This window comes from Conger conger, chromosome 14, assembly GCF_963514075.1.
Source record: "Conger conger chromosome 14, fConCon1.1, whole genome shotgun sequence".
Taxonomy (NCBI): Eukaryota; Metazoa; Chordata; class Actinopteri; order Anguilliformes; family Congridae; genus Conger; species Conger conger.
Genome location: NC_083773.1, coordinates 10,360,174 through 10,426,135, shown reverse-complemented (window position 1 = coordinate 10,426,135; position 65,962 = coordinate 10,360,174). Strand labels below are relative to the sequence as shown.

General features: G+C 43.6%; 4 protein-coding genes across 5 annotated transcripts; 3 read left to right on the top strand and 1 right to left on the bottom strand.

Moving 5' to 3' along the window:
• The first annotated feature begins 6,000 nt into the window (after window positions 1-6,000).
• Window positions 6,001-40,509, top strand: phactr3b (phosphatase and actin regulator 3b). Its single transcript, XM_061220150.1, has 13 exons — window positions 6,001-6,285; window positions 11,232-11,393; window positions 12,240-12,317; window positions 12,722-12,877; window positions 14,695-14,922; window positions 15,147-15,375; window positions 16,504-16,715; window positions 18,898-19,051; window positions 35,734-35,789; window positions 37,962-38,023; window positions 38,677-38,817; window positions 39,271-39,347; window positions 39,927-40,509. Exons 2-13 carry the CDS (start codon window positions 11,237-11,239, stop codon window positions 39,940-39,942), a joined length of 1,566 nt encoding a protein of 521 aa, XP_061076134.1. The 5' UTR covers window positions 6,001-6,285; window positions 11,232-11,236; the 3' UTR covers window positions 39,943-40,509.
• A 13,190-nt stretch (window positions 40,510-53,699) lies between these two features.
• On the bottom strand, window positions 53,700-56,935 carry ppp1r3db (protein phosphatase 1, regulatory subunit 3Db). The gene is made up of 2 exons (XM_061220049.1): window positions 55,978-56,935; window positions 53,700-55,372 (listed from the first exon to the last, which is right to left on the bottom strand). The coding sequence occupies exon 2, from the start codon at window positions 55,341-55,343 to the stop codon at window positions 54,432-54,434; it is 912 nt and encodes a 303-aa protein (XP_061076033.1). The 5' UTR covers window positions 55,344-55,372; window positions 55,978-56,935; the 3' UTR covers window positions 53,700-54,431.
• Window positions 56,278-60,165, top strand: fam217bb (family with sequence similarity 217 member Bb). Its single transcript, XM_061220048.1, has 5 exons — window positions 56,278-56,733; window positions 56,895-57,007; window positions 57,113-57,236; window positions 57,686-57,756; window positions 57,880-60,165. Exons 2-5 carry the CDS (start codon window positions 56,901-56,903, stop codon window positions 59,147-59,149), a joined length of 1,572 nt encoding a protein of 523 aa, XP_061076032.1. The 5' UTR covers window positions 56,278-56,733; window positions 56,895-56,900; the 3' UTR covers window positions 59,150-60,165.
• A 322-nt stretch (window positions 60,166-60,487) lies between these two features.
• On the top strand, window positions 60,488-62,884 carry pdrg1 (p53 and DNA-damage regulated 1). Of its 2 annotated transcripts, XM_061220050.1 has the most exons (5): window positions 60,490-60,649; window positions 61,131-61,209; window positions 61,706-61,780; window positions 61,869-61,949; window positions 62,355-62,884. In XM_061220050.1, exons 1-5 carry the CDS (start codon window positions 60,566-60,568, stop codon window positions 62,435-62,437), a joined length of 402 nt encoding a protein of 133 aa, XP_061076034.1. In that variant the 5' UTR covers window positions 60,490-60,565; the 3' UTR covers window positions 62,438-62,884. The 2 variants fall into 2 exon arrangements, with proteins under 2 accessions (XP_061076036.1, XP_061076034.1); XM_061220052.1 differs by lacking the exons at window positions 61,706-61,780; window positions 61,869-61,949 and having other exon boundaries at window positions 60,488-60,649.
• Window positions 62,885-65,962: the final 3,078 nt, after the last annotated feature.

Sequence of the window (65,962 nt, the reverse complement as noted above, 5' to 3'; positions counted from 1 at the left end):
TGAGGAAGCTTATCACACCCTTTACTGCTCCCTTACTCCTGCAGTGGTGTGATTTTCCACTAGGGACCTGAACCTTTGACCAATATCTGCTTCGCTCTGTCTCTTGCAATGTAAAAGATTTGCTGTCGAGCAGTTTTACTGGATGTTGAATTTAAATTATTACATTTACAGGTGTCAGATGTGACAGAAAGTGATTTCTTTTCATTTTTTCAGGAAATTGGACAGTCCTGAATATTTAAAATTGTATAAATTTGAACTGACTACAGTTGCTTCACCTCTTGAATATAATGCTGTGTAGATGTATTCCTAGAACTAGCTTAGCCGCTAATCCCTAATTAGAATAATTGTTTTACAGCATTCATTAAACCTGAATGAGCATTGTGGAGAGGTGGCAGTTCCTCCTGTTCTTTTCTGCGGAGGTGAACTCTGTGACTTATCCACCTGTTGTGGTCTCAACGCGAATCTGGGACCATGCAGGCAGCTCAGTGCTCATCCAGAGAAAGTGTGTCTGCTGCCTGATGTTAAAATTAAATTTCCACGGCCATCTTTATGCCCTTGCACCTCCCACACACGTGGTTCTGAAGAGCACCTTCCCCGCCAGCCGCAGGGATGTTGGAACAGCACACACTTTCGCAAGACTCACTGAGCGCGCTCAGACTTGGCAAGTGAGACACATCCCCCTTTAGCGCTGTAAGTTAAAAGATAAAAATTAATTAAACAAAACCTTTACCGAGCCAGCAGATTATTGAATTAAATCCTTCAAGGTCATGGAGTTAAAGGGATAGGATCCAGCAGAAAGTTGAGTTTGTTAGAAGCAGGCGATGGAGTGTAAGGGGGACCTGGTGTCAATGACAGTGCATCACGGCAACGTCCCAACACATCCCATAACCATCCTCCAGGTCTCACTACACAACCTGACTGGATACAATCCCATAACCATCCTCCAGGTCTCACTACACAACCTGACTGGATGCAATCCCATAACCATCCTCCAGGTCTCACTACACAACCTGACTGGATACAATCCCATAACCATCCTCCAGGTCTCACTACACAACCTGACTGGATGCAATCCCATAACCATCCTCCAGGTCCCACTACACAACCTGACTGGATACAATCCCATAACCATCCTCCAGGTCTCACTACACAACCTGACTGGATACAATCCCATAACCATCCTCCAGGTCTCACTACACAACCTGACTGGATACAATCCCATAACCATCTTCCAGGTCTCACTACACAACCTGACTGGATACAATCCCATAACCATCCTCCAGGTCTCACTACACAACCTGACTGGATACAATCCCATAACCATCCTCCAGGTCCCACTACACAACCTGACTGGATACAATCCCATAACCATCCTCCAGGTCCCACTACACAACCTGACTGGATACAATCCCATAACCATCCTCCAGGTCCCACTACACAACCTGACTGGATACAATCCCATAACCATCCTCTAGGTCCCATTACGCAACCTGACTGGATACAATCCCATAACCATCCTCCAGGTCCCACTACACAACCTGACTGGATACAATCCCATAACCATCCTCCAGGTCCCACTACACAACCTGACTGGATACAATCCCATAACCATCCTCCAGGTCCCATTACACAACCTGACTGGATACAATCCCATAACCATCCTCCAGGTTCCATTACACAACCTGACTGGATACAATCCCATAACCATCCTCCAGGTCCCACTACACAACCTGACTGGATACAATCCCATACCCATCCTCCAGGTCCCACTACACAACCTGACTGGATACAATCCCATAACCATCCTCCAGGTCCCACTACACAACCTGACTGGATACAATCCCATAACCATCCTCCAGGTCCCATTACACAACCTGACTGGATACAATCCCATAACCATCCTCCAGGTCTCATCATGCAACCTGAGTAGATACAGCCATTTTTATATGTAGTCCCCCATTTTATGTGAGCAAAAGTAATTGCACAATTGGCTGCTCAGCTGTGTCTTGGCCAGCTGTGCATCTTTGCATCATTAGTTCATGCACAAGAAAGCTAACAAAGAGTCTAGAATTGATTCTAGGTTTGGAATTTTTATTTGGACTCTGTTACTGTTGTCTCTCTACATGATTACCAAAGAAGTGTCAATATCAGTAAAGCAGGCCATCACCAGGCTGAAAAGTTAGAATAAATTGATCAGAGACATAGCCAAAACATTGGCTGTGTCAAAATCAACTGCTTGATACATTTGTTAGTAAGCCAGAATGCACTGGTGAGTTCAGCAATACAGCAACAACTTGTTAGACCACAAAAAACTACTGCATTGGAACCACTGAAACCACTTTTTCTCAAGCATCAAACAAATAAAGAACACTCTTCAGGATGTAGGCATAGACGTGTCAAAGACTACAGGGAAGAGGGCTTCTCAAAGGGCTCACAACAAGATGAAAATCTCTGGTGTGTCTCAAGAACAGTTTAGAATGTGCAAAAAAGTATATTTTCAAAAACTTTAGCTTTATGTATCATGGATATATTACATAAGTATTAACCTGGACCAAAGTGATAGAAAGAGGTATGGTTAAAGAAAATAACTGTGATCTAAATCGCCATTTGTGAAACATGGTGGAGGTTGTGTTATGGCTTGGGCATGTATGGCTGCCACTGGATCTGGATCACTTGTTTTCATTGATGATGTGACTGCTGATGGCAGCAGCAGGATGAAATCTGAAGTGTACATTTGCTTGGATCCAATTAAATGCCTCAAAACTTATTGAATGCTACTTTACCTTTACCCAAGTCAATGGCCCCAATATTTGCAAAATGTCGCTTAGTTTAACCACATGTTGTTAAACTGCTCCCCAATACTGGCATTAATACATTGTAAAATTATGGAATATCCAATATACTGGTTGGCAGATCACGTTGTGCTGGTCATTGGAAAAGTAGATTACCCAGCAAGAAAGTGTGGGCATGATGGAATGACCTCTGCCCTCATACAGCTCACAGTGACCACCAGGGCAATGTATTACTCAATATGTCATCCAGTATTTTATCTCCACACAATTCACTGAATATTGAATGAGCTCCATTTCAAGCCTGCACAGATACCTGTTGTGTTATTGTGCTTCTCAATATGTTGTTCTGCTGTTCCAGGGCTTTCACTCATCTAGTCAATTTGTTTTACATTCCAATAGGTCTGGAGTCCTTTTCATGCTAGCATTGATAACCACTCTCCGAAAGGATGAGAAACCACAGAGGATTATATTTCTCGGGCAATTGATTGTTGTCACAAGAAACAATCCAATAAACTGCACATCCCCAAAGAATACAAGGAAATGTAAGACAGCCAAATTTCATTTATGTTATGTGCAGACATCAGTAAGAGAGATATTGGCAATATGTACAGTGGACTGCAAAAATCTGGTTTAAATGTCTTTTACAATGAATCTGTATATGATCGAAAGCAAGCCTGAACTCAAACATGATACCTTTCTGCTAATTTTAAAGCAAGATTGTTTTTTATTTTTATTTTTTACTGTTTATAAATTTTTTTTTTTTTTTAAAGGAAAAGGGCCCTGTGCAAAAGTTTGGGAACCCTTTTGGTTTATTCTTTGTTACTTTTTAAAAAGGTGATTAATAAGGCCCAGTCCCAGGTGATTTACAGGTTAGGGCTTCAATGAGTCAGTATAATAAAGAGTATAATTCCAGGACTGAACTTTTTATTCTGAAATAACTCCATGCCCTCTAATGTATCCAACAGCAGTGGCTGTTCTATCTGGTGTTAACAACCATGGTTTCCTCTAAACAGTTGTCCAAGGATTTCAGAAGATGGTTCATTTCCGCCCAGAAGGAAAAGGCTACAAAACTCACTCAATGTTTCAAACTACCTATTTCCACTGTCAAAAACATTATTAGAAAATGGAAGATAAATAAAACAGTTGAAATCAAGGCAAGGAGACCAAGAAAGATTTCAGATAGAATGGCCCGACACCTGGTGAGAAATGCTCGGAAGAACCCACACATCACTGCAAAAAAGCAGCACAGGTCTAGCTGTTCACACGACAACAATACAACATACTTTAAACGACAAAGACCTACATGGCAGAGTTGCCAGAAAGAACAACCTCAACACAAAATTAAGTATACAAAAGAAAACATTGAGAAGGCTGCAGCCTTTTGGAACAATACTTTGGACTGACAAAACCAAAATTGAACTTTTTGGCCTCCACTAAAGAAGGTGTGTTTGGAGAAAAAAAGAGTGAAGCCTTTGTAGAGAAGAACACCTTGCCAACTCTGAAGCATGGAGGTAGATCCATTATGCTTTGGAGTTGTGTGGCAGCTGGGAGCACGGGAAATATTGTGCGAGTGGAAGGATGAATGGATTGCACCAAATATGAATAAATTCTAGAGGCTAAGGTCAGTCTAGACACACACCTCCAGGAAAGATTTTCGTTTTGGAATGGCCACAACAGTCCCCATACTTGAATATTATTGAAAGTCTGTGAAGAGATCTCAAACATTTTGTACATGCAAGAAGGCCGAAGAATATTAGAGGTAGAGGTGTTATGCCAGGAAGAATGGGGGAAAAGTGAGAATTGAAAGACTCTTAGCTGGCTTGAGGTAGCATTTACAAGCTGTGATAGTTGCCCGAGGAGGAGTTACGAAGTACTAAGTGACAGGGCTCCGAAACTTCTGGACAGGGCCTTTTCCCTTTTTTCATTATTTTCAAACTGTAAATAAAAAGGATTCTTGCTTTAAAATGTCAAGAAATGTATTGTGTATAATGATAATGGTAACGTTGTACCATTTAGAGGTCAGGTTCGCTTCTGTTCACTTAGATATTAATTGTAAACGACTTTTTGACCAGCGGACCAGTGCCCAAATTTTTGCACATTACTATATATGCCAATAAAATATGCCATGCCAATAAAACATCTTGGTATGGAGAGAGAAAGAGAGCGAGAGAGATAGAGAGAGAGAGTGAGAGCGGGAGAGAGAGTTAGAGAGTGAGAGAGAGCGAGAGAGCGGGAGACAGAGAGAGAGAGGGAGAGAGAGAGGTAGATAGATGGAGAACACCATAATGAATCAATTGCACTGCATGCCCCAGTTAGTTTTGGTCATTTGTTAACAAGGCCATGAATGCTCAAGCTGAACGCAAGCATATGGCAATAAACAAACCCCCTGACATTCTACATGGGACAATTCTCTTTCTGACATCCATGTTGCTTCCTGTCTACTCCATTCCATTCAAGATCCTTTACCTCCCATAATGCACCGCTCAAGTATTTATTACATGAGATCTGCCCGTGCCCAATCACTCACAATGGCTGTGATGTGCAGAAGTATATTGCTGTTCACAGAGAATGTTTTTCAATCAGCCATTTCCTATCTACGTAGGTATAAGACCTGAATTTGGGTATCAGGCATTACAAATAGAGGTATTTGAAAAAGTATTAGGTCACCTGTGGTTTAAAAAAACTTTTGGTCAAGAATAATTCAGTTAACTTCAGTATGTTTATTGAACCGCAAACCAAAGTGCAAACATTTATATTCAAAACACAAAGGTGAGTTTTACTTCAAATTAATCTTAGACATGACTTTCCTCAAAATGGGCTACTTTGGCTTACTTTACAATGTAACCGATTACTGGAATTATATTCAATTATTTTTAAAAGTGGAAGGTGTGTGTATGTGTTGCAATGTTTTCTGCAGAACCACATTGCAAAAACATCAAATCAGGGAGTGTTGAACAACATGATTTGGCCTCCACAAAACCTGATTTAGCCCCGTAGATCTGGTGTGGGATGAACTAGATCGCTGTGTCCGAAGATGAGAAACTATGACAACCTACAGAAGGCCTGGAATTACTTACGTGCAACATGCAGTAGAGTGTTTAACAGTAATTACTCTTATTCTAAACCTGGGTACCGGGGAGGGGGAGGGCCGAGGTTGGGCCGTGGGTGCGGTAGATGCGCGTCTCTGCCTGAGTGAGCTGTTGTTGGTCTCAAATCTGCTGACAGCGCTGTACGGTGGTGCTCGCTCCGTGACAGGGGTACAGAATGCAATTGGTTTTTCGTTCCGACTAGCTCTGTTGTCAGGATCAATTCCTTGAACTCTTTGTCTCACGGCGGTATATTGTCAACGTTGTTTTTTAGCTCCCTCTTTCGTTGGCATTCTGCGGCTTGCATCAGTTCTGTTTCTTCGCATGCCGTGGGGCTTAAAGGTCTCTGGGAGCTAGGAGACGATGACGAGGTGTTGAAGACATCTGAACGGAGAAGTAAACAAAATGTGAGTGCCGAGTTTAATTACACGCGTTATATTAGGCTATATTATGCACAGCCTGACAATGCGTAATCTCTGTTTCGGTGTTCAGTTCAACACAGCGACCACGCGTTATTGCTCGAAATGATTATCTCGAGAAGACAGTGGTAGCTTGACAGAGGCTGCTGTAATGCTGTCTTTTGATTCTCGGTGACTGAGCGCGATGCCCTATGAGATTGCACACCGCGTGGCCGACGTAGCTAGCTAGTAATTGTCACCTTCGCTGGACGGTGCCCTTTTTTCGCAGTATTCTCAGACAACGTGGGATGTTCAGAACCGTCCGACCTCTGATTAATAAGCTATTAATAGACTGAAGCCTACAATTACTCTGCAAAGCGGGTGGTAAATGGCAATTTTAGCGACGCGGCTCTGTTTCGAAGACGCAGTGAAGATATGTCTGAAAATAGCCTAGCTCATCTTATTTTTTAGTATCCTATTATCATAATTATGCATGGTGGTTGAAAATGACCATGTTTACAACAAACGGCAGAAATCAATTTTCTTCTTGTCGTTATATATGCCTATCCGTAGCTCCTTCGGTAAATTAAGGATTTCGATTATATTGTGTTTTGGCTCACATTTATTTGAATCCTGGATTGAAATGTGGTCCTATGGCTCAGTTTTATAAATTGCCTCATTCACATTTTTTAGCAGCTCCCCCAAATGAAAAAACGAGGGATGCTCGGTTTGCATTATGTATGGCTTAGCTGTGATTGGTTCTCGCGGGTTTGCCGTGAATTTCTCAGTATGGCAACAACCCAGCAACCCCTTCCCCTCGTGCGCTTGCGATTCTGTGCCTCCAAGGGGCTTTTCTGCAGCATCCAGAGTGGTATCCATGGCAACGGCAGGCTGACCCTGTGTCCGCTTGCTGCAGTATCTGCAGGCTTGACCTGAATTCCTCACTGACGGTTAGTCGAGCAGACACACTCAGGCATCTGACCTGCTTCTGATTGTTTTGATTGTTGCCCTCCAAGGGGTGGACACACACGAGGCATCGCTGAGCAGGTGGTACACATTCATACTCGCATATTTTAATATTTTGCTGCTAACAGACGTGCCTGCTTCTCACTGTTCGGCACTGCCGTACCCAGTCAAAACTGCTGAAAGAATCGCTTCTGGCTGCTCTGTCACCTTTAAATATGTCAGTCCGAGTGTCTGAGCAGCACGGATGATTGTGCCCTCATCAGGCAGAAATTCTGAAGAATTTTTTTCTCAATGTGATGTACAGTGAGCAGCTATCAATTTCACATTGCTCGCAAACTGCTTGAATGATGCACCTGTAACGTCTCAGTACTGATGTGTTCGCTTCATTTTGGATTCCTTTGATGAGGCAGCCATTGATTGAACTCTGCTCGCCAGACCGCTGTGTATTGTACTGAGCAAAAGGAGGGGATTATGGGCTGTCCTGTGGAGGAATGATGTGCCCGTATCTGAGAAACGCCCTGGTGGTGCAGCAGCCGCGAGCGGTGTGTGTGTGTGTGTGTGTGTGTGCAGAAGGGTGGGGACACGCACTGCTGTCTTCAAGCTGAAGGAGAAACGCAGCTCGGTGCTGTGATTGTGTACTGTATGTCTGACTCATGCTACAGCTTTCCCTAGTGACTGTCTCATCCAGCCATTCACCCCATAGCTACAGTCTCCCATCCAAAATACTGTCTCACCCCATACCCACAGTCTCCACCAAAAATGCTTTCTCTCCCCATAGCCACAGTCTCAACCCAAAATACTGTCCCACCATATAGCCACAGTCTCCACCCAAACTACTGTCCCACCCTATAGCCACAGTCTCCACCCAAACTACTGTCCCACCCTATAACCAAAGTGTCCACCCAAATTACTGTCCCACCCTATAGCCACAGTCTCCACCCAAACTACTGCCTCACCCCATAGCCTGTCTGTCTTCATAGCACTGTCACCCCAAAGCCATATTACTACAATCACAATTCTCAATGTCTCACCCAGCTGGACAGCCACAGGCCCCCTTGGCTGGCTTGTCACCATCTTTAATAATGGGAGCCTTCAGCCGGTTTCACTGCTATTGTGATTTAGAACAAAAGTGCCAGGGTGGTTTAGAAATAAAAAAAACGATTGAGTGCACACTTATTTATGCAAGTGTGACTGAATAATTGGTTTTTAGACCAGCTATGAAATAATGGCACCCGTTTTTGGATGCAGTCCAAGTTTCCAGCGCAGAGGATCATGTTTAAAGTTTGCTGTATTCTATATACACTCAGTGAGCAATTTATTAGGTATACTTTTACACCAGCTTGTTAATGCAAATATTTAATCGGCCAATCATGTGGCAGCAACTAAATGCATAAAAGCATACAAATGTGGTCAAGAGGTTCAGCTGTTGTTCCGAGCAAATTTCAGAATGGGGAAGAAATGTGATCTAAGTGACTTTGACCATGGAATGATTGCCAGAGAGCCTGGTTTGAGTATCTCAGAAACTGCTGATCTCCTGTGATTTTCACGCTGAACAGTCTCTGGAGTGTGCAGAGAATGGTGCGAAAAACAAAAAAACATCCAGTGAGCAGCAGTTCTGTGGGCAGAAATGTGTTGTTAATGAGAGAGATCAGAGGACAAGGGCCAGACTGGTTGAAGCTGACAGGAAGGTGAAAATTAACGTAAAGAACCACACGTTACAACAGTGGTATGCAGAAGAACATTCTCTTAAAGCATCCCTGAATTGTCTTAAGAAACACAAATTGAGAAACAGCTCTTGTTTGTACAGTATTAATGGGACTACACTTTATAAAAACACATGCCACTGTTATTATTTTAACTGCCTGGAGCTGCACAGGATGAAGGTGCATTGGCACACACACCATGGGCTGGGTACTGATTGATGCATCGCTGGAATTAGAAAACAATTAGAGTAACAACTGTTGGGCAGAACAGTGCTGTGGCTTGTCTCTCGTGAGAGGCTGCAGATGGTGCACGCTGTTCCCCAAGAATCAATAATGAAAAATGAGAAACCACAATTAGACAATATTTTATATAATTAATTGAATGAAAATAGGACCCTGACGTGGAAAGAGTCTGGGGAACCTATACAAGGTAGCACATCTGGAGGGGGATGTGGTGAATAATGTGTCTTACAGTCTTACTCCAGACTGATATGGAAAGGGTTCTGTGTGTGTTTTGTGCAGCTCTCTCTGTTTGCCTTTTCCCTTTGAATTACAGAGCTTTCTATTGTGTCTTTTATTTCCTGAAGCGCATTTGTTGCTGTCAGAGAAGGAACATTATCTAGGATATGTCAGCTACGTTTATAAAAAGGAAGAGAAAGAGGGATAGAGGCTGAGGTCTGGAGCAAAACAGACATACAGTCCAGCTGTGAGCTGCCAGAACCAGACTGCGTGGGAGGTCCTTTATCAGACCCCCAACACACACACACTGACACACTTGCAAGCTCACACACACACACACACACACACACACACTTGCAGACACTCACACTCACACACGCACATATGCACACAAACACACACACACACACTCATTCACACAAACACACACACACATATACCTACGCACAGGCACACACACACACACACACACATATATACATACACACACAGGCACACACACACACACATATATACATACACACACTCACACACACACACATACACACGTGCTGCACACACACACACATACACACGCACACACACATGCACACACACAGGGATTCTACCTCTTCAGCCCAGTGTCAGATATGACATCACCACACGGCAGTGCCTCCCTCCTGCACCTCCCTGCAGTACTTTGCGATGTAACTCAGCCCTCCTGATACAGGAGTGCTCAAGTTGTTGCTTATTCGATGGAACACCAATTGATCCAGTTCAGTTCTTGCTCATTGGATTGGCACGCGGCAGTTGATGACCGATGTCGATTTAAGGGCTTACCTCTCCTCGACATCCTGTCCTGGCCCTGACCACCAGTGTTATACAACAGGGCCCAGCCACAGTCAGTAGCGGTTCTGGGTCTAAAGCAAGCGAGCCAACCCGATTTCCGGAGGTAATTCATGGTGTGTTTTAAATGAGCCGATTGTTTGTGTGGACGCAGTGAGGATCTTTGCCTTGGCCCTCTGATCCAGACACAAAGCTGTCCTCTGTCTCTGGCACCAGTGGTGGTTTCACAGGGAACAGGGTCCTGACTGTGGGGAGGGAGGCTACTGTTCTCCCCGGAGTGTCGTTTACACGCAGGGCGCAGGGGGAAACAGAGAGAAGCCTGTGTTCCCCACAGGGAGAATAATCCAATTCATGCGTAGATCTTATCTGCGCTTTGCTGACTGAATTGACCCCACATCTGGGTCTCGCTACCCTCGGTGAAATGTCAACGCAGATATGAAAATATGTCACGATTATTATTACTGATGTTTTGATTGTGTCTGCTCTGCGTCTGCTGTATCTGTTGTTGTGGTGGAGGTATGCCACCAGAGGGCGCTGAAGCCTCATTAAAGTCATAGGGCAGGGGAAGAATTGTGATGCTTTTCAGTATTACTGAATACAGTGAGAGTAACCTTTGTAAAAAGACATAGCGAAATGCTGCTTTGCCAGTGTTTATGTTATTTGACCTGGAGTCAATGATATGCTGTTGAGATGTGAGGTGGGGGCGACATGGCTCAGGCAGTAAGAGCAGTTGTCTGGCAGTCGGAGGGTTGCCGGTTCGATCCCCCGCCCCGGGCTGTGTCGAAGTGTCCCTGAGCAAGACACCTAACCCCCAAATGCTCCTGACGAGCTGGTCGGGGCCTTGCATGTCGGTGTGTGAATGTGTGTATGAGTGTGTGTATGAATGGGTGAATGGAGAAGCATCAATTGTACAGCGCTTTGGATAAAGGCGCTATATAAACGCCAACCATTTACCATGTGTACTGATTGGGATAACATTGGGATCTCCTTTCCCTGCTTTAGATGTGATGGACCAGCAGAGGGCGCTGCATTCTGGCTGTATTGTTACAGGGGTGCGCACACCCCCCATCCGTCGCAACAGCAAGCTAGCCACCCTGGGGCGCATCTTCAAGCCCTGGAAATGGAGGAAAAAGAAGGGCGAGAAGATGAAGCAGAGTTCTACAGGTGAGCGGAGCTAACGCTAATGCTAATGCTTTCAGGCTGATAAAGATAAGAGCGTATTGCAATGTGATGTTTCTGATAGAAAAAATGAATCTTTCCTGTTTTAAATTGAATTATAATAATAAAGTAATAATTATTATTATTATTATTAGTAGTAGTAGTAGTAGTAGTAATTGTTGTAGTATTAGTATTAGTAATAGAAGTAGTAGTAGTAGTATTGACCACAGAGTCTCAGGCACTAATAATAAGTATTAGCTTCATGTGAAGTTGTGTGTTGGGCAGATGAGTTAACAATTTTGGCAAGTATGATCGGTGAGTGAATCAGAATCAAGCAGCAGGTGTACATTTAGGTGATTAAGACGTGTTTGTACGAATTACAGGAATTATGGCTGGCTGTTGAAGTTAATTACAGTATGATTGGTAGCAGAAGGGAGCCAGTAGTTATAATATATTTATAAGTGGGGTTGCGTTAGTGACAGCTTTGTAATTACTGCATGGTTCTATATACTGTAAAGGGGTGTTAGTTATACAGTATCTGAGAGACAGAGAATGGTAGCCATCGGTAATGTGGGTCCGCAGCAGTATACTTGAGCGTGTACGTGACTGGATGTTTGTACATGACTGGGAGTTAGACAGTGTTTGTTAGCAAAGGTGAGTCACTAACAGTGCAGATGTTATATTTGAATGCATACTCTGCCTCCTGGGGTTGTTGTGATAGTTGAGTGAGTGACAGAGTCGTCGGTAGCACACGTTAGCAAGCGTGCGGCTGTTATTGCGTGTCGTGTTGTGAATGTAACGGCGTGGTTGCGATAGCGGAGCGAGTGACAGTGCGTTTGTCCTCTCCTGCAGCTCTGGAGAGGAAGGCCATGGCTCGTCAGAGCCAGGATGAGCTGGTCCGGAGGGGGCTGGCAGAGATGATGGAGTCAGGTGAGAGAGGGCGGGGCAGGGCCTTAGCCGAGGAGGGGCGTGGTTTCAGGCGGCAGGCTGTCAAAAACCCATTTCAGCCTAACCCCCACCGTATCAGCCCACCTGCTTCCCATCTTAGCGCTGGAGCTGGTCTGGGAGCTGCGTTAGGGGCTGAATGAGCTTAGCAGAGTCATGAGATGGCTGATATCTGTGACACAGAGCTGGGTGGTATATCACAAAGCAGGATTACTTGGTTGGATAAGTTTACAGAATAAAACCCGGAACAGCTGTTTTTATTTCAGTCTGTATTCCAGTTTCGGGTTTTATTCAGTGCACTTATCCAGCTCACTCGGTAATCCTGCTTTGTGATATCCCCTCCTTGGTCTGTATGGGGTTGTCACAATCTTCCTCTCTCCTCCCTGCAGATTCGGCGTTGGCCTGCGGGGGCTGCATGGAGGACCCGGGCACCCCCACAAGCGACTACTCAGACGGGGAGGAGAGGGAGCAGGAGCCACTGGCGCCCCTGGTCAACCTCAGCACCATGGAGGACCTCGGATCAGACGAGGACAACTCCTCCACAGGTGGGGGGTGGTCCGGGATCCGGCCTGCGGGAAACCCTCTCTCTGGACCCTCGGCCCACTGTTTATGTAGCCTCAGGCATTGCACTGACGCAAAGCTATGGCTCTAGCACAACCACACACCTCACTATGTTATGTGTGCCATTATAGACATGCTGTCTATTTGATTGTTTTCATAAATGTGTGCAGATTAGTGGGGCAGAAAAGAATGTGTTTTTTTTTTTTACATTGGCAATTCGATGAGTACAAACCACTGATATATTACAGGTAGAAAAGTTGCTGCTTCATGGCTTGACATTGACCAGCCTTGTAGCCGTGACGCCGGTCAACAAAATTGTTTGCGGAGGCACTCAGCTCACTCCAAAAGCCTGACCACCACAGTACACAAGATCATTGTGTAGTGAATGCAAACTCCTCCCTCACAACAACCTAATTTCTTTAAGAATCCCCTCACATCCCTCAGACTTGAGCCACCTACGTTACTACAGCAGGTTTTAGTACGCACAGACGCCACACGGTGGAGGCAGAGATGGTAGAACCGTCTCCTGTCCACAGACTGCACCCTGTAAAAGTGTGCAGGTAGACGGGTTCCTCTTGCCACTTTCTGGTAGTGGGCAGGTAGGTCCACCATTTTGGGCTCAGTTCTGTTCAACAGGGTTTTATTGAATTGAATTTCCACTGGTAAATAATAAGTACACAAGATCATTGTGTAGTGAATGCAAACTCCTCCCTCACAACAACCTCATTTCTTTAAGAATCCCCTCACATCCCTCGGACTTGAGCCACCTACGTTACTACAGCAGGCTACCACACGGTGGAGGCAGAGATGGTAGAACTTATCCCTGGTTATGGGTATGCACTTTGTTGTACGTCGCTCTGGATAAGATGTAGTTTTTCCGGCTTTATCCTTTTTCGGTTATACTATGCTATCAGACCTCATTTTATGCCACAAACACCCACACAGGAAGCATTAAGCTGAGTGGGCGCTTGCCTCCAATGCACTCACCCACGAGCAAGCAGCCATTCTCCCCACACGCTCCACTCCACTCATCTCAACCCCCCCATACGTCTGCATAGAAGGTGGTAGTGCAGGAATTGAGTACTGGGGCTCACCCAGGGTACTGCCAAAAAGCGCAATTCTGGCAATGGACACCTCACGCAGCCTCACAAACCTTGTAGAGGCCTGATGGGAAGCTAGGGGGCGCTCATGCTGCAGTATCCCCAGGAGCCCCGTCCATTCACAGTCCCCCCCGACCCGAGCAGGATAAGGTCATCTGTGTCCTCCCATCGCCTAAGAGTCGCACTTAGAGGGCCAAAGCTTAGGGTTTGTATTCAGAAAGTGTGAAGATCATCGCCTTTCTCTCTTTTTTTGCATTGTCTTTGCATTTGTTCAGTGGTTACTACTGTACAGCTTGATAAAGTCAAAGGCCAGTCATTTCTGCTTTTTTCAAGCATTATTTTCAATGACATATACAATGTTATTTGCAATGGCATGCACAGCAATGCAATTTTATCCTATTTTTAGATGCTGCTTACGGTACAAATTGAAGTACCGTCTGACAATGTCACAGGGAACACACCGAATTGCACCTCTTTGGCCGTGTTCAGAATGTTACTGGACGGCGGCCCTTGTCCGTGCCATGCTATTGGCTGCAGTGTATGTAAATGTGATTGAGGGATCAGGCACAGGTCGTGCTGACTCCAGGCTAATGTAAATGCTCCCATTAATCTGGACTCACCCGGGGTGGCCTTGCATAATGGCCACCTCGGATGCCGTTTGAAGCCCCAGTCGTGACTCTGTGCAATGTCTCCTCACTCAGTGCGGGACTCCACAGAAGACAACGAGACGGCCGCGGACCACAGCCAGAACGAAGAGGAGGAGGAAGAGGACGAAGATGCCCCATCGGTCGACCTGTCCTGCAGTGCCCTTCTGGGCAGGGCGGAGAACCACGAGGGGGAGGAAGAGGCACTGGGCCACGGAGATCCCAACACCCCGCCCCCTCCGGGTCTGCCGGCCAAACTGCTGACCAGGCTGGGCAGCCTGGAAGGTGAGTGCCCCGCCCTTGCGCATCATTTCAGTTTTAGACCTGGGGACGCACAGGCAGGGGTATGGTGAGTGTGGGTGAGGGCGCTTCATGTTAAGTTCACATTACAGCCGTCTGTAAAAGCGCAGGGGGCATGCACCGATGGGCTTGTGTAGAGGGGGCCAGTCGGGGTTTGGGTAACGCAGGCCCTGTGGAGTGTCACTTACCGTGCCTCTCCCGGGCGACAGGCTCTCAGACGGAACTGGGGAAGCCGCCCCAGACCTCCCTGCAGAGGAGCTCCACCCTCCCCCGCCAGGCCCCCCGGGGCCCCGAGGGCCAGGGGACCCTCACTCTGCGGGGCCCCATGTCCAACCCCGCGGGCTCGCCCCACCTGGGCCTGCTCCACCCGCAGCTGCCCCCTAGCTGCATCATCGAGGAACTGCACCGCGCTCTGGCCTCCAAGCACCGGCAGGACAGGTGAGGAACCGCACACCCCCTACCGCACGCTGGGCTCCAATCGCCTGTGTCCGTCTGCGGTCTGCTCGCCTCAACGATCTGCTCGGGGTCCTTGTGTGTCTCTGCTGCGTGGTGACGTATTTGACGCATTTTGATGGCTGTAGTGAGGCAAGTACAGCTATATAGAGCGTACGCTAAAAAGTGCTGCTTGTGTCGACAGTGCCGAGAGAGTGACAATGTAACCACATGAAGTATTAATTTCATATTCCGTTATGGGAAAATAGTATTTTCACAAACAGCTTTTCTTTTAGGCAACGGTAGGAAATCTTAGTTCTGAATGTGCGCCTTAGAAGTTCTCCAGCAATCGAACACGTCACGCTGCGTCACTTCACCGTGGAGAGATATGCAAGGACCCCGAGCAGATCACTGAGACGAGCAGATTTTTGACCGTCACCAGCTCTGACGAGGGGATAACGGTCATCTCTCTGACAGGGGGGTTTAACGGTCGTCTCTCTGACAGGGGGGTTTAACGGTTGTCTCTCTGATGGGGGGGTTTAACGGTCGTCTCTCTGACGGGGGGTAACGGTCGTCTCTCTGACAGGGGGGTTTAACGGTCGTCTCTCTGATGGGGGGGTTTAACGGTCGTCTCTCTGACAGGGGGGTTTAACGGTCGTCTCTCTGACTGGGGGGTTTAACGGTCGTCTCTCTGACGGGGGGGTTTAACGGTCGTCTCTCTGACGGGGTTTAACGGTCGTCTCTCTGACGGGGGGTAACGGTCGTCTCTCTGACAGGGGGGTTTAACGGTCGTCTCTCTGACTGGGGGGTTTAACGGTCGTCTCTCTGACGGGGGGGTTTAACGGTCGTCTCTCTGACGGGGGGTAACGGTCGTCTCTGTGACAGGGGGGTTTAACGGTCGTCTCTCTGACTGGGGGGTTTAACGGTCGTCTCTCTGACTGGGGGGTTTAACGGTCGTCTCTCTGACGGGGGGGTTTAACGGTCGTCTCTCTGACGGGGGGTAACGGTCGTCTCTCTGACAGGGGGGTTTAACGGTCGTCTCTCTGACTGGGGGGTTTAACGGTCGTCTCTCTGACGGGGGGTAACGGTCGTCTCTCTGACGGGGGGGTTTAACAGTCTCTCTGTACCCCTCAGTTTCCACGGCAAGGACGTGCGCTCGTCGCCCAAGCGGCGGTCTGACTGCAGGTTCTCGCGCACCTCCAGCCAGGAGAAGGAGCCGAGCGGGGAGGCCGACTGCAAGAAGGAGGCGGACGAGAACAAGGAGAACCTGCGCCTGGACCAGTACTACAGCGACACCTCCGGCCTGCTGCACGACCAGGACAGCTGGAACGAGTCCGTCATCTCCGGTGCGCTTCCCCTGGAGCTGAGAGACTCTCCTGCTCTCAACATGTAGATGCACACTCACACACGCACACACACACACACACACACATACACTCACAGTACATACACACATACACACACATACACACACTTACACACTCACACACACACACATTCACACACTCACACACGCACATACACTCACACACACACACATACACTCACAGTACATACACACATACACACATCATACACTCACACACACACACATACACTCACAGTACATACACACATACTCACATCATACACTCACACACTCACACTCACAGTACATACACACATACACACACTCACACACGCACATACACACACACACACACACTCACAGTACACACACATATACACACACTCACACACGCACATGCACACACACACACACTCACAGTACATACACACATACACACACTTACACACGCACTTACACTCACACACACACACACACACACTCACTCACAGTACATACACACACTCACACACGCACACACTCACTCATGCACATACACTCACACACACACTCACTCACAGTACATTCACACATACACACACTTACACACGCACATACACACACACACTCACTCATGCACATATATTCACACACACTCTCACATCCGCACATCATACACTAACACACATACACACTCACAGTACATACACACATACACACGCACACACACACACACACACACAGTACATATACACATACACACACACACACTCACAGTACACACACATACACACATACACTCATAGTACACACACACACTCACACTCACAGTTCACACACATACACATCACACCTACAAACGCATTCACCCAAACACCCATATACGCGCACACACACACACACATTCATGACAAACACACACTCATGCACACATACACACATGCCCACGCACTCACATGCACATTAACATACACACTCATACAGATAAACGCATGTAAGCTATTTATTTTGGTCCACCAGCAAGAAACATTATGGGTATGAGAACCATATTCTTCTTCACATACAGTGACTGCCTACACACACACCCACACATACACCCACACACACTCCCATACACCCGCACACATACACACCCCCATATACACTAATTCACATGATCAGAAATCATTCTTTTAGGGTTTCCAAAATTATTGCAACAAACACCCCAGCAATGAATGCTTAGCCTAGATTCCCTGTTGAGAAAGCATATTAGCATGTATTCCCTGTAAGTGCTTGTTGTACTCATACTGGTCAGTTCTATTATTTCTCTATTAAGCCTTCACATTTAACACATTCAGCATTGTTATTTTGGAAAGGCTTAAACTCGAAATAAAAATGCTGACTGTTTATGAGCAATGTGACTCAGTCAATGCCTTTTCCACCTTTGCGGTTGAGTCAGTGCTACTCACCATCAGTACTGGACTGCCTCCCGTGCAGGCCTGCCGCACGATTGTCCTGCTCTTTCTACTCATTCCACAGAAATGAGCACGAAAAGCATGGCACGGAGCGTACCTTTAAATAATCTGAATTTTGTAACAACTGAGATCAAATACGAGAAGACCAGCTATGACAACAACCAGGAATGTAACTATGACAACAAGAAATAATGAAATAAGCAAGTTAATGTGCTGATAATTGAGCATTAATTGAACATGGCATGCTCATCAGGCAAAACAAACTGGATTTAGTAGTAATGACAGAGAGCATAATTGTAGTCCTTGACGCTTCATGATTCAGCATCAAAGTGTCTGTTAGATCAACATTAGACAGGTTTGATTAATTGTGGGAAATAAGTATATTGCACAGACTACAAAACAGCTCATTAGAATTTTGTATTTTATACAATCACACTCGCATAGTGTACACTGTGTGTCAAATTATAAGAGGGATTTATTTTGGATAACACATTCATCTTAAATTCAAAAGATAGGTCTTGAGTGAACATTTTCCTGTACTGAAATCATGTGTAATATAATGATTCATTTACACCTGTTTTACAATTATATTGTGTTTGTATTTGTTTATCAGAATTACTATACATTGCTTACCATTAGTGATACATTCAAACATTACAAATTGTATTGATGGAGCTGTCCTTGGAGAGGTCACTGAGTGTGTATGTGTGTGTGTGCGTGTGCGTGTGTGTGTGTGTGTGGCCACAGGGACGTTGCCTCGTAGGATGAGGAAGGAGCTCCTGGCTGTAAAGCTGCGAAACCGACCCAGCAAGCAGGAGCTGGAGGACCGTAACATCTTCCCCGTGCGCAGCGACCAGGAGCGGCAGGAGATCCGCCAGCAGATCGAGATGAAGCTCGCCAAGTGAGTCTCACTGTCCCACCCATCCTGCTGGCCAGCTCATCTCTCTCTCTCTCACACACACACACACACACACACACACACATACGAGTCTACACGCATGCGCACACATACGTATACGAGTGTACACGCATGCACACACATACACACACACACACACATATATGAACGTACACACACACATACACACACACACACACATATATGAACATACACACACACATACGAATGTACACGCACACACAAACACACACATACACATACGGATGTACACACACGCACACACAGGAATTTACCCACATGCACAAACACACACACACACATACGAATGTACACACATGCACGCATACACACACACACACACACACATACGAGCACACACACACACACACGCATATAGACACAGACACATTTCATTGGCCCATCTTTGTCTCTCTAATGTGTTAATTGCCCTCTCATCTTGGTCTAGCTTCCCATCCGCTTGCTCATCGTCCTGCCTCTCTCAATGTGTACAGCTTTAGGCTACATATTTCAATTAGCTGATGCTGGGTATTGCCTTATATTTCATTTTGTAAAAGTGTTTTTACAGTTGTACAGAAGGGCTTGTGTTTCAATGCGCTGCTTTCTCTGTGGTCCCACCAGTGCACAGTATTTTGCTGAAATCTTGCAGAACATTTTGTACTGCTGGTCGAGCTCTGCTGAAGAGACACAATATATGTTTGCTAAAAGTGAACCCCGAGAGAATTATTACACAGTTTTCTCTCTTGGGCCTAGGGAACGCCTGAAATGAATGTTGCATTTTCATCACTGCTGCTCATTCGATTTGGCTGGGAAGTTATATAAGAGCCATGCAGTTTGACGGAAACAAATCTGGAGCAGGAAAGTTACTGTACACCGAGAAGTATGGAAACAGAGGAATAAAACAGAGCAGAAACCATAATCCTATTTGAGGTGTTATATAATTTGAAGACGGGAGGTGCCGCGGTGGATGTGATCGGATTAGCTCTCTCGATTTATGTGTTCATCGACCATTGTTCTGGGTTCAGGGTGTAAGCTTGTGCAGTGGTTAAATTGGGATATGCTGGAGGTGGAGTTAGCATTGAGCGCGCTCTACTTTTGCAGTGGTTAAATGGTTTAGCTTATACAGCCAGCGTGATTCTAATAGCTTCTTTGTGCTTATAACCTTTGAAAATAAAATGAAAGAAAAACATTTGTTGAAACATCCAACCGTGATGTAGCTTAATATTTTGTGAGTATACTTTGGAGGGCTCACTACATTTCCCCCATTGTAGTGCAGGGCTGCTGCCGGGAAGCTGACAGGGCTGCAACCACCAACTGCATGTGTTTGGATTTGTTTTTTATTTTTAATAAGGAAGGCTATGAGGCTGATGTGCATGATGGTATATGTTGTTTATATGGGTACAGAGTGCTGTGAAGGGTGAAGGGCATGAGCTGTCTTCATGGACAGACTGTGATGATCTCATGAGGGTTCCTGTAACACAGTTCATAAACACATCAGGGGCTACTCATAACCCTGCTGTAAATTCCAGCTGGGCCATCTTAAGACCATCTTAGAAATGTCGCCGGTCAAACTAGTTCTTGCTGGTGACAGCCTGGTCGTGCTGGGGGGCTGTGCTGGAGCACTGTGAATGTGAATTGCCCTGTTAAATGGTGAGTAATGATCAGATGTCGTTTCACCTGCTCCTCCTAGTGAACTCTTTTTCATATTTAGTTTTCTATGGGCCAGATCTGCACATTTGAAAACCTAAAACTGGAAAATATTGGACGTATTTGGGTGCGAAAATAAGATTTACCTGTTCGAATGCGGCAGAGCGAAATTTGATCATGCACTCCTTGAATACAGCTGCTGTAGCTTTGCATTCTTTTTTAGTAGGGCCTTTCCCTGTGCGTTGTGCTGATCAGGATACAGCGCCACATCAGAGTAATGCCTCCATTACAGTTGCAAATGATAGAAATCCAAATCCGCTCTACCTGATCAACAGCTACTAACTACTAGCTACTATGTTTCACAAACATGGCTCTATCTCGTCACCAGCTACCAGCTACTAGTTACCATGTTTCACAGACCTCGCATTAGCTGTTGTTTTCAAGCAGGAAAATGTTAATGTCACTGTTCATATAGTCTCCTGCTCTACTGTTTGAGCTTTTTCTGATGCCTTAACGTGGGATATCAGGGTTTTTTTATGAATCTGTAATATTTGTCATATTTTACCAAGTCCGCCAATGTTACTGGCAACGTTTTGAGTAACCCAGAGTCCTTTACACTTTTATTATGAGTCTGTGTACAGTCATTTACACCTGCTTACATCACATAATCTCACTAATGAAGAATAATGCCTGTAAAGTGACCTGAATCACAATGAGTCATGATCTGAATCACATTCATTATGGAAGGGAAAAGCTCTGGAGTTTTGTCTTAATGAGTGAATACGTATTTACTTTGACTGGCTTTGGCTGGACAAATATACAATAATTATCTCTCATTCTCATAACTCCTATCTTGAAGGCATGGTCTTATTCTAAGGATTAAGAATTGTCAATATCCCTCCTTTCTTGTATTTACTTTTTATTTTTTGCTTAATGTGACGGAATCACAATGACACATGATGACACACTCCACTAAACAAGTAGAATTGCTGGCAGACGCCTGCATCTATATACAGAGCCAAAGCATGACTGCGTCTCAGCCATCGAACAAGGAAGAATGCTAGCTAGTTCTAAACAGATCTCAACCTCTACAAACACTCTCCCTGACAAGTAAATGTACCCCATACATTCTCAGAACCAAAGTGAAAGGAAAGGTGCCTAAAAAGGTACAAATGTACCATATAGGCACATAAAATTGTACCCCTAGCCAGCAACATATAATTAATGTGTACCTTTTTCTTCTTGGAAACCGTACTCATTTCAGAACATTACTTTCAGGGTACATTTGCAGAATTTCGTATTCTAGAAGAAGAAAAATGTACCTCCACTGTCACTTTATTTCTGAGAGTGTAGATCTCACTATGAAAGCCTTAGAAAGCCTTAGAAAGCCTTGCTTGTGGCCTAAGATAGTGTTTTCCAGATAATCAGCCTGTGAGCATTATGTTCAGAAGCAGTGGAAACACACAGGTATCAGCTGAGCAGTACTGGGAAGGCAAGGTACAATAGAGACTTTAGGTGACTATTCATTTGTATGTCTGAGAAGTGAAGATACTAGCTTTTACCTCAATAATACTGTCTACCTACCTGCTGTGCTTTCACAATGAAAGAACATTTAGTCTCCGAGCAAATCTATTTTATTTGGCAGGTTACAGTATGTTTGTACAGTTTAATCAGTTTATTAATATGCATGTGTGTCTACTTTTGAAAAAGTGAACATTCTTTCAGTTGCTTTTGATCAAATTCTTTCCGAAGTGTGTTATTTGAAAAGAATAACCTATTTCCATAGTGCAGTTTCAAGATGGTGCTCCTTTTCTGTTTTGATAAAGAAGCATGGACATTCTGCTTCTTGCCTGCTAAAATATTTCGTCTAATTTCAGAGCTGTGGGCGGAGCTGGCAAGATGCATCGCTGCATTTTTTACACTGCCTTTAAAACTGAGGAGATAAACAGGGTAGCCTGCCAACATCACTGATCACACCAAACAACCAACACGAGGCACAGCAGCAAGAAGTCAATTGTAAAGAAGGACAAATTGTGAAGTGATTTAGTCTAGTAGGTGTACTAGGAAATACTGACCATGATTACAGAGGCAGGCCAGCTTTGTCTGATGTGTATTTGACAGTTTCATATATACACAGCCAAAATAACAGGTGCATACATTAAAATTGATTGAGCGCGACACAATAAAGTATATAACATATTTTCATTGCGGGTATCAGCTTACATTCTATAAGCTTAGATATGAAATTACAAAAATGAGTAAAGATAAACAGGTCAGTGCAGCAATACAATACATGCATTCTAATATTACTTGGAGAAGCATTATTGTACAGACACTCAGTTGCCATGTTCTGTACATTCTGTACAGGAGTTTAACCACCGAACCAGCACACAGGTCCGGCTTGGGTTCTTTGCGTAGAAATTAAAATGTGTATTGCAGGCAATAGCGTGGAAAGGCAGTTATGCAATTGTGGTGCTCGGGGGGGCCCCTTGGAAAAGGAGGTCTAGACAACACGCAGAAATCCACGCACCAGGTCACCATCGCTATTTTCAAGAAATCACAACTCCGGAAATAGCATTTCTGAGTACGAGGAAAATAGAGAGTCAAATGATATCCTCCTGTCCAGCCCTGTGTACACACACGATTGGAAACATGTATGCAGACATTCTCACACACAAATGTGGATGTGCATATGTGTGCCAGTACATGTGTTTCTGTGTGTGTATGTGTGTCCATGTGTGTATGTGATTCTGTTCTGTGTGTGTGTGTACATGTGTTTCGGCGTTTGTGCCTGTGTGTGTGTGTGTTTGTGTGTGGGTGTGTGTGTATGTGTTTCTGTTGTGTGTGTGTGTGTGTGTGTGTGTGCATGTGTTTCTGCATTTGTGCCTGTATGTGTGCATATGTGTGTGTGCATGTACATCTGCATGTGTTTTTGTGTGTGTGTGTGTGTGTTTCTTTTCTGTGTGTGTGTGCATATGTTTCTGTGTGTGTGCCTGTGGGTGTGTGTATGTGTTTCTGTTCTATGTGTGTGTGTGCATGTGTTTCTACGTTTGTGCCTGTGTGTATGTGTGTCTGTGTGTCGGTTCTCTCTGTGTGTGTATAAGTCTCTGTGTGTGTGCCTGTGTGTGTGTACATCTGCAAGTGTTTGTGTGTGTGTTTCTGTGTGTGTGCCTGTGTGTTGAATGTGTGTGCGTGCGGGGCTATGGGGAGGTTCTTGCGGTGCTTAAAGCACTGCTCCCTCTGGGTTTGTTCTCCAGTTTTGGAGCTGCTGAGTGAGCTGGTACATACGCTGGCCAAATCCAGCTAATGGGGGAGATTAGGAGCCTGTAATGAGAACGGCTTTCTCCCAACACTCTCCAAAGCCTGCCTGAACAAACTGTGAGGAACTGCCAGGTACGAGTGCACTAATGCTGATGATTACGGGAATTATGATGTCACCTCCTACTTCTACGATTAGCGTAGACCCACCCATGGTATTTCACAGTGGAGCGTCACTCCGTCCTGAAGGAGGAGTTAGCGGGTTAGTCCACATTTAGTCACAGAACAATAACAACCTAAGGCAGTTCTGAGTATGTAGGTGTGGACCAGAAACGTGACAGGGAAGATGCTGTCACCAAATGGCCGCTCAACAAAGACCCAATCAAATAGCCCATCCCAGGATTATGCAACGATGACAGAATCCACAGTATGTAATTAGGGACATTCTGCCGAGGGAGTGAGATGTCAGGATGTGGGCCGTCAGCAGTGTGGACACACATGCTCTGATCATGTGGACGCGCATGCTAAGCTCCTCGGCCTGGAATGGCCCGGAAACTTCCCGAGATGAGGAATATGCGGAGATGAAGGATATAGTGACTCATGTCTGGAGCCAGTTTCATTCTTCATTCACATGAATATAAACAACTTAACATCTCTCAGCTTGTTGTCATACTCTTCTTTTTAGGTGTTTTTAAAGACCAAAAATTTTAACATGCATTTTTAGCTTCATGCACTAATGAAAAGAATACCCTAAAAACCTGTTGTCAGTTAAAATGCCTAAGTGTTGAGTTTTGGCAATGGAAAAAAATTGAATTTAACACTCCTAATGACACTCATTCACAGTCAGCTGAAGGTGACTGATCCACTCATGGAGTGGTACTAATGACAAGCAGCCTATTCTTTGTTATTAACGGAGGCTTTCAATGGCTCATCTTCATGTGTGTGTGTCTCGATGTGCGTGTGTATGTGTGTATGTCTGTACGTGCGTGTGTGTGTACGTGTGTGTAGGTGTGTATGTGTGCGTGGGTACGTGTGTGTGTGTGTATGTGTGCGTGTGTATGTGTGTACGTGCGTGTGTATGTGTGTGTGTACGTATGTACGTGTGTATGTGTGTGTGTACGTATGTACTTGTGTATGTGTATGTGTGTGTGTGTGTGCGTGTGTACGTACGTGTGTATGTTTCATTGTCACCGTCCGCCCAAACTGAACCCATGAGGGTGTTTCTTCCTCCATGGAGGGATGTTTTCACTGCCGTGTTCTTGCCTGTACAAGGTTATCCTGCTCTTTCTCTGTCCTCACCAGAGAATGGCCTGTCCGCTGTGAAAGGCTGTGCTGGAACATCCTGTACAGTGCAGTGTCCGCCGTTTGCTGTGTGGAGAAGCACTGCCGTTATCCGGCAGCTTGGCTTTTCTTTTATTTCACTATTTACTCTATTTTATTTAACGTGGAACGTGCCCCTCATGCGGCAGATAGCTCCATAGCGAATTCTCATCTGGAAAAAACATTAAAATAGTACTTACAACATTAATTTAGAAATGCCAGTAAAAAATGCATACAATCTTGACTTCTTTGTGTTGTGCAGTGCTGCGCTTGTTCCCTGTTGCATTTGTTTCTCTCCATTGTTATGGGTGTTGTTACTTGGCTCCATTTGTTGCGTCGAAACAGTCTGGCAATGTAGCATCGTGCCAGAAAGTGTACCTGGCCATTTCTGTTGTCTTAAGCTGTATCATTGTGTTTGTGTCCTGTCTTGCCATTGTGAACCACTGCGGCAAATCTTATCCAGTCCCTCCATTGCGTACCGCGGTGTAGCGCTTGGAAGCTTAGCATTGCATCAAAATTTGTCCCATCTCTCCATTGTGGAGCATTGTGTGATATTGGCCAGTCTTTCCATTTACTAGCATTGTATTAGGGATGGTCACCTCCCTCCATTGTGTTGGGTGCCACTCAGTCTGTTGTGTGTTGTAGTTTACTGTAGTGTGCTATTGTGTAGTGTACCATAGTGTGCAGTTGTGTAGTGTACTGTAGTGTGCTATTGTGTAGCGTACCATAGTGTGCAGTTGTGTAGTGTACTGTAGTGTGCTATTGTGTAGTGTACCATAGTGTGCAGTTGTGTAGTGTACTGTAGTGTGCAGTTGTGTAGTGTACTGTAGTGTGCTGTTGTGTAGTGTACCATAGTGTGCAGTTGTGTAGTGTACTGTAGTGTGCTATTGTGTAGTGTACCATAGTGTGCAGTTGTGTAGTGTACTGTAGTGTGCTATTGTGTAGTGTACCATACTGTGCAGTTGTGTAGTGTACTGTAGTGTGCAGTTGTGTAGTGTACCATACTGTGCAGTTGTGTAGTGTACTGTAGTGTGTAGTTGTATAGCATATTTTAGTGTGCAGTTGTGTAGTGTACTGTAGTGTGCAGTTGTGTAGTGTACTGTAGTGTACAATTGTGTAGCATATTTTAGTGTGCAGTTGTGTAGTGTACTGTAGTGTGCTGTTGTGTAGTGTACTGTAGTGTGCAGTTGTGTAGTGTACCATACTGTGCAGTTGTGTAGTGTACTGTTGTATGCAGTTGTATAGTGTATTTTAGTGTGCAGTTGTGTAGTGTACCATACTGTGCAGTTGTGTAGTGTACTGTAGTGTACAGTTGGGTAGCATATTTTAGTGTGCAGTTGTGTAGTGTACTGTGGTGTGCTGTTGTGTAGTGTACCATACTGTGCAGTTGTGTAGTGTACTGTAGTGTGCAGTTGTGTAGAGTACTGTAGTATGCAGTTGTATAGTGTATTTTAGTGTGCAGTTGTGTATTGTACCATACTGTGGAGTTGTGTAGTGTACTGTAGTGTGCAGTAGGTAGTGTACTGTAGTGTGCTGTTGTATTGAGTATTGTAGTGTGCAGTAGGTAGTGTACTGTAGTGTGCAGTTGTGTAGTGTACTGTAGTGTGCAGTTGTGTAGTGTACTGTAGTATGCAGTTGTATAGTGTATTTTAGTGTGCAGTTGTGTAGTGTACCGTACTGTGCAGTTGTGTAGTGTACTGTAGTGTGCAGTAGGTAGTGTACTGTAGTGTGCTGTTGTATTGCGTATTGTAGTGTGCAGTAGGTAGTGTACTGTATCTGTATTGTGTAGCAGTGAGTGAGGCACTACCTGTCCCCACACCCCGTGCGCAGTGGAGTATTTTGTCAGACTGCAGCAGAATGCTGAGCAGTGGGCACGTCCGGGATAAGGGAACCCTCAGTTTCTAAATTTAGCCGTGAGACGTGGGGAGCCAAGCTGAAAAACTGCAGCACAAGCCCCGATCAATTCCTCACGCGGCAGAGCCCTCGTCCCGCTCGCCCGGATAGCAATCTCATTTTCTCTCTTCAGGCTGATTGAGCCCCAACCCCCCGCCCCCCCCCAGGCCCCAAGAGAGCTGTTCTGGCCTGAGTCTCAGCCCACCCCGCCCCACCACCGCAGTGATGGACACCCGTCCTCTCCCCGGTCCGTCCCGCCCTTCCCCTGGGCTCGGCGTGACGACCCGGCTATCAATAGCCCTCAAAAACGTCCACGGCCAGCCGATCCCTCCAGAGACGTGCCGTTACTATATTTAGATACGAGACTTGATGAATAATGCACCATCTTTAAACGCCGTTACCCAGCCCCAACCCCCCCCCGGCCCCCCGCCCCCGCACAGCCCTGTTGTTCAGGAGCTAAGTGTGAGGAGGAGGGGGGGGGGGACGGAACGGAATGTGATTGGCGGAGCGGTCAGGAGCGGCGTAGGAGGGCAGCTGGGTATTTGTAGCTGCTGCTCCCGTCTCTGCACTCTTTCTGAGGGGCAGGAATAATGCACCGTCGCCCACGCGCAGCTGTTCCTCAAACCCTCCAGGAGCTCGCAAATATGTATCTGTAACGCGTGGGCGTTTGTGCGTATGCGTGGGCACGCACCGGGCACGGGTATTGGATATTTGCCTGTTCGTATGTGCATGTGTTTGTGCACGTCTGTGAGTGTGTCCATTTTTCTGTACGCATGTGTGTTTATGCATTTGTGTGTATGTATGTGTGTTTGAGTTTGCCTGTGTGTATGTATGTCTGTAATAAAGTATGTGAATAAAGCCCTGTCCTGTTTTCAGAAGCTAAGTAAAATTTGGAATAGAGCCCCGTCTTATTTTCAGAATCCAAATAAAATGTAAATAAAAAACGTGTAATCACAGATGCCCCGGTGTGCTTTAGAGAACGTTTGCTGATGAAGATGATATATTCACACCACATCGCTCTTCCTCACACGGCAATGTACAGGCCATCTGGTACTTACAGTTCCTCACTCAAATCTGCCTGACAACATGGGCGACAGTATTTTTATTTTTTACCCAGTCTTCTCACATGTTTTCCTCCGGTTGTGTTAAGTGATTAGCATCAATGTTCTGCTGGATGCCATGCGATTGTGGCTCTCCTCCATATTCTCAAAAGAAAAACAAGATAATTTTGATCAAATTAAATAAATCATATTTCAGCTCAAGCTCAGATCAAACTGACAAGTGTAAGTGGAAAAATAGAAACCTCTAGAATCAATTACGTTCTAATTTCACATTTCATAATTTTGTTCTGACAGACCAGCGCAGGTGGAAAAAGGAAATGTACAGACAAAATTATGGTTGTCATGGAAATTAATAAGCAAGCTAGCAAACTAAGTCTATTCAAATATCCGTTCTGCTTGCAGTGGTTTGCTTGACTAAAGCGCCTCACAACGCAGACAAAGCTGGAAAGGAAATCCAGCGAGAACCCCCAAATAGCCCGCCCCACCTCAGATCACGATCCACAGCACAGAGCAATTCACCGTAGACGTTATGTACCGAAGACTCCTTCAAAGGATTCCATTGTCCCGAAGATTTTCGATGGCAACAGCAGTTGCTAGGCAACCCGCGAAGGTCATTAATGGGGTAGGGTTCTGGTGTCGCTGCAGCAGCGGATTCTCTGTTTCATTCGCTGAAATATTAATGGCATCGCCACCGCTGGGACGTTCCCGCCCCTCCCTCCCTGCGCGCTGTCTGAAGTGGCTCGGTAAGCAACAGTCGGTCACGAAAAGATACCTACCGTAAGATTCCCCCTGAGTCTATCTCACCCTGTTTATCGGCGCTGAATGCCCTGTTCAGAACACGGACGGAGAAACAGAACGTTCTCATCGTGCCTCGGTCTGGAAAAAAACGCGCGGCCAGGAATAGCAGATTGTGCGGCGTGATGCCAGATTAATCTGTGGCATTAATAAATAAATCAGATTGGGATTACGCCCGCGTCTTTAATAGCGCCTGTGGTGCTGTGTGATACAAATTTAGCCTAGCTGCCTGAAAAACATCATCATCTTTTCTTCAGAAGTGAATCAATCAGAGCAACCCCCCAGGCACATTTCAGCCACTTAATTACTTTCAGTCCAGTTTCTGTCACAACTCTATTTGGCCATTCATAAAGACTGCCTACCTGCGCCAACCTTTTCATTACAAAATTCATCAGCCTACCTGTCAGCGATATCTGATACTGGTAGGTTGTGGCTGTGGATTTTGGAAGAGTTAGTGACTAAGGTCCTGAGTACCATTATGGTTTCTTGAGGGGTTAAGTCCATACCGACCAGCTTGATAAATAAAGAAGAATTCGTAATTTAGCTGACGCTTTTATCCAAAGCGATTTACAGTTGATTAGATTAATCAGGGGACAATCCCCTCAAGGGCCCAAAAGGTGTGCAGATTTTATCCTGGCTACACGGGGACCTTCCAGGTCCCAGTCATGTGCCTTAGCCACTAGGCTACAGGCTGCCCAAAGCTTGGCTGGACTGATTGGCCACTGTGAGGGATGAAGGCACAGGCCCAGGTGTCCACCAGGTGTGAAAGACTGTGAAAGCCTGACCACTTGCTCCTGGCACCTGGTCAGTAGTGCCCCTCGCAGCCTCACCGGTCACGGCCAGAGAGTCACCAGCGCGACGCTGCGCTGCGGAGACATTGGACGCGTTCAGCCCGCTCGCCAGATCCCCGCTGTCTCCTCATACTCTCGCACTTGTCGACACCACCATTTTGGCTCCAGCTTTGCTTTCTGAATGCCTCTCTGTGTGTGCGTCTGGCCCACGTCCCTTTCTATATAAGGAGCAGATAGAGCCGTATTGGAGAACACGGACACACGTCAGCTCGGCATTGGCAGGGCTGTAAGCTGCCGGGGTGTTTGGCAGCTACAGGGAAAGACAATGCGCTACGTAGCTGCTTCCGGATGCTCCAAAAACCCACACTGGAAATCAACTATAAATTATATGCTGTCACCGGTTCTTTCCTCCTTGGTGTTTTTTTTTAGCATTACACCCCAAGTACAGTAATTAAGCACACACTATACAAGTTAAAAAAGGGTCAGTGTGCAACTGCATGGCTTCGCATTCAACTATCAACTCCTGTTGTTTGCGCCAATGCGATACGTCACTGCACACGTCTAGTTTAGCTTCATTGCCAAAGCCCAAATTACGCACTCCTTGCTACCCAGAATGCCTTGCCACAGGTCAGAGAATACCAGTTTATCTCTGACGTCCATATGGCAAATCTACGGTTGCAATATCACATTGCATTGTTGCAGCTTTGTCAGAACAGATATTGGAGTAAATATTCTCCAAAAAGCATCTTATAGCAGATTATAGAGGTATAGAGGTATGTCCTCAAAAGCTTTGTTGCTGACATGGGAACAGCCCTGTACAGTAAATGAAGTCAGAATGCTTAAAGTCGAGCACGTACAATGCTGGTTGTATCTTGCATTATTTTCCAGGCAATGTTGCCATCTGTTTTTATGCTGTGTATTTTCAATACCATCTTTTATTTAAAACCGTGTGTGACTCTACTATTATTACAATTTGAAGTGTTTCCTCTTTGAAAATAACTTAAACGTAAAAACCGATTGATAGATGAGGTGTAATTTATTATCCATTTTGGCTTCTTCGTTGCAGACAATATTTTCAGAATACGGGTTACTTTTATGTGGCTTTCAGAGCAGCAGAGCTTGGATTTGCTAGTCGGTGACCTTTCATAAAAGATTTATCAAAGCGGTGGTTTCCCCTGCTGAACTTCTGACTGGCGTGTCCCCACTGACTTTAAACACAGCAACCTTCTAAATGATGCTCACATATAGACTGCAGTTCAGCTGCTATATCACCACACGCAATGGTTTTATTCTTCAGAGCAATAGCCAGAGCATGATTAATAGAACCATCCTTTTCTTTCCTGCAATATTAACCACTCTTTTGTTGCGTTTGGATCAGTAGCCAAAGGATCCAAATTAATGTTTTCATCTTGGATTTTTTCAAGATTGTGAGTGTTGTTTTCACTCACAACACTGGTGTCTAATAGGAAAGAGCAAAATGTTTTCTCACTATCGATTCACTTGCCATGTGTGACTGAAGCGTAGACATTAATAGTGATTGCCTGTTGCCTAATTAAGGAGCTAAATTTAGCTGTTTCCAGGTATGCATGTGTAAATGGCTATGAGCTCCATTATTTTTGGCCTCCCTTGAGACACTAGTGTATTTCCTGTCAAGAAGAGTGATTCTTTTCCTCATCTACTCAATATTTAAATTCTTGAACAAAAAATGATTTGGAACTAGCAACCCCTTAAAACATTTGTTTTCATTGCATAACAAAAGGAATAGTTAATGATGGTAAAAATTTATTAAACAACAAACTTCTCACTAACTACCCTGTTTGTCGTTGGTGTGAAGGCGAATTGCACCAGCAATTAAACCTTTATTGTAAACTTAGGGAATGGGACAGCAATGTTAAAATGTTTTTAAACTAAGCCATTTTATTTCATTTATATTAATTCCTTAACAATTCTGTGACCTTTAAACACAGACTCACCTGATGACAGCCCCCTAGCACATTTCATGGAAGATGACCATAGCTTCTGTACTGTCTGAAGCTCACTTTGCACTTCAGTGAATGCTGAAAAGCTGCCCTCATATCAAACACACACACATACACACACACACAGACCCTCAGACACACACACATACACACTCAGACACACACACACCCACACGTCTCCTTTATCTGAAGGTGACTCTGTCTGTGGCAAAGGGCGAGACCGGGGTCAGACAGGTGTTTGATGAATCATTGATGTGCGCCCCATGAAAAGCAGGCTTATTTATCGCTCTGCCCTTTGCATGTGTTTTTAGGGCTCTTTTGGTTCTGTGATGCTGCTAGAGAAAAGAAGCACCGTGTCCCGCTTTCATAAAGGCGAGGGTAAAGTAAGCATTCACCGCCATGTTGGTCCACCAGGGCTCAAGGCTGACCTTAGTGGGGATGTGAATAGAGCTAGAACTACACTTCAAAAAAACACCTCATTGCTTTTCTCTCTTTGTACCAGAGTAATGGGCCCTTGCTGTAAACTGCATGTTTTATTTCCATTAGAATAAATAGCTTGAGGTGGGAAGAAGGCAGCAGAAGTATAATGGCTGCCCCCGCCCTCCATCTCTCTCGCAACACGAGGAAGTCGTAGTGCGAGACTGCACCCTCTTTTTTTACCGAGTGCTCAGTTACTGTTAAACTCTCTTAATCTGTCGAGTCAACTCCTTTAATCGTCCCTGGCAACCGTCCCCCCTCAGGGTTCCGTGTCGGCCGGGGTAGAATCCCGCTCTCTCCAGGCACAGCTAGGCCTCCTCCACCCCAGGGGGAGTGTGGGTATTAGGACACACCTCGCTGGGCATACAGAGGGCACGGGCCCTGGCTCCTGACTCATCCTGCTGTCCTCCACGCCAGTGCGCTGACAGTCCCATCAGCCCCTGTACCCTCGGCCCCCTTCATCACTTTGACGCAGCAGTGAGATTCCCAGCAACTCAGCGACTTATAATAGATTCAGCAAGTGCACATAAACGCAGGTAGTGCTGGAGGGTCTTATTCGCAGTGTTTGGAATCATTTGCGATTGCAGTCACATAACCTCTACTTTGTGGTTAAAGGGGGTTGCCTTCATTCTGTGCGTGTGTGTGTGTGTGTGTGTGTGTGTAAATGAGTGTGTGTGGATGTGTGTGTGTGTGTGTGGGTGTGATACTGAAAGAATGTTTTGTTTGAAAGTGTGATGACATCTGAATTTGTGTGCATGCTTACATTGGCACAAACACATTTGTAAACATGCACAACGTGCATGTGTCTGGACTGTGGCACTTTGTTTTGGCACTGCTGATTATCTCTGACCCGCAGTGATAAGGACTGGGACACGTACTTAAACTGAGGTTCACTCCATCACCCACTATACACAAAGCACTCAACGTGTTCAATGCAAAGTCACTTTATCTTCTCCAAAATAAAGCCTAAAACGATGGTTCCTATCACTACCAGCATCACACTCATATCATGTCAGAGCTTTGGACATTTACTAATGACTGTTCCACTTATCCTTTGGCTTATGTAGGATCTCACCAGTGACACAGATCAATGCAATGAAATGAGCCGATTGAAATTAAATCCTTAGATTTTTTCATCCCCTGACGTGTTTATTATCAGACGTTGCAAATCTGTCAAGCTCAACTGAGCAAAAAATTTAACAGGTCATCTGTGTCATCACTGAGGGGCCCTGCTTGTGAACCCCAGAGGGTCAGGCATAAGCAGGGGTGGGGGGTATGGATGGGAGGTTGAAACGGGAGGTTAAAATGGCTTCCTTTAGATTCTGAGCTCAAGTGCATCTTTTCACCTGTAAATACCAGGACGGTTGCCAGGCAGCGGGCAGTCTGAAAGCAGGCTTTGTTGTCGAGCCGCGGTTTCTCACACCGCCGTTTTGAGCCAGCTACACCGTTCTGTCACTCACACCAACGTCGTGCCTGTGGCAGCCTGCTGTTGTCATGAATCATTCCCATCAGGTCCTTGTCACGTTTCCTTGTCCTCTCATCAATTAGAGTGAATGTGTTCAGTGAAGCCAAGCCGGTGACCACCTTCTTCGCTCTACTCACTGAGTACTGCTGTGCTTCTTGTTGTTTACATTTCTCCTGCGTATGGCGGGTAGAACTGATTTTATTGCAACCGAGGGCAAGTTATTCATATTCACTGAGCTTATGAAGGCACTGCTTTATATCTGCTAAATTATTTTGAGCAACAAGGGGTGGAAAACATATATTTTTGTGTACATGACCATAAAATAAAACGTGTGATTTGGAAGGAGACACTGTTCTTGAGAAATACACTCACAAAGGGGTTAGATGTCACCATTTGAACAGAGCACCAGGTTGTGCCTGCGTGTGAGATGTAGCAGTGTTTGCTTCAGGTCTGTTCGTTGTTGCGGGGGGCTCTTTGGCTCTTTGCCGGACCCCACCTTAGACTTTGAGGCAGCTGTGCGTCCTCTCAGCACCCAGGTCAGGAGGGGAGCGTGGGGGACTGACCTGCCTGGGTGGGAGAGGGCTCTGCCCTCCGTAGGAATGATTGGAATTCTATTTGTATAGGGACTGAGCTCCACTCTGGTATGCTAACCATGTCCTATTGGGTTAAAGCATTTCAGCAAACTTTGGTCCTTAGTTGGTCCTTTTTTCTTTGTCCACTTCAGTAACCATTATTAAGTAACAATAAGGAAATAATTTCCATTATTTTAGAAAAATATATATTAATTTAGTTTAAATATTTAAAACTGCACTTGGAACTGAAAAGGAATTTATATTTGAACTTATTTCACTACATCACTGTGATATTGCTATTAATTGAAATGGTTGATTACAATATTTTAGGAGTTGTGCAATTTCCTGGAGGGTCTTTTGTGCTGTTGGTGTACCATTTTGATTGATTGAACACTGAAATTACTATTTGACCACACTATTCACAGGAATAATGCTGTATTATGCCACATTATTTTTGGATTGCCTTCACTCCAAAATAGGCTTGGTGAAGATTTTTTCGTTTAAAAGTTTGGATGTGAGAATTGTTATAGAGTAGGCTACCTGTAGGTTAGCGCCTGTTCAGCGAGGTTGGTCAGAAAGCGGACATAGAGGAGCATCTGACATTGCCGGGAGGTGCCCGTTTACACATAATATAATAACCGGGCGAACAACAGCAGATTGAAATAAGATAGACTGTAGATAATAGACCCTATAAGATTGGTTGTTTACACATTTTATGTTTACCTTAAAGTAAAGCGAGTGATGAGCAGCGGAAGCGGAGAGTGGGAAGATGCCTTTTTCTGAAAAATTAGATTTTCTTCCTGTCGAGCTTAGCGTGTGCTCGGGGAAGCCTCCGTATTCCTTACTGCAGCAGTATTTGCAGGCTTGTAGCCTACTGAGTGTGCGTGGGAATTTCTCACGCAACGCCTCTACAACAAAATTATGCATGGAGAAAAAAAAGGAGGCTGGCTCAGGAGTAGGCTACTTCTTCTGAACAGCGCTGCCAGGTTGCGAGGCAGAATATCCAGCATCAGCTACAGTGAAGACACAGACTATCTGCGCTTACCGTCCTTGAATATTATCTGGCTTACCATGGCAAGTTCAGCTTTTTTGCCGCGAATATAAACTACGAAGACCGTAAAACAACAACAGACCGCGACGCAAGCGGGAAAAATACGGTACCTCCGAAGGGACAGGGCGCGCACCTTGATTCCTTTCCCCGATGTGGAGGGCGTCTCGAGCTCAGCATCACAGTAGAGTTTTGGACTCAAGATGGGGACACAGGGGGTTTCCCTTTAAAATGTGCAAGTCGAAGCATTCTGCTGCCGCTTTCAGGGACTTAATGTTCTAATACAGGACGAGGAGAGGCTTCACTTCAAGAATCGGATCACAATGGTCCAGAATGTGATATTGGTGTTTTTCCGCAGGAGACTAAGCCAGCGGCCGGCTGTTGAAGAACTCGAAAGTAGGAATATCCTAAAGCGTGAGTACAGCTTCCATCACCTTCCTTCGTCATACCTGATACACCTATTCCATTTTTAGGCGGGTAGCCTACACCATAGCTTGGTCATAGTTTCCGAAAGGAAACTTTAATATAAGATTTTTATACAGTATGTAAAAATAAAAAAAAAACATCAGTATGACATGTCATTCTAAGTGTGAACTAATGCGATAAAGAATATCAATGTGAAACTTCCAGATTAAAAATAAACATTGATGAATGGTAATGAATCTTATTTCAAGCAAACAAGGAGGTGCATTTATATTGTAAAAGGTGTAGCTTACTAATAAGCTATTTTTAAATATGAAATTTAAATATTGCTGTCTTCATGGCCTTTATGTAGCTATATTCATGTTTTGTTCAATGGATTCTCATGTTGTTTGCTTAAATATATGTATATACAAGTATATATTGCCAAATTTATTTTTCCTTGTCTTTAATTTATTTGAACATGTTTTTCTGCAATTATGCAAAATCAAAGTCAGAGAGGATGACAGTGTTGGTGCAGATGAATATGCATTCATTTCAGAGGATTCACAAAACTGAGCAGAACAAATTATTATTACTTGGGTATATTTACAATATGCCATGTGCTAGTGGGAAAGCACTATCTCTCATTTAATTGTGGGTAAAAATCTTCAAAAAAGTTAGTACTTTGATCTTTGATGGCTGTCTTTAGGCTCAAGATAGAATGATAGTGTTTTCTCAGTAAGAAAAAGCCCAGGGCAGCCATCAAAGCCTACAAAAACATATTTCTCTAACTCACACTTACATGCTTTCAGTATTATTGAACAATAAATGTGGACCCCCCCCTCAGGAGGAGAAAAATATTTGAATATTCTCAGAGGGGTGTTTGATGAAGATGTGTTCAATAGCACAACAAAGCTTCTCACATTTTGTGGTTCCCAGGGGAGGCTTCTATTACATCCATTTCTAAAGTGCTCTTTGTGGAAACAAAAACCCCACACATAAAAGTGGTCTACAGTTCGAATCGACCCAGACCCAGTGTAAACAATCGAATCTCGCTGAAGAAAATAGAAGTGGACCTTTTATTTGAGGTTTCCCAATGGTCACCTTATAGGTCAAATGTCCCATTCAAGCCAAACCACAAAGGCGTTTGTTAAAAAATACATTAATTATTGTCTTAGGCAGGAATAAAATAAGATGGAAATGAGCTGTGTGTAGGAGGCGGAGGAGGAGGAAGATGTGTTTGTTTGAGTGGCTCGGCCCATGTCTCTGTCACCTGTAGTCTGGCCTTGGCAGCTCTCTCTTGTTGTCACGGCTGCTTTGGCATTCGCCCTGCCTGTACTAAACACCACCTGTAAACACAGAATTTGTAATGAGCCTTAAGTAGCCCTGGAATAAAGACAAGTAACTTAAGAGCCAGTGAACGAGCAGACAGAGAAACATTGTGCTTAACCAAAGAAGCATGTAATTGGGTGGCACCAGAACTCGTTTTTGATTGCAAACAATATTGATTACACCGCCCAATGGACTGTAGAGACTGTAGCAAGTACTTTTATTTTGCAAACGTAAAGGGCAGCAAATTCACAATTGTGATAATAGTCGAATAGTTGTTTTGGAATAATAATGATAATAATTTGGAGCCAGGCAGGTGAAGATGGGACATCAAGTGATCCTATGAGACTTAATAAAGAGAAGTCTTAATAACTGTGTCAAAGTCCCACAGTCTGTAATTGTAGACAGGGCTCTACTGACTTCATCCTGTCTCCTGATGATAGCAGATATCAGTGAGGCTCTGTTTGCAGGGAGACTCGCATCACTGCTTCGGTAATTACAGAGCACACTTCAATCCATTCCCAAACCTCCTCATCAGTGCGTTATTAAGGTTAAGATAAACATGGAACGGGGTCAGCAGAAGAGAAAGACGTGCCGTGCGTAGATAGTTGTCTCCCCTGCCTCTGCCTTCACGGCGGTGGGTGTGATACAATGTCAGCTGTGGCAGCGCGGCGGCCATCTTGTACAGTAATTGTTACTCGGAGGGCCTAATGCGTCCCTGTAGACGGCTGCAGGCGCGCATAAATAGGTCTCATGAGTAATGACCATTGTTCAACATCGTGTCTGCCTCTCTCTTCCCTCGCTGTGTTTTTGCTGACGTGTGACTTTCTTTTTTCTCCCTCCTTTGGTTTACAGAGAGGAACGATCAGTCGGAGCAGGAGGAGAGAAGGGAAATTAAGCAGAGGCTGAACAGAAAGGTACAGACCCCTCAAAAATCCCATTGGCCTTTACAACTCACCCTTAAATCCCAGTGCTCCATTTCAAGTGCTCCCAAGAGGCAATTGTGAATAGATGGCTAATTCATGAATTCATGTGTTGTTATCATCAAACTTTATAGCTGTCTCAGCTCTGACCTTTATTTGTCGTTAAATTGGTCAGTGTTCATCTGTAATTCATCTTGGGTTTTTTTTAACCTAACATTGACTACTTTTTACGTAAGATGCCTCTGTTCCCCACCTAAAAAAAGAACGAAAAATGTGTGAGAATGTGCAGAAGTGAGCATTTCTAGGACATCTAGAATCAGCATTCTCCAAACCTGCTCTCTCCCTCCCTGCCCCCAGGCTGAGAGACTGTGTAATGAACCTCCAGATGCATCGCACAGAAGGCAGCGTAGATGCAGCGTAGACAATAGTAAATTATAACTAGTCATTAGAGTTGTTTGCTATGAGGATCCCCAGTCACCATCGTGCATTGTAGGTTGTGAACAGGAGGGAGTCTGTTTCTGCCCACCATGGTCAGCTCCAGCAGCCATTTTGTAAGGCCTCACTGAGGTCATTGTGGCTGTCCTTATTACACCAGGCTGCCCAATACCCCTGCCTGAACACGCCTCTCCTTTTGTTCTCCCCTCCAGCTCAACCAGCGGCCCACGGTCGATGAACTGCGGGACAGGAAGATCCTCATCCGCTTCAGCGACTACGTCGAGGTGGCCAAAGCTCAGGATTATGACAGACGAGCTGACAAGCCTTGGACCCGGCTCTCTGCGGCTGACAAGGTACGCCCTTCAGCTCAGCGGTGACGCTGTTCCCCCTGCTCTACACTGCTCATGGCACGTCCCAACATCCCGCCCGTGACAGCACAGTGACCACATCACTGCACTGAGTCACTGTGACCTCAGCATTTAGTGCTGTTTGCCCTGTTTGGCTTCTGTATATTAGTTACAGGCCAGTATCTCGGTATAGCGACATATAACTACGTTCCAGCAGGAGCGTGTCTAGGATAGTGTACATTAAGGTGGGATTACACCTTTGCTGTAGTCCTAAAACTGAAGATTATATTTGACTCTTGACAAAGACCAAGCAGGTTTTTATTTGCATATTCTGCTTCCATTTTGTTCACGTATTGCACTTGCTTTCTGTCTGAATGACCTTATCATGCACGCATCACTGCTTGTGTCTGTCAGCGCGCCAGGATGCTTCAGTGATGCTTACTGATGTTTGCTCCACAGGCAGCAATACGGAAAGAGCTGAACGAGTTTAAGAGCAACGAGATGGAGGTCCACGCCTCGAGCAAGCACCTGACAAGGTCAGTGCTTGTGTCTTTGTGGAGTGTTTGTGTGTGCCTGTGTGTGAATGATAGAGACACAGAGAGAAAGGAATGCAAAACTCAAGGTTGCATTTGACAAGGTTAGTGGGTGCGTGAGAGATTGTGCGTATGTGCGAGTACATGAGAGAAAAGTAAGTGCAAAACTCAGGCTTGCATTTGACCAAGGTTAGGTGTGTAAGTGTGTGTGTGTGTGTATGTGTGTGTGTGTGAGTGAGTGTCAACGAGTGCGCATAGCGCCTCAGTGCTATTTTTAGCTGTACGCACATCCAGTGCTGTAAAGATAGAGTGCCGAGCCAAAATTAGCCACATCCTGGCCTCCCGGGACCTGAAATCTGCAGAGAGCAGCGGGCCGTGACAAAGATAACAAATGGTCGCGGCGCGGCTGCTCACACTTCTCTCATTGCCGCTCCGTTTCTTTACTGCCGATAATTAGATTCTGCAGCGCTGCGATCCGCAGGGCTGATTGATTAAGACCCCCACCCCCCAGACCCAGCTGTGATGTCATCATGGAGGCGCGCTCCTCACAGATGTTCCTCTTCCCCCCCCCCCCCCCCTCAGGTTCCACAGGCCGTAGCAAGGTTTCTTCTGTGAAGAATTGCTGAACCTGGTTCTGTCAGCGAAGACCTTGAGAGGATTCTTCCTGTGCCCCGGCCCAGCCTGCGGTGGGTGTCTGATATTTAGGCGCAGTGCACCTCGGAGGCTATGTCTCCACAGTGGGCGCTGCCGGGGAGAGGCGTCCCACGCCGGGGAGGAGGGGAGGGGGAGCCCCCACATCCACTCAGACGGACATCTCCTGAGGTTTACCGAGGACGGCAGGAGAAACCCGAGATCCCACGTGCTGTTTGTTTCCAAGATCTTTTTTGTTTTGGGAATTTTTATTTTTACGGACTCTGTGAAAGGCAGCCTTTTGATTATCAGGTGTGGAGACGTGCATGTGACCAGCTTACCCTTATCCTGCACCGTTAATGTTAGTCACACCTCCGGCGTTGTGGGCTCTCACTGATCTCCAGCAAAATTTGATATCAACCGTGTACTGTAAATGTCTATCTTAACAGGAATTCATGTCTTAACACGAGAAAAAAAAATCCCTTTGTAAGCACTATTTATTGTCTGCACAATACAAGTTTTGAATTTTTAAAAAAACAAAGGGCTGTCGTCTTTTCTTCGGGGGAATATGGTGCTGTGTAATGGTGGATGTCTAGTGTGGAAATCCAGTGATACCAGTAAGAATGCTTCATTATTATACCAGGACCAGATGGGACATCCTTGAGTGAAAGATATGCATTAAAATACCATGTAAACCATCGCCAATTGATGGTATTGTACATAGCCATTGTAAGGCACTCTGACTAATGGGAATCTATCAGGTAAGAATAAATATCTGCACATAATTACACACAACCAAAATAAAATGAAGGTAGTCAGGTATATAGGTATATGTGGCCATATAGAAGGTATCTTTCTCAGTTGCAAAACAGGAACTATTGTCCTAAACCTGTCAGCCCATAAAAGCAAAGTATAAAAGTAATTTTTAGACAAAACAGCTGAGAGAGCAGGGTACTGTTCTTTATTTAGCAGACATCATTATCCAGAAACTTCCTGGGCATCAAACCAAAGGTTCCTCCTAAATAAGTTGTCCACATTTGCACTATTCCCACATGAAGACTGCAACGCAAAGGTTTTTGGGGAAACCTTGTGGGTTGGTGCATTAATACGGGAGATATTGGCTGGTTAGTTTGCTTGGGTGCGTAACTTTGATTGCACCAAAGCTTGACTATAATTAACAGCTGTGCAAAAAAAAAAAACATACATAAAATGTCTTGGAGCTTAGTTCACTGGACAAATCATATTAATTTTCTCTGGGGCTGTAATGCTAACTACAGTAAAAACATCTGTGCATCCGTCCATTATCTTACATTTCTATTATCAGAGAGATAGAGCAGCTATCCAGATACTGGGGCCTCCTTTCAATAGGGTAGATTGTTTTAAACTTTTGTGATCAGACAAAAACCCAGAAAAAGAGGGAGTATCACAAAATTAAGGATGTAAAGTTCAAAGGAGGATTGTGACTATCAGCCTTAAATGACGAGAAAATGACGAGAGAGACATAATAGAAAATGTTCCGAACTGCAAATAAATCTAATTTCCACAGGTTGTATAAACCTTGTTGGAGAAGATCAAATAGTTCATTGCATGGAACTGACCTGTCTAACTGGAAATAAATCGGGAGGTTAAAAAGTGACAAAGTTGGGTTTTCTGTGTGACAAGTTTATGACAAATTAAATGTTATTTCACTGATGCTTTTATCCAAAGAAGTGTATAGTTCCCCCCTTGAGCAATATGGAGTTAAGGACCTTGTTCAAGGGCAGCTGTGCAAATCTTACCGTGGCTACTCCAGGGATCAAATCACTGACCTTGCAGGTCCCAGTCATGTACCTTAACCACTACGCTACAGGCTGCAAATCCTTTAAAAGTATGTAGTAGCCCTGCTGAAAAAAACAGGCCAAGCTACGTTTTGGTTGATCAGTTCAGACCAGCTGCAAGCTTGACATGGTTTGACCAGCTCAAGCTGTGTTTTGAAACAGACAATCTAGCAGCACTAGCTGGTTGACCAGTTGATACCCAGCTAGACCAGCTTGACCAGCTCAATTTTCAAGATGGTCAAGATGACATAGCTGGTTTTTACAGCAGGAAGGCCTCAAATAATTATTTTTCATATTGTACGCAAGCTTCAATTATTGGTTGCTGGAAAAGCAAAGAGCAGAGATGTGATTGGCAGCACGTACACATCTCCTTTCTGTGAAAACAGTAGACAAAGGAGACAAAGGAGACTCCTCTATAAATCAAGTGCAAGGACCTGCACTAGTGGAGCAGAACGCCCAGGCGTGAGGGACTGGGCCTCGGACCACAAACACCCAGGCAGAACCTCCTCTGGGTTCTGCATGTACTTTTACCTATCCTTGAGGGAGAGCCAGTCTTGCACGTACTATAAAGATGGCAGCCTTACATAAGCTGTCAGGGAGCCAGACTTGCCTCACTTTCCCCGAAGAATGACCTACATCAAGCGTTGCCAAAACTGATGAGTTTTACTTCAAACAGTGTGGGAGTCACTAGTGAAGGAGGAAGAGAGAGAGAGAAAGAGAGAGAGACAGCATATGTGTCCATCCTCTAGACATTCAGGCAGTAGTGTGAGTTATCAGGTTGGTATTGGTGACCCCAACAAGATGCTAGCCTGTGTTTTCACAGTGCGGAGGTGTGGCTTTATTTTCAGACATCTGGAGCCCAAAGCCTTCAGTAGATGTGGCTGATCTGCATGGCCAAATCCCTCCTTGTGCTTTCAATGTAGAACTTGGTAGAACAGAAAATGTATACTGCAATGAAGTATTCTATTAATACATAAATATTCCATGTTCATCATGTATTGGATGGCTTATGATGATAATCAATCCATAGGTATGCTGAAATGTTCTGGCAGCCATTACATTTGAACTACATTAAAGTATGTTTATTTAGCTTATTCAGAACATCTTGCACAACCAAGCTCACAGATTTTGATTCCTAGTTGATAACTGTAAACCTGGATGTTTTACTTTGTGTATTTTTAAGTCACAAGGAGTTTTGCAGGGACAGTTCAAGAACAATATTCCATTCTGTTACACCAGTTAAGAAAGAACTTTAATTGAGTAAGGTCATTTCTGTTACTTTAATGGGGAAAGTTAGCAATGCTCAACCAACCTGCCATTTCAATAGAGACAGGACTTTTTGAACATTACTAAAATGTTATTGCACATTTCTCTCTTTAGAATCAAGTGTTGAAATCTGATCCTTGATTGGGTAAATGAGATACGCACTCTTCAAAAGAGGATGAGATTTAGATAATGATGTATTGCATCTAAATAATCTCTAAATAGTGACAGAAAAGCCCGACGCAAGACAAAAAGGAATGCAAGGCAAGCAGGTGATTACCTTCAGCACTGTCTGTGTCTTCAGAACATAATTTGTCTACAGCACAGTATTGAGAAACAAATTAGTGGCATTAATGAGCTAGCTCCTTCATATACAGTAGGTTCTTTGAGGGAGAATTTCCTGTTCTTGTGTGAGGTTTTGGTTTCCCCAGATATCTTCAGGGGCCTGCTTCACAAAGCAGGATTAATGAGTTAGCTGGATAACTACTGAGTAAGAACTGCTTTTTACTTCAGTGCATGTCCAGGTTTTACTCAGTGCAGTTATCCAGATAAATGCTTTGAGGAGGAGGCTCCAGAGGTTTGAATAAAGTCAGGCTAATCTGCGGTTGTAGTGTGTCAGTTGATGTTTAACACTTTCTGCATGAGTGCTGAACTATAATCCCCAGTTTCCCTGAACTCAACCACATTGGTATTACAACCTATTACACTTGAGCAGCTGCTGCTGTCAGTTTAAATACACAACATTAATTCAAAACTAATGTGTAACAACAATAAATACATGTGAGACATTGTTGTGGGTGGACCAGTACAACCCCGGTCTATGTCAATCAATGCCATGTGAACCAGTGTTGCCAGATCCCCAGTTTTTGACTGGAAGGTCTGGTTTTCAAATGGTTTGTTTAGGTCTGGTATGTGGTCCTGAATAGACAGCATAATGTTCACTCTTAAGCTTCTGACTGTGCATTTTCTTGGTTGGTTCTGAGCAACACAGATCTTGAGACCACAGCACAGGCAAGACATGTGAGCTCATACAACACAATAATGCAACACTTTAGAGACCAAAGGAGGAAACAAATCACAGCCACACAGTGTAGAGAGCACCACCTACAGTCTCCATGGAGAGCCAGGTGAGGGATATGAACAGGTATGTGGAGGCTCATATCTGGATGCAACATGTATCAGGAAAGAGCCCAGCAAGTGCAATCTGTAATAGGAAAGTGAAATGAAGTTGGTTGTGGAGAAGCAGGTAATGGAAATGGTTGTAATTTTGTAATGGCTGTAAAAAAATAAACCTGCCATGGGAATATGTATGCCTAATGCAGCATGTAAAATTAAGCATCCTATAAAGTAAAAAGGAAGAAATTAATATTATTTAGGGAAACAATATAAGCTGAATAAGTACAATAAAATGCTCACTGCCTTTTGGGCTGTTCAAAGAGGTGATTGCTTCCATTGCAGACTCTACAGACATAACCAACTGGAGAGGAGACAGCAGGCTCCCACCCCCAACAACACAGCCAAACAGACAATTGGAAGTGTAGAAAACAGAAGAAAAGAGACACATCTCTAAAGCTGCAACACAAGCTGCATAGCCTAGCCTGTGAACAGTCTCCAGTGCGAATACGAGACCTTAGACTTATAAGGTTCTAACAGTAAGTTCTAAGTTAGTCATAAATATGTGGTGATGTATGTGAAGTTTTACACAAAAATACTGTTGGAAAGTATGAAAAAATGCAAAAATGTAAAGGTTTTATCTGTTTGGAGCCAATTCACTTTGGTATCTTTGAAGCTCAATATCTGAAAGCCTCTCAGAATGCAGATAGAACCATATAGCTCCATATGGGGGCTAACAGAAGGGCCATGGTTCTGTTGTAAAGGGACTCCTGGCACAGAACACCCGTCCCTAGACTGCTGGTATCTGGGGACATTCTGCTTAGATATTCCGCTCTGATATTGCTGTTTTTTTAACACTCAGATTGGACTTAAAAATAACTAATAACAAAACAATAAAATAACTCTCTTCCCCAATCAGGCAATTTACTGCAGCAATTGACTGTGTATTTTTTTTTACTCTGTATTAAGCATATGATCTTGCTGTTGTCTTAGTGCATGACTGAGGGAAAACATGCACACAGTGGCAGGTGAGATTAAATTTTGGACATTTGTCAAGATTTTGTGGACATAATATTTATATCTGGTCATATAAATAGCAATATTTGAAAATCTTTGATTCACATTCTTAGAGAAAATGCAGACTTCGGAAATATCCATATTTTGACAGTAATTGACAGGAACTATTGAAGTCAATTAGGTGAGTTACAAGAAATGAAAAATAGGATTGCTTAGGATTTAGAGCTATAACGTTACCGTTTGCATTAGATAGTGATTAGAGCAACGTTAGAGTAAGGAACAGATCCAAAAAGGCTGTATTCTTTGCTGTTATATAATTACCAAGCCCCACCAGGCCCATACATTGGGTGACCGGTGTTGATGTGAATGCTATGGCTGCATAATGAAGCATAGTAATGCAGCTAAGGGCATCACGCTACTTCCCACCAGTAGAGCGCACGTCACCCTCGAGATCCCAGCAAAACTCCCGACTCCACTCCTCCGGACTCCCCGCTCATTCCAGGGCACACAGCGGGCGGCACAGCATGCCCAATCGCATAGTCCGCAGGGAAACCTTGGAGCTCCACCCAGAAACTCCGTAGTTCGACTGACAGCCACGCAGCGAGCCTGCTCAAAGGCTTGAGGGAAAGAAGTTTCATCATAGAAATGTGCAGTGCGGTCACAATTTGTTTCACTGGATGAGCAGTGAAAAGCATGCTGGGTAAAAAGAAAATCAGTCCTTGTAATTTGAAATGTCCACCATGCACAATACACATGATTTCAGTGAAACAGAGCCTATATTCCTATATTTTATATGCCTATATTTTTTGGCATCCTCCTCCCAATCTCCACCGATACTGGATTGTCGACTGTCTACCATGTTCTTTGTCGAGGACATTTGACAACTTGAAATACAGAACTCTCTACAGCCAATAAATAATTTAAATTGAGCAATTGAGTGGTGAAATACATTAAAAACGTGCAGATACTGTGGCCCTCGAGAGTTTACTGAACTGAAATTACTGTATCACACTCAAGAGTATTTTGAGAAGGAGAACAAAGACTACGGGCACATCTTTTCATATGCACACGATGTCAGTGAAACAGAGCCTATATTCCGGTCAGAATGAGGTCAGTAACAGTAGTGCGCTGGTGAACACAAACCCAACTATCACATTATGCTACTGCTGTAATGGGTGGAGGCCAAAGGCAGATGGATGAATAGACTTTCTCTCCTTCTGAACACTTGTGTGTACATTGAATGTGTTTCTAACTGCTTTTTGCAGGACCCTGGTATTGACTGGTTCATTGTTCCCCTTGTATGGTGAGTTCCTTCTTTGTCAGCAGGCATGCATTGTTAGAAATGACATATCTTTGCATTATTTTCATAGAATGTCAAATTTTAAATTTCCTTTCTGAAAGTACTCATGGAGCAAAACTGCTTATTTTGTAACTGATATTTTTAATTATAAACGTTTTTCTGAGAGAAAAAAAGATTGAAATTGGACAGAGACAAAAATGACAATATCTATTAAGGGGACCAAAATGGCAAGACCAGAAAACTTCAAAAAAATGAAAATAGGCTGTGACAAGCTTTCATAAAAATGTTGCTAATACACCACGGTCTCATTATAAATACAAGTGCTTTTTCTGTATCTCTTTCAAGGAAATGTAATGAATAAGGAAAATAATATTCACTGGAGCAGGGGACTGTGATGTAATTATTACTGACGGGAGTCGGAAAATAAGGAGTGGTTTCTGAACTCAAGCACTGGAATGAGTTTCCTCGATGGATGAAGCCCAGTGGATATGCCTCAAATGAACTCTTCTCTGTTCACTGAGTGCCCTCATTAGAGCCTGAATGGCTTCCCAGGCCAAATGCAGAACCTAGGCTTTCCAGTTCATGCTGCCATGCTTTCCCTCCTCCTTCTCCGCATTGCCTGAGGCTTGAACAGTGAGAGAGAGAAAGATTGAGAGAGAGAAAGAGAGAGAGAGAGATGGGAAGAGAGAGAGCAGAGATGTAACGGCCTGCTTGTTGCGTCTGGGGGATGGCAGACACTAACGGTGAGTGGCATGTCTGAGCTCAGAGACAATACGGATGTGCATTCAGACTGCATTGCCATCACATCGCTTAGCCTACCACCTGCCCGCCCACTCTGTAACATTGCTGCAGTTTGCTATTGTCTAACAGCTACAGTTTGAATCCTGCATTCCTACAAACGGTATGTTTTGGGGGTAGAAACAAAGCATCTCTGGTCATATAATTTGTGTTATGAGCATGTCTCTGAAGTGTTTCACTGTATGGCTGTTAGTACTGTCTAAAACACAATCAGACCCCCATTTCATACTGGATATCAAAATGCACAGTTGAAAAAGGTAAAGCAGATCGAGGTGTGCAGGTAATATTTTACTGTGTATTCATCAACACTAATATGGAGATAATAAAGGCTAGTATGAAAGCATGAAAAAGAAAACTATCAGAACGTATCAAACGCAGTTTTCTATGAGATTGCAGATGATACTCAATAACTACTGAACAACTCTACTTGATGTACATTGACATTTTAAAAAAATGTAATTAAATATATAACATGTTTTTGGCATCCTCCTCCCAATCTCCACCGATACTGGATTGTCGACTGTCTACCATGTTCTTTGTTGAGGATTTTTGACAACTTGAAATACAGAACTCTCTACAGCCAATAAATAATTTAAATTGAGCAATTGAGTGGTGAAATACATTAAAAACATGCAGATACTGTGGCCCTCGAGAGTTTTCTGAACTGAAATTACTGTATCACACTCAACATGGCTCAGTCAGTAAGAGCAGTTGTCTGGCAGTCGGTGGGTTGCCGGTTCGATCCCCCGCCCGGGCTGTGTCGAAGTTTCCCTGAGCAAGACAACTAACCCCCAAAATGCTCCTGACGAGCTGGTCGGCGCCTTGCATGGCAGCCAATCGCCGTCGGTGTGTGAGTGTGCGTATGAATGGGTGAATGAGAAGCATCAATTGTACAGCGCTTTGGATAAAGGCGCTATATAAATGCCAACCATTTACCATTTACCATACCAAAGAGTATTTTGAGAAGGAGAACAAAGGCTACGGGCACATTTTTTCTGGACCATGGCGATCTAGGTCACACTGATTCACGCATCATGACTGTGAGAGTGAGTAAGAGGAGCATCATTCAGCAGGCTTGTTCTCCTGCCCCATTCAGTCACACCAGGACACTGAACTGTAACAGTGTGAAACCCCCTGCTAGGCACCAGGCAGGGCCTTCATTAGCTCGATTCAAACCTTCCTATTACAGACAGCCCTCTCACTGGCAGATATGAACACACGAGTCATGTGAACAGAGTCGGATATGTTCTGTACTGATCGTTTTGTGTAACAGGGAGTATTTCTCACTTGTTAAGGGCAAGGAGTAAGTCATTTACTTCAGCCTTTTTTTTTGGGATAGGGACATTCTGGAAAACTACATATACAACATAAAACATATACAACCGAGATTATTCATCTGTCTGTGTAAAAAATGAATTTACTGCAGAACAAACTTCCAAGCTTATTTATGTATTTAAACTTTGGTTATACTTGTACCGTACTTCATTTTTCATCTACAGACCAAACACTCTGAACATGAGGAGGCGTTGATGGAAGGGAAGGAAATGTGATGCTGATGCATTACAGTTGTATCTCTCCAGTCTGGTTGGTTGCCAGGCACCATCTAAATCTGTGAGCGCTGTTACACATAAGTTTAATGCTGTAATGCGAGACACTAATTTGTTTGGCTGTTTTCCTACAACAGAGCGCATATATAAAAAAATCATGGCTATCAATGTGTCAACTCCCACCTACTCTTGTTCAAGAGCCTTTCAAACACCAACTGATATGGCACAGCAATCAACTGGAAAGGAAGGCCACCTACAGTATTTAGTAGCACCTCCGCACAAATTCAACCAGAGTTGGGAGTTCATTATATAAAGGATGATAATTCTGTTTACATTGGTAGAAGATACTTGATTTAACCTTAATACAGACTAGCATCTCAGAACAGTAGTCTCTTGCTGTCTGCTAAAATATTACAATTTGTTAAAGATTAGATAAGAGGTTCAACGATGCATATATCTGCACAGCCAATGTATAACTGGTTTTATTTCAGCAAATAATATTCATGGAATATGAATTACTATATCACTGCCTCAACTTTCCAGATCTTGTAGCTGATTGGCTAACATTCTGAGAAACCGTCACACATTGGTGTTCACAAGTAGTACGTGAATGAGCCAACTGATCATGTGCGCAGAACAAATTGTGGCCAGCAACATTTTCCAACTTCACGGAGCTTTTCAGACCATACCCACTCAACTCAATGCTCATACCCCACCCTTCCAACTGGCTATTCCATTCACACAGAGGTAGACCAAAGCTAGTACACAGGATTCGGGCCTGCCACCTTTTCACAAAAGGAAGATATGTGAAATCGTGTGTGCAAATACAATGCTAAATGTAGCAGAATTGCAGAGACCGCTGTTTTGTTTCCATGTGAATTGTTTGAAGGTATTAAATGGATCAAACAAATAACCTATCAGGACTAAGACAGACAAAGAAGAGGTACATTCTCAAATTCAATTGACATTTCAATTCATTTTTAGGGATTTCATTTTCGATGGCTTTGGCATACTTGACATCATTTCTCGAGTTTTCCTTACTCATATTTTTCAATAATAAAGGCGTACGGTTTGAAATAATTATATATCTAAAAAATGTAATCACCGTCTGCAAAACATTCCTTTGTATCAAAACTGCCCTTACGCAGATACGTATATTATGTGATGCACTGTCCTCTAGTGGCTACAACTAGGAATAGCCTACTGGTTGTAACACGAAAAGTAAAACCTGTGCCGTGTTGTAGGAGAATGTAAAATATTCAGGTTCCGTACACTTTCAGCTATGCAGTTAGCCTATTGGGAATTTAACGACAAAGTAATCGAAAATAGTCGTGATTATATAGGTCATTATGAATGCGTCCTACAAAGCACGGACTTGTCGTCAACAAAAACATTCGAGGACACCGCCTATTATGAGAAAATGCAGAGGCTATTCTATGGCAAAGTACAGAACAGTGGAGCGGAACGTTAACCGAAGGCTAATGTGCATATAGTTGACGTCGGAGTTAAGCCCCTTTTGTGTGCTACATTATTTTGTTCCAAAAATAAATGTTTCAGGGTATTTATTCTGTTTTATTCTATCTCTGTATGCCGTATTTCCTCAGGTTGCTTTCAAACCTGAAAATAGTTTAGCTGACCTGCCTGCTCACAAAGGTTAATAAAAACATTTTATTATTCATGAATCTACGCGTTAGCAATTTCGAAAATGGATCAAGGGAAGTGCACGTGGTTGCTATAATATATTCCAGAAAAGAAAAGGGAAAAACCCATCGTGAATCTAAATCAGGGGAAATGGGCAGAAATGTCTGCATGCATTTTGATCCATTAGCATAAGCTTTAATAATTATTGGCATAAGGGTTCAAAAACGTGGCATGGGTGTAGGCAGGGTTTGGCAAACAAAACAAAAAGAGTCACATACAAGGACGCCTGTTGGTTTGTACGGAGGTGGCACAGAGGCATAAAAATGTAAATGTCATGCAAATAACAGGAGCTACCATCGTACGTATTAAATACATTTATAATTTTGAATACATTCCTTTGAAGTACTGCCCATCAATTATGTTTTAACATTAATAACTGATTCAAACCATTGTGCTTTGCTGTAGAGTGTAATATGTTGATTGGTAAAGAGCCAGTGATTGGCAGCACACAGTAACTCCACTCCATTATGGGGTTCATGAACCTTCACTTCACTAGATGATACTCAAGTAGGCACAAAAAGAAACAGCAAGTAAACTGCTGCAAGTGGTAATGTATGCACTTATAATTACAGTCATATTGAATTTTACCATTACAGAAATTGATATACTGTTTTTGAAACACATTCCAAATTCCCTAAAAAAAACGTAAACAGCTTTACTTCCATAACACAGTCTACACCCCAAATATAGTACAGATATAACAATGGGGCAGTGCTGTGTGTTTGTGACTGGAAAAGATGGACTATGACATTGACACTGAAACCAGGGCTAGCAGAACAAAGTTCAAATGTCAAGCTGGCTCATTTGAAAACCAGTCTCACAGTACAGTGAGCTTCACTGCAGACACCTGACACTTTTCTGCAAACCACTTTTAGAGTTTTCAGCCAAAACCGATTGCTCTGGCCAATCAGCCGCATGCTAATGCATGAATACACAGCTCAGCTGGGGTACTGCATAATGAAAATAATTAGCAGCTGAGCATCGCTATGGGGAGCATTAATCTGCACTTTCCTACACATGATGCTGCCACAATGCAATGGGCCACAAATTGGGTATTCCAAATTCAGGAAAAACAATAACCAGACAATAAAAAAATCTTTTTTAAGATAAATAAAATGGCAGAACATTCAGCACAGCAGGTCAAGTTTGAATAGAAAATTGTGAAAAATGTGTATTTTAGCAAAGAGCATAAGTGTGGCGCATTCATTCTACTTTTTTATGACAGATTTTGAATTTTTTTTTTTTAATATTTTTTTTTGCCAATGATCAAATGTGTCTCCCAAACTTGATTCTTCAGCCAAACTGTCATCTAGGCAGTCACATCAACAGATAGAGTCCTTCACCGGTTAAAATGAGTTTCAGAGGATTTTACAGCCATTTTCACGAAGCATTGAAATCTGGAATGGTAACAAGAGTGCCCATGGGAAACTTGCCCCATATAAAGCAAACAAAATGTTTAAGTCAACTGTTTGTGAAGGCACTTAAACTGGCAAGGACATTGCTGACAAGTTGCTGAACTTTTTATATACAGTCATCCTCGAACCTCAGACACGCTATTTGGATTCTCCAAGAGCTACCAACTGGATACATTACCATGACTCACTGGCTAAATTAACATACAGGGTGATTCTGATCACACATAAGATAACTTCTGAGAGTGTTGCCTGGTCATCAGTGTGTTACAAGAAATATGCACAATTGACAAACCCCCCCCCAAAAAAGTCTATCTCCATAAAACTACTCCATCACATACAATCACCCGACCAGTCCTACTGGGCCTCATCCAATGCACTGAAACAGCCAGTTTCAATCGCCAGTTCTCATAGTCGTACATCAATCTCCAAGCAATAAATAAATAATCAGGTCCACTCCTAGGAATCGAACAGACCAGACTGTAGGAATGAACTAAAGCTGAATTTTTTTTGTTGTTGTTTTTTTTTTTGAGTAGGTTATTTTCAGAGAATGCCTCATATCGGTGACATGTGAACAGCTGTGGCTGCCAGGGCAGGCAGAGGAATGCCTTCCTATGAAGGCCTTTACCACTGGGGCTGCCAGACAGCTGCACGGGTTGACAGCACATGCTTGACCTTCGAGCAGCGCTCCTTTTCAGGTCGGCCCCGGGGTCAGATCAGAGGAAACTGAGCGAGTGAAAGGGCAGGAGCGACGCATCTCACCAGCGGCCGAGCCAATAACGCTGAGGCGGGCGAGGCGCTACTCCCCGACCTCCTCATATTCGTCTGTATCCGCGAAGCAACACGATCCTCCACTTCTGAACCGTTCACCACCAAAATACACTGCGGATAACATTAGAGTAAGGATGGATACTGAATTCACCAATGCCTGTCGCACCCACATAGAAACTTTGTTTGAGTGTGGCACATGCAAGGCTGTGTAATTAGCCTGTTGCAAAATAAATGACATTGATTTGAATAGTATTGTCTGTAGAGTGTTCTATGAATATATGTTTAATATAGCAATTTAGGAATATTGTCTTGCAAATCACCTGTGCATGCATAGTTGACATAGTGGACATCAACTGATAACTGGCAATACTGATTCAATCAGGCCCCCTAAATGCCCATCCTATGGCCAATGACCCTGACCTCAGTAAAATGCAATTATATAAACTATTCATCCTATCATCCATCTACTGCAGGCAGCAATACAGTGGGTATTTAACACACTGCATATTTGAAGCATTGAAAATATCATGCTTCCATTATATTGTGGATCTATAGAAGACAATCAGCAAATCAGAACAGGGAATATCTGAAATGTACTGTAATCACACAATGATGCACAAACCAAAGGGCTTAAAAGTCTCCTAAGTCAATCTATTAAATATGGATGTAAAAACAATCCATTTTGCCAAGCACCCTGGATTCATTTGTGGATCTGCAGGGACTCCAGACCTCAGTTTGGCAACCCCTGAGTTAAAGGTCACTGGATGCCAGTTCTGCAAAATATTAATGCCAGCTTTGAAACGGTTTCCAGTTATTAGGTAATTTCAATGAACTGATATGCGATGCAAACTATTTAAGAACAACACACCTGAACATGTTTAATGGGAGACATTTAGTCATTACAAATGATGTAAAAAAAATCCCAGAACTGCATCTATCAAGTAGTAAGGCTATGAATCTAAATAGTACGATAGAAATAACGACACTTCTATAAGAGACAGATTTAATTTACTTTGAAAGCACAAAAATAACAAAAAAGACAAAAGCAAGCATATTTGTCAAGCAAACAACTTTGCTGTGTTAGTTTAAAAGAAAAAAGGACATTACATTGCGCACTGTAAAAAATGTCCCTGTACATTTTACAGTAATTTACTGGCTGAAGAGTTTTTACAGCACTTTTTACAGTATACCATTCTACTGTATTTATGGTGCTGATGGATTAGAAATGACATATGGCATTAGACATTTTAGAATAGGCCTATTACAGTCAATCATATTATTTTACAAAATGTATAAAACCTTAAAAAACTGAACTATGAATCATTGCAACAGCTCACAGACGTGACATGCTTCAAATGTAAGTATATTGTTATGTACACAAGTCACACGAAGATGAGATTTATAATGAAAAAGTACAAAATGTAAAATCAGAATTCCAGAATTTAAAACCAACCTTTCATTTTAACAACAGTTCCAGTCAATGTCATAATCATACTGAGTTATTATTATGATTAATTTTTAATTAAAACTTTAGTTGTAGAAATCACAAAGTATTTTGCATATGTCGCCTTCTGCATAACAAATTCATGTTTAAGGGCACGTACAGCCCTGGTACACAGGTGCAGTAGATATGGAAAAGTCATCTCATCATCTAGTTAAGTGCTCAGTTATTCAGGGACATTTGAGGCAATTTGTGCATGGCAGCACCTAGTGGCCAGTTATATGAAGTGCACCATGCTATCCTCGCACTCCCTGGGGACGGTCAGCTTGTAGCTGTGGCAGGTCAGCTTGTAGTTGTGTCCATTATTATTGTCCCAGAATTCAGAGCCCCCAGCTTGGAAGCAAATGGCAAACTCCAGGACAGCACCAGGCTGCAGGATGAAGGGCGGAACCGGCAGGCGGAAACGAAAAATATCAGAGTCTGGTTCGTCGGCCATTCGGTTCCTGTTAACAGAGGACGCCCAGCTTGCCTTTGAGTCTGCTTTGCTCCTCCAGTTGGTGAAAGAGTAGTGCACCGTGACCTCTTTCTCAAAGGCCAAGTTGAGGACTTGTGCAGTGCCTGTGATGCCCGAATCAGAACACACAACCCGCTCCAGGGACACCTGCTGACGACACAGAATATTCAAAAAATCTGGCTGCTCTCCCAGATTCTCAGGGAATGCGGGCTTAAAATAGGGCAAAGAAATTTCCAAGTGCTTGCCCGAAGCCAGTTCGGAGCTCATTAGAAGCTTGGAGATAACATGCTGAGGCACTAAGGGGTCATCGCCAGCTTTGAACACCTTAACGTCCTCCAGATCCAAGCCCAGAGAGTCCACAAAGCGCACCTGCATTCTGTGAGATCTAATCTTTTGCTCCCTGGTAGAGGGCAGGGACTGCGCACGTCTCCTTATGATGGGTTTGGGTGTGGGCTCAAATGAGATGCTCCGCCCGAAAACAGGCTCCCTGCGTGTGGGTGTCCTTGGGCTGGGTGGTCGGATCTTCACAGGTTTTCTCTCTGCCTCTGGCTTCAAAATTTCCCCCAGTCGAATAGTGACAGGGGGTCTGGACACAGTGCTCAAACCAGTGGCCAGTTCAATCCCGCTCCTGCCTTGGAGGGACTCCTCTTGCCACCATCCACGACCCTTCGCCATAATTAACCCACACAATAGCTCTGAGACACCTTGCAGCGACAAAATGACATAGGAGAAAACGGATACACTCAATGACAATTTACGAATAAAATACGTAAAGACGTTCTGTTAACGAGTAGAAAATGTTAAAAGCACGACCATTAAATTCTCTAATTGCAGCGAAGTTTTTCTTCTTGCATCAAGTTTCAAAAGTAACGTAAAACATTAGCCACAACATTGGAAACAAGGAATCATTTGAAACAGGAAAAGCAACACTTTCAAATTTACTAACACTGACCGCCTTATACAGTCTTCGTCCAACTGCGGTAGCAAAAAGACAGTTCAGCGTATGCACTAGCTAGTTTGAGACCAAGCTTGCTAAAATATAGCGTATATTGCATTTAATTCAATCATTGATAGGGATCTAGCAAGCAGACTTTATGCTACTGGCTTAAGTACGCAGAGTTAATTTAGCTAGTGATATTCGCAAGTACTTGCAGAACTTTTCCAGACCGATTACGGCACTCGCGTCATTGGCCAGGTTCCCTGCCCTAGTCCAAGAACCGACGAGGTATACATTTCACGCTCATCTTGTCTAGACTTCTGAAGTTCAATTCCCTTAAAATCATAGACAGTGACAGGAGGCGTGTCTTACCTGAATTATAGCTATCTAGAGCTATCTTTGTTCTGTCTAAAAACGGAACAATACAAAGCAGTGAATGGCTTGGTAAATTATCAGAATCACATATGATGCATGTTGGAGCCAACAATCACATTATATTGTGATAGCTGGCTAAATCTAGCCACAAAATTAATTGACAAGTCACTCCATTCCTCTGCACGCTTTCGCCTCGTAAAGTGGATGTTACACAACTGACGTAACTAGCTAGCTACAACCCTTGACATTTAAATAACCGAAGGTTATAATGGGAAGTGTAGTATGGTGGTGAACCAGAAGAGCACGAATGGTATTGCGAATGTATCACGTATCCATTTGTATGAATGTTCGTGTTTTTAACAGGCGATTTAACACGTGCATTACAGGATTGATTCACCCATCATAGGCAATCGCTGATAAATTAAGTGAGCAGGTTTTGCTTACTTCATACATTTCCCATGATGCTCTGCATGTGACGCTAAAACAGCTGGACGTAAGAAACAGCAGATGAAATAAACAAACATGGGATCGAAATAGACGGAGAGGTCTTCGTTCACAAAGAGCTCGATAATTTAACAACTAAGAAATATATATAGGCTAAACATCCAGCCATAGCTTAGTAAAAGGAAACATTTTCCCTCGCCAACTGAAGCCAAATAAGGTCGTATGCGGAGACATAACGTCGCTAAGCAGAACTAGCGTTATTAAGCTATATTGTGTTGACGGGAGCATCACCCAACCTTGTTAAATTGGGTAATTTATTTAATTCATTGTTTTATTTTCTGGAATAACGACGTATATGACAAACAGAGCGTTGTGTAGCATCCTAGCGAGGCCACCTGAGGCTTCGGGTGAATTACCTGAGCAATGTAGCTAGAAACACGGTGGAGAGCGGTACGCTACTCTTTTTCCAGCGAACGATGGGACCTATACTTCAGGAACGAGCAACAACAACTGCCTCGAAGAAGATTTCTGTTAAGGAAAGAATCAGGACAAAAAATTCTGGGATCAACAGTCAAATGGCAAGGTAACGATTAATGATGGGTACCATCATGCATCACCTGTGTGAGAGATAAATTGCCATGTTTATTTAGTATTCATTTTTAATATGAATTTGTTTTTATTTTTACAGTTCCAAGAAAGGGAAAGTGGGACAGAATTGCAAGCCCCAGAAAAAAACAGGAGCGCAGCCAAAACATGCCTCTGCACGGGAGGGCAAGGACAGCCCTCCAGCCGTAGAGAGAGTAAACCTTTCGGTAGGGAGCCCACGGGGTGACAGTAGAAAAAAGGGCACGCTACCTTATAGTTTAGCTCTTGTTTGAGAGATAGTCCTGCATTGCTGTCTTTGTAATTTCTCTTGAGACATTGCTATTTGATAGCCCAGTATAGCCCAGTGCCATTTGATAGCATGCAGCATATAATATGACACAAGCCAAAGTATTTTGCAGCAGAATTCACTGTAGGTGAAAACTGGGCTACATTTGTATATCTTAAACAAATTTGCCACACATTTAAAGCTGACTTTAATTTCCTTTTTCGATCCCAGTTTCAGAAACAACATAACATTGCATTTACAAACAATATATTTTGATTATATCATTGGTTCATTGAATAGCAATAGTAATTGATTGAAGCTCAAAGTGATGTCCAATTTGTATATTATGAATTACATATTTGTCAGGTTGAATCTTTTATGTGTCTGCAGGGCTCACAGCGCAAGGGGAACAGGGCCAAACCTGACACTCACTCCATCACAGATGACCGCAGTCTGCTCAGGTGAGCTCAACTAGAGGACCTTCCTGGGTTCAAGGGTGTCTGTTGTCTTTTTCATGCATTGTTACCTTTCCACCTTTCGAAAGGCTGCTGTGCTTTGGCTAACACGGTGACTTGCCTCTGCAGTGCAGGGCTGGTCCAGAAGTCTCTGGTGCCCCCACCTAAAGGTCGAGCTGAGGAGAGAGAGCTGGGGTCACAGTGCCGTGGGGAGAACGACAGAGCCCACTGGGGCCGGAGCCGGCGGGGGCTGTCCCTCCCCCTGACCCCCAGCTCTGAGCTGCAGCATGAGGTGCTGGAGCTGCAGGCGCCCACCCTGGAGTCTCTGCAGCTGTACGAGCAGGAGGACACGGACAGCGCAAGCGACCTCTCTGACTCGGAGAGGCTCCCTGTTCTGCCCTCCCCCTGCACCCCGCCGCACCTCAACCTGAGGGCTGAGGTCATCAACCCCAACGACTTCCCCCCGCCCTTCCCCGGCCCCCGTGGGCTGAGCCACGGCGCATACAGCTACCCGGACTTCCTGCCCCCGCCCTTTAACACCTGGAGCCTCCGGCAGCTGGCCCTGTTCCTCAACACCGATGGCAGGGGCGCCCCCCGACCCAGGCCGGTGGGCAAGCTGGAGAAGTATCTGGAGCGGCTGCTGCAGCTGGAGTGGCTCCAGATCCAGACGGTCCAGGAGGAGGGCGGCAAGCCCGTGGCCCCGGTGTCTGCTAGCCGGCCCCGGCCTCACACCGCGCCCCCCGCCCACCTCAGCTCCCCCAAGAGCCTGCGGCAGTGCCAGCGTGCCTTTCCCCTGGCGTTCCTCTCCTCCCTGGGGAACCCCTCCTCCATGCAGCTCTCGGGCCGCTTCTGCCCGCACTGCCGCATCCGCTACCCCTTCTGCAACGGGAGCTGCCGCTCGTACGCCTACCAGCGCCACTCGCGGCTCAGCCCCCTGCTGGAGCGCCGGGCGCAGGCCAGCGTCCCCCCCAAGCGCAGCAGCAGCGAGAGCCGGGTCCCGGCTGCCGACCCCGGGCCGGGCGCCTGGGGGAAGAAGCCGGGGAGCCCGCTGATGGGGAACAGCCACATAAAGCGCATGCAGGCCGTGGGGAACATTCGCAACCCCTCCCCGGCGCAGAGTCCCACCAGCAAGCTCCAGCCAGGCCCTAGGAACTCCTGCAACGGGGCTGGGACCAGCAGGCCGAAGGGACAGCTGGGCGGCAAGGGTGCCCGCTATGGGAGTTTGAGAGAGGTCAGCCCAGTGAGGGGTGGAAATGAGAGAAAGAGAGCAGGCGTGGTTGGACAAGATCCAAAACCATGTGCTGCCAAAACAGTCAAAGCCCATTCGCCCGTCTCTAAGGGTCCGCCCACTGCTCGGCCCAATGGGAAGGTGAAACACGTTGAATTTGCCACTAATTAAGGCCAGGTGAATTTGTTTCAATCCCTAAGGTTCTCCATCTTCCATGCACTATAAAAGTCTTGAATGCATTAGCAAAACATCTTGGAAAATTAAATACCATCATTGACAGAAAGATAAAGCTTCTGTGTGCTGTAATAATCTACTAGTTAGCACACAGTGTTATTGCCATCAAATACTCAAGCCTCACTTGTAGTGAGGTGTTTTTTGCTTTAAGTACATACAAAAATGAATACAACTCAATGCTTTTAACAATTGTCTAAGACTGAATAAATGGTTTTTCATCACTGAAGTCAGTTTGATGATGAGAAAAAAAGTTAAATGAACTTGGATTATTAATAATCCAAATTTAAATACATTGGATTAATACTATTTTTTTTATGTTGTCAGATACTGTCAGTATGTCAAGCTATAAAAAAAGGAAAAAAAAGAAAAGAATATTGAATTGCATATATATTTTGTGTTGTGTTGTGTAAAAAAAATAATTATGATGTCAGAAGACCTTGTGCACATCTCCCCCTATGGCAGTTATACAATACAGGAGTAACAACGTTGAATGGAGCATACATATATTTTACTACTATGAACGGTTTTGATAAGCAGATAAACATATTTAAATTGTTATAGTTATTGAAATATTGAAAATAGCAGATATTTCTGGATGTGCATTTCGCATTGTTTACACAATTTACATGTGATGTGTTTTTTTCCCATAATATGTTAGCTTTTATGGTCTTGGTTTCTGTAGTGATTATATGTGAATGTTCTTTATCGTTTATTGAAAACATGGTTTTAGTTTAGGTGCACTGTGGTTTGTGCAGCAGTAGCATGCAATACACGCTCGAATGTCACAGAAAAAAAGAAGAAGCTTATTTTCATGAATCAGGGATAAACAGATTAAACATCTGTTACCTCATATTTGAAGATTGTACTCATCAAGAACCAAGCAATGTACTCATTATCAAGTTTTTTGAATGCCTCTATTTGTAAAGCATGAAATAAATTTTGTTTGCTTTCCACCTCTCGACTCTCATTCTGTAGTTAGTATGCATTACATTCGACTTACAGAAAACGTGTTACATAGGCACACATTTATTGGTATATTATTAATGGCGAATAATGTAGAAACGGTATCCGTATCTGTACGGTCTGTAGCACAGTTTCTGGAATTTCGAAGAAAAGTCGCTTAAGTAAATCCGAGGACAGCGCGGACATTAGCCCGGTAGTTTATTAATTATCGTTTTTAAATTAGTTAGGTTAGGTTAGTTTTAATCCTGAAAATGTAGAAACCCTATTTGCCTGCCCAAAAACCTATTTGTCTGCCCATAAAGCCCCGGAACCATGTTTCACGTAGTCGTTGTTTCCTGGAGTCTTGGACAGTCTCAGTCTGGTGATTCAAATCCTCAATCTGAATACATCATGGACGACGAATCGCAACACATACTGAAATATTTGACCGAAATTGAGGTGGCGGCAGAAGATGTTCTTTCTGATAAACAACAGGTAATTTCAAAGCTAACAGAGAATGGAATTATAGATACCTTCAAAGTGAACACAGACTAGCTAGCTATGTCGTTTGGAATAATGTGCAAGGGAAATTAGCCAATCGCTCGTAGCTAGCTCGTACTAGTAAAGTATACGCAACGTGTCCCGAACACAGTTGGCTGTTTCGAACAGTGCAACTAAAATAAAAAAAACGTACAATTTTACGGACGTTAACCTCTAGTGGAAGCGGCCACTTCCCCGTGTTCTGTTCGGAACACTGTGAGTTTACGTTTGCTGGGCTATGGAGTTAATCTATACGCTCTGCTAAGTCAGCAAAGTTATCAAAATAGTGTATATTGACGTTAGCAGTAACTAGCTAGCAGTGTTAATAATAGTACGTAGCAGTAAGTTAGCTAACGTAGTTGCACTAACGTCAAGCAGTAGTTAGCTTGTCGCAGTCTAGCACTGCAGTTACAGTCAATGTTGTTTTGGATTTCAGATGGTTGACCTCGACGTGAAACGACACAGAAATAGAGAAGCTCTCAGTGCGCTCCGGGATGTCAGCCAGCAGTCCGAAGGTAAAATTGTTTAACTGCAGCCTAAATGGTGTTAAAATGCTCCACAACCCTGTTCTTGGAGATCTAACCTTACCGTCGGTCTGCACTGCAACCATAACAACGTACACCTCATTCAACAGAACGAAGATCTTATTGAGCTGCTAATTAGCTAGTTAGAAGAATTAGAGTTGAAATGGAAAACCTATAGGACGGCAGATCTCCAGGAGCAGGGTTGGGAAGCCCTGCTGTACTCTCTGGCTAGCTAGCTATGGTTGCTTATTAAGTTAATATAAAGTAGCTGTCCAGCTAGCTCAGGGCAGGGTGCCCAGTCTTATCCAAAAGGGTGACACCTGATTCAACTAATAAACTGGTCTCCAGTCAAGACCTAGCTAAATTCCAATTTCCTTACTTGTTTCTGCACTTTCCTGCAATTCCTTGTGATTTGAAGTGTACATTTTATCTGGTGACTACATTTCACATGTTTACTGACCTTTTGCTTCCCCAACATATCTTGCAGGTAAAGTAAAGGTTTGTTTTGGGAATATGTTTATAAAACTACCCAAGGCTACAACAAAGAACATGATTCAAAAAGGTAAACAATGACCACAACAAATGGCAAATGGATTTTTAAATGTATTCATTTATTTCCAAGTTCTCATGATGATCTGTTATGTGGATAGATCAAGAGCAGCTGGACAGGGAAATAAGTGATCTCCGTAAACGTTTGAAAGCAAAAGTAAATCATCTCAATGACCTGCAGGGTAAGGCCTGTTTTTGTTGAAATTGCAATTCCACTCTCGCCACTCCTGTTAGGGGGGAACTTTAACAGCTTTTACTTTGAAAGTAATGGTGTTCTTTTGGGGGATTCTATATTTATTGCATGATGTGTATCTCATTAACATGAAATGCAGTAGTATTGGTCTGTGGCAATTGTACTTGACATGATTCAAGTATGATTTGAAAGTTTGTTTCATGATCCAGTGAATAAATCTCTTCTCTTGTTTTCATGAATGTTAAGGTTTCAAAAATACCAGTTTGGCATCTTTCTGTTTTGTGGTTCGCTGTAGTGCTTTTGTTTTGATTTTTAAAGAGACAAGACATTTTCTTTGTAAATTATGTGAATGCATTGAAAACTAAAGGTTTCAATTGTATTTGTTCATCCATAGGAAAACCTGAGCTGACCGGCTACAACCTCTCTCCTCTAACAAGCGATGAGATTAAAGCAATCCACAGTCTCCTGAAGAGATGAGTTTCACTACTGGTTGTATGTGAAAGCAACTGAACTTGACATTCTTTGAGAAATTGAGGAAAGTGGATGCTTCAAGATCAGTCAGTCTGTGAAGTGATTCATTACCATTATTTCCGAGTTGGAGGAAGAGAGACTGGAATTTCATCTACTGTGGACTACAGCGTGCACCCTTTGTACCTTTTTTATTTTTACCAGGTGAAAAAGCTTGCATTTGGCGATGCAGTTTAATATGGTAAAGGACTGAAGACAAAGTACACATTACTTCTCCTGAATGTATGTTGTGTTTATTAGCAGATGGAATGACTGGTGTACTGTACTGTATCTGTATTTGTATCACTGACAAGCTTCTGCTATAGCAGTCTTGCATCAAGCTTGCTCATCAAACTGTGTCCATTAACAAAAAATCAAAAGACGAAATTGGAAAATAAAGACGATTACTTTACAAAAGCTTGAGTTTTTTGTTGAGCTTTCTCTTAACGCATATCTTCCTAATTTTAGCCTTTGTTGGTACAGACTGATCCAGCATTACAATTTGTGTTCTACCCAAAATGGGTGAGAGAGGATTGTTTTGGAGAGCTGTTCCTGGACATGTATTTTCAAAAGCAAAACATTCCAAACCTTATATAGAGTAGCAAGCCCTGATGTGAACTATACATTTCTTTCTGTACCTGTACCACAAAACAGCCTAACTACTTTGTCCTCAAAATATGTACCATTTCTGAAACATCCTGACGACTGTTCGATATATCCTCCATGCTGTTTCCCAACAGTACTGCGGAAGTGTCGTAAGGTTGTCGGATGCCTCTTGCATTAAAATGTATTGGACTGATAGCGACAAAGATAGCGATACTAGATTTAGAGAAATCTTTGTCTATTTTAATCATTGTGTATTAAAATAAGTAGGTAGTATGTTTAGTAGACGGTAGGCTACGTATTTTGATGATACAGTAGTTATGTGGCTGTTTCTGACACGTCCTAATAATACCAGGGCTGCCTGATCCTCTTCCTGGAGATCTACGGTCTTGTACGTCTTCACTATGACTCTAGCAAACTCACCTTCAGCAGCTAGAGATCTAGCTGAGCTGCTAAATTGCAGAATAAGGTGTGCCGAATTAATTAGAGTTGAACTGAAAACCTACAGGATGGTAGATCTCCAGGAACAGGGTTGGACAGCCCTGAAGTATACTGTTGTGCACCATCTGGTGTGCCCACAGACGGTAACCTTGTTCGCTGAAGTATTTTAGACAAATGCTGTCAGCGTTGGGCCGTCACTGGGAAGACCATATTTTGCAATGTCCTGCCACTATTTACACAGCCCAGTCCATTAACATGTTGGTGTTGTAATTATTGCACAGTTCGGATGTCACACTATTCAGGTTTTATCATCTGGTGCATCAGTGGGCCACTGATGTAAAGATGTCTATGCAGTGAATTTTTGTAGCCTCAGAAATGTCTTTGGTGGACAGTTGTGTGCCTAGTCCTCTTTAGTGGTGAGTCAACGTTTTGTGTTCTCTACCCTGTAAATAGCCTTCACCGCAACATAGAGAAATAAGATCTAAATTCTGCATCGAGCGGACTAATAAGTAAAACAACCATTTCTGAATGTCTAGTTTTCTTCATTTTCTGAGTGGGAGTTGTACACACTGGTGGGCTGTGACTCACAATATATCCTTTTTGGTTGATGAAATATGACATGTTACAAGGCATGTTACTCAGCATAAAGGTGAAGTAAATGTCAGAACTTTAACAAAACAAAAAATTAAATTGTCCCAACTATGTTGTGAATGTGTTACAGGAGTAAGATTGTTGTTTATGAATATCCCAGATGGTGAATGTCAGTGCCAAGTCAAGCCTCTAATGTACAGATGGCACAGAAGTCTGGCTCTAGGTTGACAGATTGTGTTTATCCCTGTCTGTGATTTTCTATTTCACATGACATGACATTAAAGATTAAGTAACATCCTCACCTGTTCCCAGAGCCGTGTTTATGCAATGTTTAGCAACTTCAGACTAATGCAAAAATATTAAATAATAGCTAAAATATTTTTTTTCTGGAAGAAAGAATTGCATTACGGTACATGCTGCTTCTGATATTGAATATAATTTTAATATGTATACTGGCTGTAATTTGTAATTGATTGGCCTCACCTTGTTTTAGAGTAGTGGTTTCACTCTGAACCATACAGGTGGGTAATTGAAATGAACCTCCTTAGATTATTGTTCACACTGGATTATCCACAAATAATTATATGCACTGTGCCCTCCAAAAATATGGGGATGGAAGAGTGAATTTTCATCATAATTAAGGCATTTAAATTTTTGATCGAAACAGGAATATGAGACAAAAGTACTGGCTTTTACTTCATGGTATTTACATGCATGCATATTGCCATTCTACAGAAACCACTGGACCACTGGAGTCCCCCCCCTTTTCAGCTGTGCAAAATGAAGTTAGTGACTGTAAAGGTAATTCTGCGAATGACTACAAATTACATTGAAAGGCATTATTATTGTATGTATTAAGCAAAATGAGAGAAATCAAATGCATTGCAAATGCATCTATTCCTATGTGGGGATTCAATGGGTGGAGTTCAATTGATTACTCTGAGCTGTTGGGAGCTATCAAGAATTCCCTGACCTAATGGCCAATAAAAACTTTTGTAGCATGACCTACAGTGGGCTCCAGAATTATTGGCAACCTTAATAAAAATAGAGAAAAAGGTTGCATATAATAAACAACATGGATAAAGATCTGTATTTTATGTTACGGGAAAACAATGCATATTTTTTGTAATCTCATTTTGTCTGAAAACCACAGATGCCAAAATTATTGGCACTCCAAACAATTATCGTAAATTAAATCAAAGTGAATTCTTTCACTTTAACATAGCATATGTAATTGTTGCCAACTTGCCAGGAAGAGGATGCAAGTGCATATTATCCCAACAGACAAAAATCCCTCTCTCACCTTTTTTTCACATTATTGGAAAAGCCTCATCGCTGTCATATTTTCCAGGGGTGTTTGCACAAAGTATTAATCCAGGGGTTCCAATAATTGTGAAACCTGTCTTTTGGGGAAATATATATTTTATTAAAAAAAAAATATAGTCTTTAGTTGATTCCACCAAATCATTAATAAAGTAAATTAATTTATCACAAATAAAGCTCATGTCAATAACTATTATTTTTTAGTTTACAGTATTTATTTGTTATTTATTAATGGTGCCAATAATCCTGGAGCCCATTGTATATAGCAAAAATAACACATTTCGGTTGACTGTTTCTAAACTTTTGGAGGGCACTATTTCCCACACCTGGCTTCAACAAATTCTATACTAATTATTTTATCTTGTATAGTATGGCACTTTAATTGGCATACATTATCTTGTTTAGTATGGCACTTTAAAAGAAGAAGGAAAAAATGTCAAGTTAAATCCTTCTGCACATGCAGGGGTGTTCATAACTGGAGACATGATAATCATATCACTGTTCATAATTACCCATGTCAAAGTTTCAGAAGCATGA

Coding starts and splice junctions, on each gene's coding strand:
- phactr3b (XM_061220150.1), top strand. CDS start 11,237: ATGGACCAGCAGAGGGCGCTGCATTCTGGCTGTATTGTTACAGGGGTG. Junction 12,318..12,721: donor GGCAGAGATGATGGAGTCAG/GTGAGAGAGGGC, acceptor TCCTCCCTGCAG/ATTCGGCGTTGGCCTGCGGG. Junction 14,923..15,146: donor CAGGCTGGGCAGCCTGGAAG/GTGAGTGCCCCG, acceptor CCCGGGCGACAG/GCTCTCAGACGGAACTGGGG.
- ppp1r3db (XM_061220049.1), bottom strand. CDS start 55,343: ATGGCGAAGGGTCGTGGATGGTGGCAAGAGGAGTCCCTCCAAGGCAGG.
- fam217bb (XM_061220048.1), top strand. CDS start 56,901: ATGGGACCTATACTTCAGGAACGAGCAACAACAACTGCCTCGAAGAAG. Junction 57,008..57,112: donor ATCAACAGTCAAATGGCAAG/GTAACGATTAAT, acceptor TTATTTTTACAG/TTCCAAGAAAGGGAAAGTGG. Junction 57,237..57,685: donor TAGAGAGAGTAAACCTTTCG/GTAGGGAGCCCA, acceptor ATGTGTCTGCAG/GGCTCACAGCGCAAGGGGAA.
- pdrg1 (XM_061220050.1), top strand. CDS start 60,566: ATGGACGACGAATCGCAACACATACTGAAATATTTGACCGAAATTGAG. Junction 60,650..61,130: donor TTCTTTCTGATAAACAACAG/GTAATTTCAAAG, acceptor TTTGGATTTCAG/ATGGTTGACCTCGACGTGAA. Junction 61,210..61,705: donor TGTCAGCCAGCAGTCCGAAG/GTAAAATTGTTT, acceptor CATATCTTGCAG/GTAAAGTAAAGGTTTGTTTT.